General features: G+C 37.8%; 1 protein-coding gene and 1 pseudogene across 1 annotated transcript; one reads left to right on the forward strand and one right to left on the reverse strand.

Moving 5' to 3' along the window:
• The first annotated feature begins 27,495 nt into the window (after nucleotides 1-27,495).
• On the forward strand, nucleotides 27,496-49,724 carry LOC133043090 (telomere zinc finger-associated protein-like; annotated as a pseudogene).
• A 10,937-nt stretch (nucleotides 49,725-60,661) lies between these two features.
• On the reverse strand, nucleotides 60,662-70,554 carry RERGL (RERG like). The gene is made up of 5 exons (XM_061124126.1): nucleotides 70,452-70,554; nucleotides 68,780-68,836; nucleotides 65,864-65,937; nucleotides 64,798-64,946; nucleotides 60,662-62,096 (listed from the first exon to the last, which is right to left on the reverse strand). Exons 1-5 carry the CDS (start codon nucleotides 70,501-70,503, stop codon nucleotides 61,814-61,816), a joined length of 615 nt encoding a protein of 204 aa, XP_060980109.1. The 5' UTR covers nucleotides 70,504-70,554; the 3' UTR covers nucleotides 60,662-61,813.
• Between the last annotated feature and the right edge of the window lie 1,535 nt (nucleotides 70,555-72,089).

Below are 72,089 nucleotides of genomic sequence, written 5' to 3' on the forward strand. Positions count from 1 at the left end.
TGGCTCAACTGGTAAAGAATCCTCCTGCAATGTGGGAGACTGACCTGGGTTCAATCCCTGGGTTGGGAAGATCCCCTGGAGAAGGAAAAGGCTACTCACTCCAGTATTCTAGCCTGGAGAATTCCAAGAACTGTATAGTCCATGGGGTCAGAAACAGTCAGACACGACTGAGCAACTTTTCCTTCTTTACCATCTGAGCCACCAGGAAATGGAAAAAGTGGATACAAAAATAAATGGAGCAACTTTGAATGTCTTCATAGATAGCATATCAAAAGAATAAAATGGTTCAATGAGGAACTAATATTCTATTAGATTCTAATTGCTGCCACAACAAATTACCACCAGCTTAATAGCTTAAACATTAGGAATGTATTACCTTGCAGCTCTATAGGTTAGATATCTGACATGAGTGTTACTGGGTTAAAGTCAAGGCAAGACTGCATTCCTTTCCATAAACTCTAGAGGATAATCTGTTACCTTGCCTTTTCCAGCTTCTAGAGGCTACTTGCACTCTGGCTTGTGATCTCTTTCCTCCATCTTCAAAGCCAGCAATATCTCATCTCTCTGACCCTTCTCTCTCTGTTCCCAGCCAAGAAAGTTTCTGCTTTCTTCTATTTTTCAAAAGTTAATGCTTTACTTCTAAACTGTCCTTAAGAATATACAAAAAAATGGCATCCAAATCAAGATAAGTTCCAGTCCCAAAGAAAGACAACACCAAAGAAAGGTCAAACTAGCACACAATTGCACTCATCTCACCTGCTAGCAAAGTAATGCTCAAAATTTGCCAAGCCAGGCTTCAACAGTACCTGAACCGAGAACTTGCAGATGTTCAAGCTGGATTTTAAAAAGGCAGAGGAACCAGAGATCAAATTACCAACATCCTTTGGATCATTGAAAAAGCAAAAGCAAGAGAGTTCCAGAAAAACATCTACTTCTGCTTCACTGACTATGCCAAAGCCTTTGACTGTGTGGATCACAACAAACTGTGGAAAATTCTTAAAAAAGGAATACCAGAGCACCGTACCTGCCTCTTGAGAAACCTGTATGCAGGTCAAGAAGCAACAGCTAGAACCGGACATGGATCAACAGACTGATCCAAATAGGGAAAGGAGTACATCAAGGCTGTATATTGCCACCCTGCTTATTTAACTTATATACAGAATGCATCATGTGAAATGCTGGACTGGATGAAGCACAAGCTAGAATCAAAATTGCCAGGAGAAATATCAGTAACTTCAGATATGCAGACAACACCATTCTTATGACAGACAGTGAAGAGGAACTAAAGAGCCTCTTAATAATAGTGAAAGAGGAGAGTGAAAAAGCTGGCTTATAATTCAACATTCAAAAAACAAAGATCATATCTGGTCCTATCACTTCATGTCAAATAGGTGGGATAACAATGGAAACAGTGAGAGATTTTATTTATTTATTTTTGGCTCCAAAGTCACTGCAGATGGTAACTGCAGCCATGAAATTAAAAGATGCTTCCTCTTTGGAAGAAAAGCTATGACCAAACTAGATAGCATATTAAAAAGCTGAGACATTACTTTGCTGACAAAGGTCCGTCTAATCAAAGCTATGGTTTTCCCAGTAGTCATATGAGTTGGACCATAAAGAAAGCTGAGAGTCGAAGAATTGATGTTTTTGTACCGTGGTGCTGGAGAAGACTCGAGAGTCCCTTGGACTGCAAGGAGATCCAACCAGTCCATCCTAAAGGAGATCAGTCCTGAATATTCATTGGAAGGACTGATGCTGAAGCTGAAGCTCTAATACTTTGGCCACCTGACAGCGAAGAGCTGTCTCATTGGAAAAGACCCTGATGCTGGGAAAGATTGAAGGCAGGAGGAGAAGGGGACAACAGAGGATGAGATGGTTGGATGGCATCACTGACTCGATGGACATGAGTTTGAGTAAACTCTGGGAGTTGGTGATGGACAGGGAAGCCTGGCATGCTGTAGTCCATGGGGTGGCAAAGAGTCAGACACGATAGCGAGACTGAACTGAACTGAACTGAACACTAATATCTGCTAAAATAAATATGAGGATCAGTTATTAAGTCAACAAATACATCTTAAGTATTTGCTTTACGTGTTACCTGTGCTCGAATCCAGGAAAAGATACCAAGATTCCAACCTTAGATTTTTGAAGAGAACTAGAAAATCTATTTGCAGTGCTACAATAAAAGAAAGACTATAAATCCATAAAGCAAAAACAAACGGCTCTGGAATTTCAGAAGATGAAAATCTTTCATATCTTGAAGCTTTTACTTACTATGTTTAATGAGATTAATGTATTTTCCACTAACTTCCTGGCCTTTGCATTGTGTGTAAAGTGAGTTGTTACATTTTTCATAAAGTTTTTCTTGATTTGCATATTTCTCTGCCTTTAAAGATTTATGTGATTAGGTTGGACAATGAGAAAAACCAGAGCAATCTCCCCATACCAAGGTCTTTAGTCTTCATCAATCCCCTTTCCATATAAGGTAAAATATTCACAGGTTCCTGGGATTAAGATGTGAACATCTTTGTTTTGGGTTGGGAGCATAATTGTGTCCATTACCATTAAGAGCATAACAATAGCTTGGCACGAGGATTGTAGTGACTGCTAGTAATACAGAAAAATGAAAAAATTATCAATAATAAAACAAGTTGCAGTTGCTAAATTAAGACATTTAAGAAATATATCTAGTGAAAATATTTTCTTCCTACTTGTTGAAGAATTGAATAAGTAAATAAGTGAAAAAGGAAGTCAAGGAAAGTTACATAAAGATGTAAGCAAGCAAAAAATTTTGACAGACTATTTACAAGTCTAAAAGCATCAAAGTCAAAGCCAAGTTTTTCTCTGTGTGTGTGTGTGTTTTGTTTGTTTTGTTTTTTGTAGAAATTAGTTTCAGAATTATAACTTTTTCAACTGAAAAGCAGCAAATATGAGGAGGAATTTCAGAACTCTGTTTTCTCCACCCCAACTTCAGTTGCCAGGTAGCTTATAAGTTTTCAATGTACTGAAAACAAGTAGATCTTTTGGAATTTCCCCCAAGAGGTCAAAGCACTGATAGGGAAATTTTCCTGATGTCCATGCTGTGATTTCAGTGGCTCAGTTTTGTCCCATCATTTCTACTTACATCCCCAGGAGCCAGCCACAGTAATTCCTCACCATTTCGGTAAACACATCCATCAACTTCTACTACTTGTCAATGACATCAATTTAATTTTATTGGAGATAGGGTCAGGAGCAAATATCCAAGAGACTACCATCTTCTAAATCAGATAGAAAAATATCCACATTTGTTGTTGTCACCATCATTTATTTGAAGGAGAGAAAAAGAAAAAAATAGTATTTACCCTTGTAAATGTCAATAAGGAACAAAAATTGGATAAAAGGAGATGGTGAACTCTCAAGAAATGATTTTTTTAATATTAAGTTACTTTTTGAATGCTGGTCTTATTCAAGTTGAAAAGGTGTTCTTCTGATTCTGGTTTTTAGTCTATTAATTTGGCTTTTCAACATGTAACAAAATTCCCATGCAGACAGTGTGCTTATTCCTGTAAGAATGTGAGGTTTGCTTATCCCATAAATTAAGTAATTAGTTCATTTGTGCAAAACACAGTTACAAACCTTTGCTTTGTTATAGGAGCAAAGTTGTGTATTCTGTTTCATAATATAATCAGAGGATTTCAGGGTAATACTATGCTTTAAAAATTATCTAATTTAAGCCCACATTTTAGAGATGAACAAACTGGAGGTATTTAGTGATTTGTCCAAGGTCACATAGCTGGTTGGTGGCAAATTAGGAAGTTAAACTTAGTTTAAATGTCAATAGTCTTTCTCCCAACTTCAGAATTTCTCCTTTTCTCTAGTAACATCAACATTTGTATTCACAGTGTTCCATAATATACGTGTATTCTCTCTCTTAATTAATGGTAAAGGACCAGAACACTACTGTCAGATAACATCTGCCATGATGATATTTGCATTTCTAAAAGATCACTCTGAGTTTGGAAACTAAAGCAGGGGTTAGAAGAGACAAAAGATGATACACACAGGATGAATTTGCAAGGCAGGAATAGAGACCCAGATGAAGAGGATGGACTTGTGGATACAGTAGGGAAAGGAGAGGGTGGGACAAATTGAAAGTGACATTGATATATATATGCACTACCATGTGTAAAATAGATAGCTAGTGGAAACTTGCTATACAACACTGGTATCTCAGCTCAGTGCTCTGTGATGAGCTAGAGGGTGAGATGGGGGGAAGGGTGGGAGGGAAGCTCAAGAGGGAGGGAATATAGGTGTGTATGTGTGTGGGGGGGTTAGTGGCTCAGTCTTGTCCAGCTCGGCATACTCATGGATTGTAAGCCTGCCAGGCTCCTCTATCCATGGAATTTCCCAGGCAAGAATACTGGAGTGGGTTGCCATTTCCTCCTCCAGGTGTTGTTCCTGACCCAGGGCTCAAACCTGCGTCTCCTGCTTTGCAGGCAGATTCTTTACCATCTGAGGGATGCTTCACAAGGGAAGCAGTAATATTGAAGAGGAAAAGTTAAAATTTTCCATAACCTCCTGCTCCTTCTGCCTCCATAACTCAGCTTGCTCCTTGCAAAGTCTGGATCATGTAGGTCATGTAGTCTCAGAAAGTGGGGACTTAACAGTACTAGGGACTGGAGCTTATCTCACTCACCCTTGCCTTGCTCTTTGCAACTGCCCAACCCCTGCAAACCTGCTTAATCATTCCTGTCCATGTAAAGGTCAGGCATCCCCCTTCCCATCTTGACTGTTGTTCCCACTTACAAAAAAAAAAGAAAAAAACCCTTAGTTTAAACCAGCCTATTAGCACTAGGGCCCACTAGGGCCCTAGTGTTGCCCACTAGAGTCTGTCTATATAAACTCTGCAATCCCTTTGTTAGGGGCTCAGAGCTTGGAGGGTTAACACCTCTGGGCCCACTGGCATAATAAACCTGAGTTTTCCAGCTCTCCGAGTGTGGTGTTGGATTATCAATTACTGGTTTCTGCAACATTTCTGGAGGCCCCAGCAAGATTCCAACCACACCAGCCCCTTGAGTGGCCAGAAAGGTGGCTCGGCCAGGCTGGAGCAAAGGAACCCCGAGACAAACGAGGAGGCATGCCACCTGATGGTATTCCGGGTTCTCTTTCACACTGGTGTTCCAACTCTCTGGACGGCCGGGTCCTGACTAGACTCATTGGAGGGATGGACCAACCCACCAGGAGTGGCCACAGGATCAGGTAAGGCCCCAGGGCCTGTCTCCAGTCAGTTCTTACCCCAAGGGGTAGAAGAGGAGACTGATCACCTCCTTGGAGTTCCCAGGAAGGGAGCATCAGATAGGGAGAACTGGGGATTCAGGAGAAGGGAGGCAATTGTGACTGATAACCTCTTCGGAGCTCCCAGGAAGGGAGCAATAGTTAAGGAAACCTGAGGACTCCAGAGAAGGGAGGTATTGTGATAGTCTCCGAATGTTTGCGAGTGCATGATTGCTGATTGAATGTAGTAAGAGAAAGTTTTTTCTTTTTAGAAACTGGAAAACCAATTCTTTTTGCATATGCAGTTAAAAACAACTAGCTTGTTAAAAAGCCTGCCTAGGAAAAAGCTTGAAGTTAACCCTTTCCGTGTCCTTGAAACACACAGCCAACTTTGCCTGAGACCTCAGCCTTGGGCAAATTAGAACTTCAAGCAAAGAAAAAAAATGGGGGGGGGGGGGGGTGGTCAAAGAGAGATTTTAAATCTCAAACAGAAAAAAATAAGATCTGTATCAGTCTGTCTGTCTAGATTTATGTATGTCTCAGTGTATGCTTTTTGTTTTTTTCTGATAATACTGTTGAAGTTGTAAATGAGTTCTAATTTAATTGGCCTAAAGAAAAGTAAGCACTTACAAATCAAACAATTCTAAATACAAGAGAAATTAACCTAAATAAATTTCAGATTCACATAAATGGAAAATTCAATATTAAGTATCTAGTATTAACGTTTGTTTGCTAATCTAGTAAAAAAGAAGGATGTATGTTTTTAAAAAAGAAGATATAAAAAAGAAAATTACATTTTATAAAGGGGAAAAAAAGTAGGTCTGACTTACAGGTGGCTGTTACAAAAAGTGATTAGAAGGTTTGTGGAAAGTGACCCTGAAAAAAAGTCTTGAGCATGGTTAAGACTGACTAAGTTTAAAATAAATTTAATTAAATTTACCTAAATGAGTTTAAAGTAAGCTAGTGCAAAACTTGAATTTGGCCTTTCTCTCTAATAAGAGGATATACTTTCTTTAGATGTTGAACAGCTTTTAATAGCAGATTTAAGTTTCTTTACCTCTTAATCTGTTCTATATTTACCTTTGAAATCTTTTGTCAACTTTGGCTAAGTGAATAACTATTATTTCACAGTGACTTATATGATCCTACCTGACTGGGTGTTATAAACCCTTATGATATTTGTTGACAAAACTTCTTAAATAACTTGACTTCTAGCTAACTTTGGGATGCTTCAGAGGGCCCCTGAGACATCCCAAAGAGCTATTAAGCTACTGGGTTCATTGGACTTGTTAAATGACATGGGAAGTACTGTTGAAGGGTTGATAAATCTTTTCAGGTTATACTGTAGGGTTGTTGTTACTAATAAAAATATCCTAAAATTGTGTGAAATTCATATAGATCTGATATGCCCTGATAAAATATGGTCAATTACAATTCTAGTTATCATATTAAAGAGTTACATATCACAACAATGACCAGGTTTCTTTGTCAGTTGCAATAGAATCAGATTTTAAACAGGTTTCTATGGTTTTACTCTCATGCCTTTAGAATACTGCTAGTTCTTCAAAATTTATGGAAAAGACTTCCTGAGATTAAGCAGATAAACAAATTTTGTTATTAACAGTAAGCTGGTACCAGACTGGAATTTAGTTCTCTCTGTTTATAGAACAAAGTTTTCTTAGAATGCAGCTTTTAATAACAGATTATTAATTTCTTTGCCTTTAAGTGATTTATATTTGTTTTTAAAATCTTTTTGTTACTTTGGTAAAGTAAGTAAACATTATTTAAGATTATGGTATATGTAGACAAAGCTCCTTCTGCTCCTACAAAAAAATAACCCCTCATGGTTAGACTTTTGCTATCTTGATGTCCTTAAAACATGGCAATAGTCTGCTCCTAAATCAAGAAATTAAAAATGCATAAACAACAGCTAAAAATCAGAGAGCCAGGGCTATGGGAAATCCAAGACAGCTGCTTGGCTTTTCCCAGCTCCCTGACAGACTTCATTTTTATTTGATGGGTTAAAGCCTTCCCTGGCTACAATGTTAATGCCCTTACAGTGAGTTCTCCAAAAAGGAAAAAAAAAAAAAGTCTGTTTCACTGAATATTACCTTCCAGTTTTGTTAATTAAGGTCTGTGCTTACTAAGACTCATTTGTGAAATAGTTCCTTGTTATACTATATTGCTAAAAAGGTTTAATTAAATTATTAAAACGGACACTCTAAGATGGTTTCTAAAGCTTATCTCAGTAACCAATCTTTGGATAAAGGTCAGATGCTCCATGATGTACAACCAGGAGATGAACATTTGGTTATAATCATTTAACTGAGTCAGATGACCTGGGGTATACTGGGCTATACTCAATGAAAGTTCTGTACTTAAATTCTTGCTTGTGATCTTACTGATAACTGCTAGCTATATCATTTTCTATGTGTGTGTTAGTTGTTTAGTCGTGTCCGACTCTGCAACCCCATAGACTGCAGCCCACCAGGCCCCTCCATCCATGGGATTCTCCAGGCAAGAACACTGGAGTGGGTTGCAATTTCCTTCTCCAAAAGAAACTATAGAAAGAAAAAAAATGAAGTCGCTCAGTCGTGTCCAATTCTTTGCAACCCCATGGACTGTAGCCTACCAGACTCCTCCATCCATGGAATTTTCCAAACAAGAGTACTGAGTGGGTTGCCATTTCCTTCTCCACATTTTCTATGTAGCTTGTTTCAAAAGATTATTTCTTACATTACCAAATGTGTGACTGAGCCTATGATAAAATGCTGATATACAATTCCACATGAGATCAATAATTATAATAATGTAACTCTAGATATGGGAAGAAGCAACAAGAGGAAACATTTTCCTGGACCAAGAGGCTAGTAAGACAGGTATGGTCTGGAGACTTCTGCTACTTACAAAGTGTGGTCTAGTGACAACACATTGAGTGACCTGTCAATGGAATCTTTGTTAGACCTGGGAATGAGCCTTCCCAGTATCATGGGACACAATGACCCTGAAATGCCTCCAAAACATGGTCAAATTGTGGCTATGCAGGGGCCCTGCTGACTGGAAGTTGGCCCTTGCCAGTAAAATCATGACCACTACAAGATGCTGACCTTCAACACCCCCTTGAAAGAAGTTCAGGGTGGAGATAAAAAATAAGTCACTCTGTGCTCAGGGAAAAACCCAGAAAAACAGACTTTCAGAGAGTCAGATGTTTTTAGGTAAAGATTTTTGAGTCCAAATTCTTGCATCTTCTCACACCTAGAGAAACACTAATGTCACGGACCAATGTCTGGACCTGGCTCTCCTGGCTAGCGCCTCAGCAGCTTTCCTTCTTCTATTACCCTTTGGGCCATATACTTTTAACTTTCTTGTCAAGTTTGTTTCTCCAAGTAGTAGTATGACAAGAATATTGCCCGGCCAACACCCAGACAATGCTGGAACAAGCTGCCTTATCATTCTGTGGACTCTCATCTCCCTCTGAAAATGCACCCCGAGGTCCTCAGGCCATTCTCCCTTTGAAATCTTATACAGGAGACCACCCCCAGTGCTAGAAAAGCTCAAGATAGACCAACAACAACTAGCTGAACTGGAGATGTCCCAACACCTCCAAGCCCTGGGAAAAGTCTTCTGCCTTATTGTTGGATAAACCTTAGAAAGGATGCCCATTCCTTTGGGCAATTGGGTTCATGCCTATCAGCCAGGAGATGAGGCATGGGTTAAAGATTGGAAAAAGGAACCACTTCAGCCAGTTTGAACAGTCCCTCACACTGTCGTCCTGGCAACCTCTACTGCTGTTAAAGCTACAGGTGCCATCCCTTGGATCCACCACACCAGTCAAGAAGGCAGCAGCTTGCTGTGATGAGGACACCTGGAAAGCAGTTCGGGACCCCAAAGACCTCCTCAAGGTCAAGTTCCAAAGAAAATGGCCCTTACCCATGAAGGATGCTGAGCCCTGCTCTAGTCACGCTGGAAGCTGACTAGCCAACGTATGGCAGAATCTTGAGGATCCGGCTATCGAAATATCAATGGATTTTCATTGTCAACCCTGGCCTCTATCCCTAATCAATATTATTGCTGTGCTTTTCATTACAGGACCAACAAGACTCCCTGGCTGAGGTGGTTCTACAGAGTAGGAGAGGGCTAGACCTACTGACAGCTGAAAAGAGAGGACTCTGCCCCGTCTTAAATGAAGAATGCTGCTTGTATGTAAGCCAATCAGAAATAGTCAGGGACATGGCCCAACAGCTAAGGGAACAAATCATTAAAAGGAGAGAGAAACTAGCTAATTCCTGGGGTAATTGGAACAATATCTGGAGCTGGGCATCTTGGCGTCTCCCTTTAACAGGGCCTCTCTTCAAGCTCTTTGCAGCGCTCTTGTTTGCCCCTTGCATTCTCAATGCAATTACCCCATTCATAACTTCTCAGATTGAATCCATAAAGTTATAAATGGTAATAACTCAATATAGCCCCCTAAACAATGGGGAGCTCTGAATGTCCTACCAAAATGAGATGATACTTTCTACAATGAGTGATAGAAGCATGAAGAGGGGGGAGTGAAGAGGAAAAGTTAAAATTTTCCATAACCTCCTGCTCCTTCTGCCTCCATAACTCAGCTTGCTCCTTGCAAAGTCTGGATCATGTAGGTCACATAGTCTCAGAAAGTGGAGACTTAAATACTAGGAACTGGAGCTTATCTCACTCACCCTTGCCCTGCTCTTTGCAACTGCCCAGCCCTTACAAACCTGCTTAATCATGCCTGTCCATGTAAAGGTCAGGCATCCCCTTCCCATCTTGACTGCTGTTCCTGTGCACAAAAAAAAAAAAAAACACCCTTAGTTTAAACCAGCCTATTAGCAGCTAGTGTTGCCCACTATAGTCTGTCTATAAAAACTCTGAAACCCCTTTGTTCGAGGCTCAGAGTTTGGAGTGTTAACTCCTCTGGGCCCCCTGGCATAGTAAACCTGAGTTCTCCGACTCTCCTAGTGTGATGCTTGGTTTCTCAATTACTGGTTTCTGCAACAGCATATATATGCTTATTGCTGATTCACATTGTTGTATGGAAGAAACCAGTACAGCACTGTGAAGCAATTATCCTCCAATTAAAAAGTTTTTAAATTTTTAAAAGTTAAAGAAAACAACAGTAGATTGCAGTAGTATAGGTGGGAGATGCTGAAAATTTTATCGAGAAAAGTGTCCATATAGAAGCACAGAAGATGATTCTAAATCAGTTAAAGTTAACATGATATGGTGATGGAATAGTTATGAAGAAAGAGAGAGAAGGGGTGATAAAAATGATTTCCAAAATTTTGGATTACACGCTGGAAATATGGCAATATTATTTGCTGAGAAAAGAAATATCAGAGGAGAACCAAAGTATTAAGCAAACTTTGGTAAGTTATGATACGGTAGGACAATTTCCCTATTTTAGTAACTTTCATGAAAAGAAAGTTTAGCTTTTTCTTCATCATTAGAAAGGCAGACTATGGAGTTAGACCTTCAGATTATGAATCCCAGTTACTACACTTACTAAATGAATATCCGTGGAAAGTTACAAAGCCACTCTCTCTGTCTCCTTATTTGCTGAATGAGGATTTTCAGATGAAGAAAAAAATTGTAATTTCTTCCTACAGTTGTAAGAACTATATATCTACTTATATTTTTTTCAAGCAAGACAACACAAAGCAAGATTTCAATAAATGTTAACTAATATTATTATATTCCTATTCTCATTCTAGTGAAGAGGAAATTGAAGTATGAAGGTAAAAGTGTTGTTAATCGCTCAGTCGTGCTGGATTCTTTGTGACTCCATGGACTGCAGCCCAGCAGGCTCCTCTATCCATAGGATTTTTCAGGCAAAGATACTGGAGTGAGTTGCCATTTCCTTCTCCAGGGGATCTTCCAGATTCAGGGATCATACCCTGGTCTCCTGCACTGCAGGCAAATTCTTTACTGACTGAGCTAAGAGGAAAGTCCAAAGGAGAGGGGAGGCAAAAAGCCCAGAGCGCCGTATTACCAGGTGGTTTCCCATCAAGTACTAAGCAGATCCAACCCTGCTTAGCTTCCAAGATCAGATAAGATCCAGTGTGTTCAGGGTAGTATGGCCATAGACTAGAGTGGATATCTGTTCCCTTCTCCAGGGGATCTTCCCAATCCAGGGATCAAACACAGGTCTTCCACATTGCAGGTGGATTCTTTACCAGCTGAGCCAGGAGAGAAGCCCAAGAGAAGTATAAGAAGTTTAAATCACCTGTCCAAGATAGCACAAATAGTTACAGAGCAGTCATACTGACTTCACATTCAATATTCTTAACACAAAATGTTAGTATTTTTAATCATACTTTAAAAGTTTTTATGGTTAAGATAAACTCTAATTGCATTAACTAAAAACATATTTTTAGCCTGGGTTTTGGATTCTGATAGATTTCCTATGAAAGTTCAGGAATATTTCTTAACTATCCCTTTAACTGTTTCCATGATTCTCTTCCTGATCATGTTGAAACACTGTCAAAAATGACAAATAATGATTCTTGCTGAAGCAAATTGGACTTTATGACATCACACTTTGAAGAGCGAACAAATCTGTAATCTTATCTTTTTTGACAGTTATAAAGGACATTTCAGAAACTGATTGTCTCTGCTATGATTTTAAGAGGGTTAGCATACAACCAGAGAAAAAAATTTTCTTAAAAATCTTTTCTCTAGGGAAAATATTCTAAAAGATATTGTTCTTAATTCATACATACTGTCAACTTTTCCTTCAGATTCAATACCGATTACTATAAAATGTCATTTTATACTACTCAAAGATGGAATATCTTGTTATATGTATAGATTCAGCTTGTTTCACTGTATTACATAAAATAAATATCACTGCTAATTTCTGAAGTTTCATTATCTTTGTGTTATCCATTCTATTACACAAATTTAAACACTTAAAATTCATGTTTTGCAGTAATAAGTAATATTTAATGTTCAAATATAGGATTCCAATGATAGTTTAGCCTTATTTATATTTCTTTTATTTACTCCTACTTATGTAGAAAGTATATTGACTTCAGCCACATACTCCTTTGTTTTGTTTACTATGAATCTATTTATCCTAGTCCAATTCTCAAAAATTCAATTATGCAATACAGAAAAGTATTCTGGAATCTGGAAAATTTTTTATTATTGGCATATATATTTTTAATGTTACAGACATCTTTTGCAAACAGAATGAAGGCATAGGTGATTTCAGTATCAAGTGGAAAAAAATATCACTTTCAGGTTATCTCGGTATAATATTCACAACTGGGCTAAAATCATTTGATTATATCTTGAAAAAAAAAAAATGTTTTCTGGTATTGAAGATTCATAGGGCTTCCCTGGTGGCTTGGTGGTAAAGAACCCAATTGCCAATGCAGGAGACATGAGTTCCATATCTGGGTTTAGAAAATTCCCTGGAGAAGGAAATGGCACCCCCAATCCTGTATTCTTGCCTGGGAAATCCAATGGAGAGAGGAGCCTGGCGGGCTAGAGTCCATGGGGTCACAAAAGAGTCGGACATGACTGAGCAACCAAACAATAACAAAATTTTATTTTATCACATCATTTGTTCCAAAGCCTGAATCTGTGCAGTTTTCTCTTTCTCTGTAGCCTATTCTATGAAAGTGTTAGTCGCTCAGTAGTGTCTGACTCTTTGCAACCCCATGAACTATAGCCCACCAGGCTTCTCTGTCCCCAGATTTCTCCAAGCAAGAATACTGGAGTGGGTTGCCATATCCTTCACCAGGGGACCTTCCCAACCCAGGGATCTAACCTGGGTCTCCTGCATTGCAGACAGTTTCTTTACTGTCTGAGCCACCATGGGTAGCCTATTCTACACCAGTGGTCTTTTGAGTCACAAAGTATGTTATTAATGTCCCCGGTATCCTAAAGGCCCACAAAACACTGTGCATCTTTCTGAGAGGTAGGGGTTACAAAGAGTAATGACTTGTTCTTTATCTTGAATGGGATATATTAGATCATCATATCTCTAAAATATTCACTAGTATCAAATAGTCCCCTGTATCTCCATAAGTTATTTTATATCCTCTCATGCTCATGTCTCTTGCTTTGCCATAGTTCTTTACATTTCCTATTTCCCAAATATAATTAAAATAATGTCATAAATATAAAAGAACAGTTTGAGATTTCATAGAATATCCAGATGATTACATTTTTTTTTTTTTTTTTTTTTTGGTGGAGGGGAGGAGGGGTATGGACTGCATTGCGACAAAGAACAGGAAAATAATTCAAACTGTAGCATAAAACAATGAAGATGTATTGCCATATTTTCCAAAGGAAAACCAATTGTTCTGTTCCTCTTTCTCCTTAAGAATGAAAAGAACACACTCAACAGTTCAATAGTAGCATAAATGCCAGAGACTTTGTTGATTTGTTCTTGAACCAAACCCACATTCAGTATGTTATCTGTGATGGGGACTATCACTTGGTTATCTTAAAAGCATCTTCTACCATTTGCTAATCCAAAGGATATTTTGATGAATGGAACGTGACACGGTAAGACCACATATGTAGCATGGATTTCAAGATGGTTCAGTGGTTGCCAACATCCATTGCATCATCAAAAAAGCAAGAGGGATCCAGAAAAACATCTACTTCTGCTTTATTGACTATGCCAAAGCCTCTGACTGTGTCGATCACAACAAACTATGGAAAATTCTTCGTGAGACCAGAAAACCAGACTACCTGACCTGTCTCCTGAGAAATCTGTATGCAGGTCAAGAAGCAACAGTTAGAACTGGGCATGGAACAACGGACTGGTTTCAAATTGGGAAATGAGTACATCAAGGTTGTATATTGTCACCCTACTTATTTAACATATATGCAGAGTACATCATGAGAAATGCTGAACTGGATGAAGCGCAAGCTGGAATCAAGATTGCCAGAAGAAATATCAATAACCTCAAATATGCAGATGACACCACCCTTATGGCAGAAAGTGAAGAACTAAAGAGCCTCTAGATGAAAGCAAAAGAAGAGAGTCAAAAGGTTGGCTTAAAACTCAATACTCAGAAAACTAACATCATGGCATCTGGTCCCATCACTTTCTGGCAAATAAATGGGGAAACAATGTAAACAGTGACAGACTTTATTTTTGGGGGCTCCAAAATCACTGCAGGTAGTGACTGCAGTCATGAAATTAAAAGACACTTGTTCCTTGGAAGAAAAGTTATGACCTACCTAGAGCATATTAAAAAGCAGAGACATTACTTTGCCAACAAAGGTCCATCTAGTCAAGGCTATGTTTTATTCCAGTAGTCATGTATGGATGTAACAGTTGGACTGTAAAGCAAGCTGAGCACCCAAGAATTGATGCTTTTTAACTGTGGTGTTGGAGAAGACTCTTGAGAGTCCCTTGGACTGCAAGGAGATCCAACCAGTCCATCCTAAAGGAAATCAGTCCTGAATATTCATTGGAAGGACTGATGCTGAAGCTGAAACTCCAATTGTCCACCTGATGTGAAGAACTGACTCATTGGAAAAGACACTGATGCTGGGAATGATTAATGGTGGGAGGAGAAGTGGACGCCAGAGGATGAGATGGTTGGATGGCATCACCGACTCAATGGACATGAATTTGAGTAAACTCTGGGAGTTGGTGATGGACAGGGAAGCCTGGCATGCTGTAGTCCATGGGGTTGCAAAGAGTGGGACACAACTGAGCCACTGAACTGAATTGAACAGTGGTAAAGAATCCACTTGCCAATGCAGGAGACACATGCTTGAACCCTGGGTTGGGAAGATTCCCTGGAGGAGGAAATGGCAACCCACTCCAGTATTCTTCCTGGGAAAAGTCCATGGAATTGCAAAGAATTGGACTTGACTGAGCAACTGACCACCACATGGTAAGATTATGGTACCTAATTCCTTTAAGTCTTTGAAAACAGCACTAATTGCTGCCATTCAACTTAAAATAATTGTATTGCTTCTTATTTTCTAACTGAGCCAAGGATATGTGTACAGTGTCCAAGCCATGCTCTTCAGTTTCTCTACAGTAAAGTCTTAGTTCTTACCCCATAGGAAGCCAGTGTGAAACTTTCACCAGCTGCTAAGTGTTTTTATCCTCACTAGGTACCCATGAGTGGAAAAATAACCATTCATTGGTACTGTTACCCACTGGATCCATTGTGAGGCAAATGGAGGCCAGGAAAGCATTTATCACCTGACCGGGTTCTCCTCCCGCGATGAGGGACCATCACAGTGTTTTAGTTTCCTGGTATACCTTAAGTTACTGACTTACCCCATCTGCCTTTGGAAGACCTATCAGAAGTATGGAAACTAGATTAAGATTTTCCACTGTGAAAATCATAGACTGACATCAGCCTTCTGCTCTCCCACTGCTTATTGTTTTTGATTTTTAATCAAATAATGCCCTCATTGGCTGCCATTTTTCTTAGGTCTAATAACTTCATGGTTTATTCCCCCTTATTGTGTACTTCAATGCGTCAGTATCCCATGCTGGCCATTCTACTCTTGTTTCTCATTACAATAATTACATTCATTTAGGGGCTGACAATTATGTGTTGCTACTTTGCTTCTGCTATTCTTGAACTCAGACACCCCCACTGACACTACATTTACTTTTTTTAATTTATTTTTAATTGAGGAGAATTGCTTTACAATATTGTGTTACTTTCTGTCATACATCAATAAGAATCAGCCATAGGTATGTATATGTCCCCTCCCTCTTGAAAACCCCTCCCACCTCTACCCCCTCCCACCCCTCTAGGTTATCACAGAGCCCCTGATTTGAACTCCCTGCATCATACAGCAAATTCCCACTAGCTATCTATTTTACATATGGTAATGAATAAGTTTCAGTGTTAGTCTTTCAATTTGCTCCTCCCTCTAGTTTCCACACAAGTCTATTCTCTGTCTGCATCTCTGTTTCTGCCTTACAGATAGTTTCATCAGAACCATCTTTCTAGATTCCATATATATACATTAATATATGATACTTGTTTTGCTCTTTTTGGCTTACTTCACTCTGATGCTACTTTTTCAAAATGTTATATCTGCAAAGAATTGCCTCTTTGAAACTCCTACCTTTTCTCATCCTAAGGCTATCCTAAGCACCTATCCTTCTATACTCATGTTAAATTCACTTCTCTGTCATAAAGCTTTCTCAGATTCCCCAGCCAGAATGAATTACTTCTATGCTTTCTTGTATTTAGTTTATAGGGGACCATCGCATTTTCTCAGATTCTGTTTTAGAGGTAGTTGTGTATTTTCCCATTTTAGGGACCATAAAAACAGTTGAGCAACCAAAGAATTGATGCTTTTGAACAGTGGTGCTGGAGAAGACTCTTGAGGGTCCCTTGGACAGCAAGGAGATCAAATCAGTCAATCCTAAAGGAAATCAACCCTGAATATTCATTGGAAGGACTGATGCTTAAATTGAAGCTCCAGTACTTTGGCCACCTGATACAAAGAGCTGACTCATTGTGAAAGACCCTGATGCTGGGAAAGATTGAAGCCAAAAGGAGGAGGAGATGGCAGAGGATGAGATGGTTAGGTAGAGTCACTGACATAATGTTCATGAACTTGAACAAACTCTGAGAAAGGAAAGCCTGGTGTGCTGAAGTCCGTGGAGCTGCACAGAGTTGGACACAACTTGCCACTGAACAACAGTGTATTTTACTAAATAGGACCCCTGAGCACGGGACCTTGTCCATTTTATCACTGACTCTCCTGGAGTTCTTTTTCTAACAGTCTGCCGACTTCCTTTTTGGAATAGATAAAGTCACTTGAGTAAAATTAACGGATAATTTGAGAAAATATAAAATGCATAGTACAAAGATTCTAGGTGCTCATATATTTCAGTAGTTAGTATTTTGTTCATTTGTAGATTCTAGAAATTAAGAAATAAAAAGCAATTCAGAGTTTTGATTCCCTTGATCTATGTAAGGCAGGTACAAAGGCATGTTTCTAATAGTGTATTTATTGTGTCTGAGAATCTCATCCATACAGAATGGCAGGTAAAAAGGAAGTTTATTAATTTCAATGGAGCAATTGATATATATTACACCAAAATCCTTTTGCATCTAGTATATTACATTTTCCAGTGACTAATTTAAATAAAGTAACATGGATGAAGTACTTGTAATGATCCATTTATGTATACATTTATATATTTCATAGACATATATGTACATATATAGAAAGACCTTGAAATGGTTAGAGGAAGGAATATAACAATAGTGACTTATTTATGTTAGTATTCTGTGCTAGTTTACTTTATCTAAAGATCTCCAGGGCTTTACAAACATTAACATCTCCTTCTTATCCGTGAGATAAGTGTCATTATCCAAGAGTTATAGTGAAGTGACGGAGGCACAAAGAGATTAAGTGATTTCTTCAAGGTTATTGTCAGTTGTGACAAGAAAAGGATAGAAGTTAGATTTATGAATCTTGGTCTTATGCTTTAACTATTCTTGGGCTCTGCATATGAGTTACCCAAAATACCCAGAGGAAAAAAATTGAGACTACAGTGAACAAAGACCATGTAGGTAAAATCTAAGTATTTGGATATTCAACATCACTGATTAAATAAATAAAATCCAGAAAGCAGATTTTACTGAAAAGGAGATTGCTCATGGTTTGTAATTAAGGGAGTTTGGAAGAGATTGTGTTACCTTATATTCCTATTGATGTGTATAGAAGGTATACAACTGTGCTTTGAGAAAATCCTAAAACTATATATCAAGAAAAACATGTTTATGTGTTTATAGCATTTGAATTCATTACCATGGACTACAGCACTCTGTAGGCCTAAAAACTATTTTGGGTAACATATTTTCACTGCTTTTTGTTTTAACAACCCATCCTATCAGATCAGATTATAAAGGCTAAAATTAAGTGACCTCTACACAAAGCAGAATTCTACTGTGAAAGCAAAAGAGAATTTATTCTTTTTCTGTGGTAAATCAGACAAAAGAATTGTCTTTGTGTGCAGATTGTCTAAGGAATGGTAAATCTGCATCTGTAATATGTATTTGTTTATCCAATGATTGTTTATAAGAAATAAAATTGATTCCAGGCAACTACCACAAAGTCCTGGGCATTCTTTTTGTATAAACAGTTTTGAAGGCAAGTGATTTTAGAAAATGAGGCAAATCATGTGAAGTTTCTTCACTATGAACCAAGCTTTCAGATTTGCAAATGGAGGAGGTCTGCGGTGCCTTCATATTTGCAGTAGGAGTTCTTCTACATCCCTCAATTTGTTGTTTCTCCCTCTAGTATACCAATACCCTCATCTAGGCTTCCTAGGTGGTACAGTGTTAAAGAATCTGCCTGCCAATGCAGGAGACACAAGAGACATGGGTTCGATCCCTAGGTCAAGATGATCCCCTGGAGTAGAATTACTCCAGTACTCTTGCCTAGAAAACTCCATGGATAAAGTAGCCTGGTGGGCTACAGTCTATGAGGTCCCAAAGAGTCAGATGGACTGAGGAAGCATGCTCTCTCGTCTTAATCATAGTCAAATGTGAAAGGACAAAAAAAGAGAGGAAGGTTATTTGCCCCATATCTCCATCGATTACTCAGTCTCTGACAAGCTGCTGTTTTCCTTCAATTCGTTTGACTCATATTCTTCTGCAAGCTACATAAACCAACACATATTTAAGGGGCATGTTTTGATACAGTTTGACACAGGTATACACCTTGAAACCATTACCACTCTCAAGATAACGAAACCGTTCTCGAAGTTCCGCACTATAATTCTCCCTTCCCACTCCTTCCTAACCCCATCCTTAACCAGCAGTCAGTTCTGCCAGAAAACAATTGCAGAGATGGCATAAAATTTAAAATAAGCAAATAGCTTATTTTCACGTAATTAATAAAGTAGTTGACTAGATACAAGTTTAAAAGATTATGTGATCATCTACTGTTCACAAGTCAACATTGCAATCTCAAAAATGACTTGGATTAAGTCATTACAATCTCAAAAACAACCTGAATGCAATCTCAAAAACTACAAAATGATCTCTGTTCATTTCCAAGGCAAACCATTCAATATCACAGTGATCCAAGTCTATGCCCTGACCAATAATACTGAAGAAGCTGAAGTTGAATGGCTCTACGAAGACCTACAAAACCTTCTAGAACTAACGCCCCAAAAAGATGTCCTTTTCATTATAGGGGACTGGAATGCAAAGTAGGAAGTCAAGAAATACCTGGAGTAATGGGCAAATTTGGCCTTGGAGTACAGAATGAAACAGGGCAAAGGCTAATAGAGTTTTGCCAAGAGAACACACTGGTCATAGCAAACACCTCTTCCAACAACACAAGAGAAGACTCTACACATGGACATCACCAGATGGTCAACACCGAAATCAGATTGATTATATTCTTTGCAGCCAAAGATGGAGAAGCTCTGTACAGTCAGCAAAAACTATACCGGGAGCTGACTTTGGCTCAGATCATGAACTCCTTACTGTCAAATTCAGACTTACATTGAAGAAAGCAGAAAACCACTAGATCATTCAGGTATGACCTAAATCAAATCCCTTATGACTCTACAGTGGAAGTGACAAATAGATTCAAGGGATTAGATCTGATAGACAGAGAGCCTGAAGAACTATGGCATACCTGAACAGTCGTACCTGAATGGTCACCAACCTAGAGCTAGACATCCTGGAAGGCAAAGTCAAGCTGGCCTTTAGGAAGCATCTCTATGAACAAAGCTAGTGGAGGTGATGGAATTTCAGTTGAGCTATTTCAAATCCTAAAAGTTGATGCTGTGAAAGTGCTGCACTCAATATGCCAGCAAATTTGGAAAACTCAGCAGTGGCCACCGGACTAGAAAAGGTCAGTTTTCATTCCAACTGCAAAGAAAGGCAATGCCAAAGAATGCTCAAATTACCACACAATTGCACTCATCTCACATGCTAGTAAAGTAATGCTCAAAATTCTCCAACCCAGGCTTCAGCAATACGTGAACCATGAACTTCCAGTTATTCAAGCTGGTTTTAGAAAAGGCAGAGGAACCAGAGATCAAATTGCCAACATCTTCTGGATCATTGGAAAAGCAAGAGAATTCCAGAAAAATATCTACTTCTGCTTTACTGACTATGTCAAAGCCTGTGACTGAGTGGACCACAACAAACTATGGAAAATTCTTCAAGGGATGGAATACCAGACCACCTGAACTGCCTCCTGAGAAATCTGTATGAAAGTCAAGAAGTAGCAGTTAGAACTGGACATGGAACAACAGACTGGTTCCAAATAGGGAAAGGAGTACATCAAGACTATATATTGTCACCCTGCTTATTTAACTTATATGCAGAGTACATCATGAGAAATGCTAGACTGGATGAAGCACAAGCTGGAATCAAGATTTCTGGGGGAAACATCAATAACCTCCAATATTCAGATTACACCACCCTTGTGGCAGAAAGTAAAGAACTAAAGAGCCTCTTGATGAAAGTGAAAAGGAGAGTGAAAAAGTTGGCTTAAAACTCAACACTCAGAAAACCAATATCAAGGCATCTGGTCCCATCACTTCACAGCAAATAGATGGGGAAACAGTGGAAACAGTGCAGACTTTATTTTGGGGGAGCTCCAAAATCACTGCAGATAGTGACTGCAGCCATGAAATTAAAAGACACTTGCTCCTTGGAAGAAAAGTTATGACCTACCTAGAGCATATTAAAAAGCAGAGACATTACTTTGCCAACAAAGGTCCATCTAGTCAAAGCTATGCTTTATCCAGTAGTCATGTATGGATGTGAGAGTTGGACTATAAAGAAAGCTGAGCACCCAAGAATTGATGCTTTGAACTGTGGTGTTGGAGATGACTCTTGAGAGTTCCTTGGACAGCAAGGAGATCCAACCAGCCCATCCTAAAGGAAATTAGTCCTGAATATTCATTGGAAGGACTGATGCTAAAGCTGAAACTCCAATACTTTGTCCACGTGATGTGAAGAGAAGAACTGACTGATTTGACAAGACCCTGATGCTGGGAAAGATTGAAGGTGGGAGGAGAAGGGGATGACAGAATGAGATGGTTGGATGGCATCACCGACTCAATGGACATGAATTTGAGTAAACTCTGGGAGTTGGTGATAGACAGTGAGACAAGGCATGCTGCAGTCCTTGGGATCACAAAGAGTCGGACATGGCTGAGCAACTGAACTGAACTGTTCGCAAAGTATTGCTTCTTGCTATGAGTGAGTGAAAGTTGCTCAGTCATGTCTGATTCTTTGCAACCCCATGAAATTCTCCAAGCCAGAATACTAGAGTTGGTAGTCTTTCCCTTTTCCAAAGAATCTTCCCAACCCTAGATGGAACCCAGGTATCCCACATTGCAGGTGGATTCTTAACCACTGAGCCACAAGGCAAGCCCATAATGGTAACAATAATAATGACTAAAAATAAATACATATCTCCACACAGGCTCAGCTCAAAAAAATCCATTTACCAAAATATTTATGTGTCAATAATATTTCTTCAAACTTTAAAAAATATTTATAAAATGTCATGTCTGTGCCACATCAAAAGTTCAGTGAGGTATTTTTGTGTCTATATTTTTCCTACATTTCTATTTCAAGAGTTGTGCATGTCAAAAATTCCAAAGGTTTCATAAATGGTGGTGAATTTCTTTCTTTTAAAACATTTTTAATTCAGTCTGTGCCTTTCCTATTGTGTTATTCTTTCTGCAAGCTTCTACCAAACTGATAAGAGTTCTTGCTCTCTATTTATTTATAGTATATAAATTCTCCCAGTTTCTAGTATATAAGAGAAATAACAATTAGGATCTTTGTTTTAAAGTGTCAGTGGTGTATAATTTGTACTGATCCAAAAAATTCACAACACAGAGGAAAAACAAAAACACATTTCTTACATCAGATATCTCCAGACATAATATGCTCAATATTCTGTATATACAATGCAATTTTAAGTTATCTTAGATGTCTGAATAATCATCTACAGACCAAACTGCCATCTGGTATTCTGACAAGTCAGGCTTGATTTTAGTATCTAAGAATCTAAATGTGTATCTATTTCTTTGTGCACACATGCTTATGATGGATCCAAAAAGACATATGGGAAAAAATTGTATCCCTCCCTACTACCTCCTTTCTTTTCCCTATTTTTTAAGATGGGAAATGTAGCGCATCTGAATTCACAAGTGTCAACAATTTTTTTTTGTGAATCAGTAATCTTCTCATTGGAGTTCTTGACAAGTTTTTGGTTTGTTTTTTTTTTAAGCAAATTGCTCTTGAGGGAGGGAAAGGCATTATTATTCAGTACTTTTCAGAAACTCAACATAGAGTAAAATCTGCAGAGTGTGAGCTCATTGATGACCTGATTGATCTCTGATAATTTGGTCAAATGAAGTTCTTCTTCATCCTTTGAGTGAAGGATACATAGACTGATGCCTTCCTCTACTTACTCCACTTACCAAACTCCTGTTCAACCTCATGTTAACATCTAGATTCTCCCTATTTTCATAAACCTTCCCTAATTTCTTTAGAATATGCTTTCTATTAATACATAATGCTTTATTATCTTTCACTCCAAAAGACTATTGATTTCATAGTAAGATATTTTTAACTTCAAGTAAGATATTTTTAATATCTATATAATTATTATATATCCATAAATACTACTACTACTATTACTACTAATTTTTATTTTGTTTGCAGAAATGAAAAATAAGGTATCTTTCCTTAAGTTTTCTTATAGTTTAGCAGAAAAAAATTAATTAGATAGCAATGTAATAAACATTCTGGCAGATATATGTGTCTGTGTATATAGTTGCTGTTGTTCACTGTCTAAGTCATGTCGAACTTTTTGTGAACCCATGGACTGTAGCCCTCTGCCCATGGAATTCTCCAGGCAAGAATCCTGGAGTGGATTTTCATTTCCTCTTCCAGGGGATCTTTGTGACCCAGTTATCAAACCTCCATCTCCTGCATTGCCAGGGTGTTATAGAAAGCTTCCTAGAGGAAGTGACCCCTAAATTGAGTATTAAAGAGCAATTAGGTATTAACCAAGTGAAGGGTGAGTGATGGTGGGTAGTCCGGGCAGATAGGCTACCATGTAAACACTTTGAGATGTGGAATAATAGAGACAGAAATAGAACTTGAATGCAAATTTCGAGATTGGGATCAGAAAAGTTGGGACTAGAGCAGAAGTTGGATATCGGACCATTTCAGTTCAGTTCATTCGTTCAGTCATGTTTGACTCTTTGCGACCCCATGGATTGCAGCACGCTAGGCTTCCCTGTCCTTCACCAACTCCCAGAGCTTGCTCAAACTCATGTCCATCAAGTCGGTGATGCTATCCAACCATCTCATCCTCTGTCGTCCCCTTCACCTTCTACCCTCAACCTTTCCTAGCATCAGGGTCTTTTCCAGTGAGTCAGTTCTTCACATCAGGTTGCCAAAGGACTGGAGTTTCAGCTTCAACATCAGTCCTTGAATTGAATATTCAGGACTGATTTCCTTTAGGATTGACTGGTTTGATCTTGTTGCAGTCCAAGGGACTCTCAAGAGTCTTCTTCAACACCACAGTTCAAAAGCATCAATTCTTGGGTGCTCAGCTTTCTTTATAGTCCAACTCTCACATGCATACATACTGGGGAAACCAAAGCTTTGACTAGATGGACCTTTGTTGGCAAAGTAATGAATCTTCTTTTCAATATGCTGTCTAAGTTGGTCATAGCTTTTCTTCCAAGGAGCAAGCATTTTAATTTCATGGCTGCAATCAGCATCTGCAGTGATTTTGGAGCCCAAAAAAATAAAGTTTCTCACTGCTTCCATTGTTTCTCCATCTATCTGCCTTGAAGTGATAGGACCAGATACCATGATCTTAGTTTTCTGAATGTTGAGTTTTAAGCCAACTTTTTCACTCTCCTTTTCACTTTCATCAAGAGGATCTTTAGTTCTTCTTCGCTTTCTGATAAGGGTGGTGTCATCTAAATATCTGAAGTTATTGATATTTCTCCTGGCAATCTTGATTCCAGCTTGTGCTCCATCCAGCCTGGCATTTCTTATGATGTACTCCATATATAAGTTAAATAAGCAGGGTGACAATATACAGCCTTGACATACTCCTTTCCCAATTTGGAACCAGTCTGTTTTTCCAGACTGATAGAACAAGATGGTGGAGTAGAAGGACATGCACTCATCTTATCCTGTGAGAACTCCAAAATATCAGACCATAGACAGCCTCTTAACCGAAGCAACCATATATTGCGACTGGCCCAGATTTTTGCCTATTTATGCTGTTGTTGTTGTTCAGTTGCTAAGTCACATCCAACTCTTTGTGACTCCACAGACTGCAGCATACCAGGTTCCTCTGTCCTCCTAAAGTTCTCTCAAATTCATGTCTATTGAGTCAGTTATGCTATCTAACCACCTCATCCCCAGGTGCCCCCTCCTCCTTTTGCATTCAATCTTTTCCATCATTCAGGGTCTTTTCTAATGAGTTGGCTCATCCCATGAAAAAATAGGAGATAGTATTAAGTTACAGTGACTTTACAATTTATTGTTCAAATTAGGATACATGTGAGTGGAAAGGAATATTATTTCTAGTTGTGTCAACACAGCTCCTCTGTCCTCCTAAAGTTCACCCAAATTCCTGTCTATTGAGTCAGTTATGCTATCTAACCATCTCATCCTCTGGTGCCCCCTTCTCCTTTCCCTTCTACTCACATGTATCCTAATTTGAACAGTAAATTGTAAAATCACTGTAACTTAATATTATCTCCTATTTTTTACTGCAAATAGTAACAAACCTTTGGAAGACACTAAAAAGTACTAATAAGGTCAGATAAACCATTTAGAAATGCTACTCTAGCACCTGGTTGGAAGATAACATTCACAGAAGTAAAACTGAGGCCAGGAAAATTAGTAAGGAGACCCTGAAACAATCAAAATGAGAAACAGTAAGGACCCGAGCCCGAGTGGCAAGAATGGTTAATAGGCCTGTAGAGAAGAAATAATTTCTGTAAGTATTCAGGAAGCAAATTAACCATTAGTTGAGAAGGGTGGAGAAAAACAAGGAGAAAATAACTAGACAGTTCGTATTATACAGAAGAATAAATGAAAGTGTTGTTGTTGTTGTTTTAGTTGCCAAGACATGTCTGACTCTTTTGGACCCCCTAGACTGTAGCCTGGTCAGGCTCTGTCCATGGAATTTCCCAGGCAAGAATGCTGGAGTGGGTTGCCATTTCCTTCTCCAGGGGATCGTCCCTAGCCAGGGGCCAAGCACTAGTCTCCTGCATTGGCAGGTGGATTCTCTCCCACTGAGCCACCTGGGAAGCAAACGAAGGCATGGAGATGGGGAAAACTATAGGGTGTGTTCTCTGATGATGGAACAGCAAAAATAGATAAAGCATGAAATGTATGTGGAAGTAATTGTAAGGTAATTCTGGTAGAGTTTCTTGGACACAAATACCCGGCAACTTTAATGTTAGCTCTTTGAATTATGAGACTAGAGAGAAGCATAGAATAATCTAGAGGATGTCTGGACCAAACATATGTGGGGTGGTAGGGACTGACTGCCAAGTTCTGCAATAATCTCCAGGTATCAGCTGCCCAGTGAGTCAGGTGTCAGAACAAGCAAGTCAGAGCTGGAACCTGGTAAACAACTTATTATTGAGGCCAAAGGTTGAGAACAAGTTAAACAGACTGAGGATACAGCAGACCAGAACACATGTAGGAAGAAGGTCAAGGACTGCCTACTGGGGCTGGGAACCACAGCTGACACATTTGTCAAGAAGAGATGACCATCTGTGGATAGAACCAGCAAATATGTAGTTGAAAAGCTGCTCCCAACCTGGAAGAATGACAAGGCAAGAAGGTGGAGGTAAGACAGCATAACTAAATGTGCACTCAGCGAGGGTAAATTTCACCCCTGAAAGGCAAACTGTCAAATGCTACTACATAACAGATCTGTCGGTGGATCCACAAGCAACTCCATCTGAGAGCAGTCAATGCAAGGGCAGATGGCTTTGCAAGGGCCATGGAAATTTAATTTTTTTATGTGCAATAGAGCAGTTAAAAAATAAAACTACAGAAAATATGAGATGATAAAATATGTGTTGGTAGCTATATGAGATGGACAGAGGAGCCTGGGGGTCACAAGTATCAACAAGACTTAGCTACTAAACCACCACCAGCTATATGAGAATGTCTATGCTTTACAAGATATCTGGAGAATTCTAACTCATAATTAGTTTTTATTTTAAAGAGGCATATGTACAAAGTTAAACAGCTCTATGCAATGTCATGGGGCTGAATTTTTTCAGGGAGAAAAGTTATGCCAGTGAGAATTTCTCTTCTGAAAGAATATTTTAACTTATAGATATTCCCATCAACAACTTTCATATTTTTTAAAAAAATAGGATTTTGCTCCTCATCAAAAAATAGTCTCTTTAAAATGATGTGTTCTACTGAGTGACAGTCACAATGAATATTCAACAGGAAGCAAATCGGATACAAAAAGTTATCGTGACACTAAGAATTTAAAATAACAATTTTCAAAGTGAAGTATCTGTCAAATGCAAGATACTATGTCTAACCTTAGATATCTGATTAAAACTAGGATGTTCCATCACTATTTATTTTTATTTATTTATTTATGTGCCTTAAAAGCTTTGTGAGTATTTTCCATCATACTCAGATGAATGCTGGAAAAATGCGACCTACCTTCTTATTGAACAGACACTACATTAAACCAAAACAAAATGCCAAATCACTTTTTGTATGATAATCTGAAGATGATCTATTTCAGAAATAGCTATCTGTGGTCTACGGCTAGGGAAGACCACAGACGATAAACTGATTTATTAAGGAACAATAAAGACAGTAACTATGAATATAACCTGTAAAGAATCAATATAATTAGTATTTGCAAAATCAAGTGCTTATTTTTAAATGGGGTTAATAGGACTTAAGCAAATAAAGTAATTATTTGATTCTGAGTTTTTATAAGTAACATAATTAATATGTCATTAAGGCCCCTTGTAGTTTCACTGGGAAATTATCTCTCCATTGCATCTGTCTAGGTTGAATACAATTCATTTTATTGTCGCCCATAATTCACTTCTTCTGGTTTTATGAAAGCACATGTAGCGGTTTCACCTCTGGCTCTAGCCTGTGTTATACTCCATCACAAACTCATTTAAACAGTGATATTAATGATTTCAGAAATCACTACAAATGGTTAGCAACATCATTGTCGTTAATGTCTCACGGGAGCCGTGCACAAGAGTTTTATCAGCTTGAGGCTGAGGTATTTGATGAAGTAATAACAAACTAGCCCCGAATTGTCTTTCATTACCCTTTATCTCTCCTGGAGAGAATATAATCTTATTCAAATTATAATGGTCTCTGTTATCAATGAGCTTTACTATTTATTTACCTGCATCCACACATGCAAATACACATGCATTCTGCCTTTCCAGCCTACCTGTAATGAAATTTCTTCACTATCGGAATCATGCACTGTCACAAATTACAAACTTGTTACTAGTATAATTCGCTTAACATAAAAGAACCCTACTCATTCTTTTAATATACTATCTTGATTAAAGGAGTAAAATCCAATCATTAGGGTTGAAATTCAGTATATGCTGAACAACTTTTAAAATAAGATAACTGTTTCAATTAGTAGTTCTGTTTGGTTTTTCTCTTAAGCAACATATGATGTCAAATTGTGCTGAGGCTAACTTAGGTTAAATAGAGAATTGTTTTGTAATTTGGCTGGCATGAGGGAAGATTCCCCAACCAGGGATGGACTCCGGGCCTCTGCAGTGAAAGCACATAATGTTAACCACTAGGCCACCAGGGAACTCCCTCTAAGTAGAGAATTGGTAAAGACTGGTTTTTCCTGTTTGGCATAGATCACTTGGTATCTACTTTTTGTTTCAGTGTAGCTATCTTTATGACAATATTCTATTTGTAAAAGCTGGATAGTTTCAAAGAGCTTTCATATTCCACATCAGTCTCTTCCCTTTAGCCAATCTGTAAAGCAGAGAAGTAAGGTATTATTATGTATAGTTGACAGAGAGGAATTACAATTTGGAGATGTGCTCTGATGCCATGTAAAGAGAATCGAGGCAAGAGCATCCCCTGGGCTATTTTCTTGTCTTTCTGCCTGGTCTGCTTTTTCCTTTGAGAATAATTCTGTCTTCTTGCATCTTTTAACATACGCTAACAATGTAAAAAAAAAAAAAATGGTTCTTACAATGAAGTTAATGGTGATCTGTAAACTAAACCCTTTTTTACAATTCATTCATATAATAAAGGATTTACTGACTACTTACGCTGTGCCCTATACTGTTCTAGATATGGAGGATAATGCATTGATGATATGGACATGAATTTCTCTCTTCACTCTATTATACTGAAGGTAAATATGTAAATGCTATGAAAAAAAATATTAAATCATGTAAGGTGAAGAGAGACTGTTAGGGATTGTCTTTAAAGTGAAAAAGTATAATGGTGTAGACCTCAATGAAATAGTAATGGACTAGAAAGAAATGAGAGCGTAAACCATTGTATAGAAAAAAAAAATCAGGTATTTGTAATAACAATTTCCAGTGGCTTACCCTTTTCTAAGCAGAATGTTCTTGACATAGCATCAGATTCAAACTTACCAATAACCTTATGAAGTAGACAGGACAATTGTGACTATCCTTGTCTTTTAGAGAGAACACATTGAAAGAAGTTGAGTGTCATAAACAAGACCTGCAATAATTTCCTCCTACCAGGCCTCATTTTACGCTTTTAATTTAACACTCTTTTAATAATTTAATAATACTTTTAATTTAATACTGGCAATACACCAGCTTCACTGGGGATTCTTTCAAATCAACGAGTTTTCCTAAATTTAAATGGTGAATATTGTACTAAGCAAAAACATCTACAAAGGTGGGGTCATGTCTGTTTTATTCACTAATAATTTGAATTTGTGTCCAGATACAGTGGAGTTCCTCCTGGTCCTCAAATACACCCCTTAATTGTTTTCTCTTCTGCTTTCTCTGACTGGTAAGTAGTTAAATACTTACCCATATATTCTTTCTCCATCTGTCGATCTGACATCAGGTCTCTTTTGAACGTTGCTATTTTCTCATTTCTTGCATAGGTGCTCAGTTGTTTTCAACTCTTTGCAATTCCATGGAATATATCCTGCCAGGCTCCTCTGTCCATATAAAATTTCCAGGCAAGAATACTAGAGTGGGTTTCTATTTCCACTTCTAGGGATCTTCCTGACCCAGGAATTGAATTTGCATCTCCCGTGTCTCCTGCATTGGCAAGCAGATTCTTTACCACTGTGCCACCTGGGAAGCCCATTTTTCTCATTTTAAAAGAGTCTTCTTATACCCATGTGTGTTCTTACTCACTCATTCATGTTCAACTCTGTGCATGGTCTGTAGCCCACCAGGCTCCTCTGCCCATGGGGATTCTCCAGGCAAGAATACTGGAGTGGGTTGCCATGCCCTCTTCCAAGGGATCTTCCCAAGGTTTCCTGCCTTGCAGGTGGATTCTTTACCAGCTGAGCTACCAGGGAAGCCCCTTTTTTATACCTAAACATATGTATTTCTTTTTAAATTCTTCCTAGAATTAATTATTGTTTATAAGTATTATTTATTAAATCTAAAAGATTTCTAAAAATCACTGTTGATTGAAAAGAGCACGTGTATTCTTACAGGCTCTATATTTTAGCTAAATAACAAGTTTAGTTTTTAGACCTGAGCTCATTCTAAGAATGAATACCATGTTATAAGTAGCAGCTTTTCACTGGTGCCTAGAACGATGCAGCACCTGATGTTCTAATTTTGCATATTCCATTTATAAAGTAATAGAACATGTGAGATTTAAATTCACTAAGTAGGTATCTTCCTGAATCTAGGATATGGAACAGATAAAATACAGAAGAGATGAGTATGAAATTTGTTTCATAGAATTTTTTGAGTCTTGGAAGTAAAGAGGATGATGCCAAATAAATGAAAGATCAAATGACAAATAAATAAAAGATCAAATAAAGGAAAGATCAGATGAGAATACTGTTACCTCCTGCTTCCCACCTGGCCACAAGCAAGCCCATAGGCTTCCTTAAGCTAATGCCCAGAGCAAATATCTTAAGGGACCTCTTCCCTTAGAAGACTGGATGTGACCTCCAAAATAATTAAAGATAAATGGGGATGCCTGGCAGAATATTACAAGGGTTTAAGGTAGGAAGGAAAATATGGTGAAAGAAAAGGAGAATCCATGAAACTTGACAAAATAGTTAACACAAATGCAATATTTGGTGAATTTTTTAGGAATTGCTAAAATACATTTCATTGAAGGATAACACAAAAAAAGGAAACAATGGATAAATCATTAATGTGCAGTGAAATGAATCATTTTAAAGAGAACACAGCCAGGTAGAGATTTAGAACTTTACTGATGCCAGGGAAATGCCCTCGAAATCCTGACAAATATAAGTACCCCTCTCCTTTCCAAAAGAAACATCATAGATTGTTTTTGTCTCCTTGAATTTTATACAAATGGAATCTTATACTATGTACTCAGCTTTCACTCAACACTATGAGATAGATCCATGTCATGCCATCATGTGATGACTGTATTGATTTGAACTTAAATAACCACAATTCATTGTTTCAAATATTAGGAAGTAATATACAAAATATCCAACAGTTTTAGAAAAATGTTAATTTGGATAAACCAGTGACCTTTTTTCTTTATTTCAAATACAGAGCTGATGAATAGCCACTACATGTAAGCCATTGGCTTCCTACGTTAAACTGGACATAGAATAAGAATTAAAAATTTTCATCATTGGGATATTATCAAAAGCCAAAGAATTAGTCATAAGTGCTTCACATAAAATTATGATACAAATTAAATACAATATCACATGGACATAGGAATTTTCTCATGCACATGAAAGTGAAAGTGAAAGTCCCTCAGTTGTGTTCGACTCTTTGTGACCCAATGGACTATACAGTCCATGGAATTTCTCCAGTTCAGAATACTGGAGTGGCTAGCTGTTCCCTTCTCCAAGGGAGCTTCCCAGCCCAGGAATCAAACCGGGGTCTCCTGCATTGCAGGTGGATTCTTTACCAACTGAGTTATCATGAAAAGTGTAAATACAATGTTGTTGTTCAGTCGCTAAGTCACGTCTGACTCTTTGCAAGCCCATGGACTGCAGCACACCAGGCTCCTCTGTCCCAGTTTGCTCAAATTCATGTCCGTTGAGTCGGTGATGCTATCTACCCATCTCATCCTCTGGTCCTCCCTTCTCCTTTTGCCTTAGGTCTTTCCCAGCATCAGGGTCTTTTCCAGTGAATCAATTCTTCACATCAGATGGCCAAAATATTGGAGCTTCAGCTTCAGCATCAGTCCTTCCAATGAATATTCAAGGTTGATTTCCTTTAGGATTGACTAGTTAGATCTTCTTGCTGGCCAAAGAACCCTCAAGAGTCTTCTCCAGCACGACAATTTGAAAGCATCAATTCTTTGGTACTCATGGGAACCCACTCCAGTGTTCTTCCCTGGAAAATTCCATGGACAGAGGAGCCTGGCTGGCTACAGTCTATGAGGTCACAAAGAGTTGGCCAAGAATGAGCAATTGAGCACAACCCTCTTTATGGTCCAAATTTCACATCTACATATCACACCACAACTACAGTGTAAAAAGAGAGATTTGCCTGTATGGTTTATAGAATCCTTTGTTTCTCAGCCTTTAAATCATGGGGCCTTTTGAGAATTTGGAGATCACCTACCTTGGAAGATCATTTGCTGAAAAAGTCTCCATATCTACATACACATTTTACATTTAGTTTCGGGGTGTAAGAAATCACCTGAGGGAATTCACCAAATCTATGATGTTGAGATGAACAACATTAAATCTGAGTCACACTTTTGCAAATGCTTCTTTATGAAACCATGAAAGACTCTTTAGAACAATAATCTATTTTTGTAGAAAGGAAAAATCACAGAGGCTTTTGCCACCTTTTAAAGCATAATGATAAGTAGGCAGAGTCTGAGGCCTCTGAGGCAGAACTGATCTTGCCTTTGAGTCATCTCAGAATTGTCTCCTGTTGCTGTGTGGGTGTGTGTTCAGTCATGCCCGACTCTTTGTGACCCTACGGACTATAGCCCACCAGGCTCCTCTGTCCATGGGATTTCCCAGGCAAGAATACTGGGGTGGGTTCCCATGACCTCCTCTAGGGGATCTTCCTGAGTCAGGGATCAAACCCATGTCTACCCATGTCTCCTGCACGGCAGGCAGATTCTTTACCTCTGAGCCACTGGGGATAGATTCCCTTCTTCTACTCTTGTTTCCAGATACAGTGTATCAGAATTCTCTCTCAATCTCTTCATCCTTCTCCCTCTCACTCTCTAATCGATACTCTGGTCCTAATATGTAATTTTTGCAAAGGTCTTCAGAAATTCTTCACTTTTTTTCTCATTTTATCACTGAATCATTTTGTGAAAACACCATCAGTTGGGGTCCAGGTGGCAGCTACCACAAACTGCAGTAGGCATTTCATGCACAAAACGTACTTAAAAAACAAAAAAAAAAACAAAAGGTACTTAAAAGGAATTGAATACTAACAAGATCAATGTTTGGGACTTCTTGAATAATTCCAAAATCACATCATAGAAATGACCACTAAACTGCCTGTGACAAAATCAGGAAATGAAAGGACACCACTTTCCCAAATTCTGACTTCAGAATCACAAAACCTTAGCTGGAATCTAGAGGTAAGAGAGCTACTCTGTAATTGTTGGTTTGGGGAACACACAAACTTCTGTGATCCAGGAATAAAAAAGCTCCATCCAAAGGGCTGGCTGCAGGCTCTGCTTCTCCAGTCAGATTGGTGCCTGGCCTCTCCACTTAGGTCAGCTCTGAATTCAAGTCTTACATGAGTGCGCATGATCAGTAGAACCCAAATGACATCCAGAACTCTTGCTACAAGATAGTTTTGAAAATGTAGTCTTTAGGTTTCCACCTCTGCACAACACAGGTCGGGACACGGGAAGAGGAATAGGTACTGATAAGATAATTTACTGTAAGTGCCAAGTATACCTAGCAGCATTTAACTCTGGCTGCATGACCATTAAGATGTGATTATCACAAGAACAACAATGTGGTTATCATAAGAACAGCAATAAAACTCCAAAAATAAACTTGATTTAAAGGTTATTCATGTTTTTTTAAAGGTTACCTGTATTTAAGCATCAGGGCTATTATACAACCTTAAAGCTTGCCTACTGAATCCTAGCCAGTGAATAGCAGAGATTACTCATATCTTGCTCTACTGAAATTAATCTTGGGTTAAATTTTGTTTGAAATAAAAAACCTGAAATATGCTAGGACTCACTTTTTAACAACAACAACAAATGTGTGTGTGTCTGTGCTCTGCTTTAGAGGGGTTTTTCACTTCATTAGCATTTTTATAATATAATTTGATATGCACATTCCAGATGTCTAGGAAGACAGGAGAATAAACAGGACATTCTTCTTTTCTTTATTTAATTAAACTTTTTCCTTACAAGTTAAAAGAAGTATTATAAATGCTACATATATTTTTAAACATTTCCTTGGTAACACTTTATAAAAGTGACGTCACATATACATTTCCTGAAAATAGCTGTTTTATTTTTCATCTATAAAACAAGAGATCAGAATTTTTTTTGATCATTGTTTGAACTGCCGGGATAGCTGATCTAAGTGTCAGGCAGCTTTTGAACTCTAAAGAAAGGGCACTTGAATTAGTTCCTTATCTTGGTAATTTATGCATAATAAAAATAATTCTGGTTATAATCAATATATAGAAAAGCCCTTGTAGTTCAGCACGGTACAGAATAGGGAAAAATAAGTTAGCAATTGAGACATTCATCAAATGTCAAATATAAGGTGTCAAATACATCCTTATATCTTTCATGCATTAAGATTAAAAGAAAGAGTCTCTGGGGATTTCCCAGGTGGTCCAAGGGCTAAAACTCCTCACTCCAATGCCGGGGGCCCAGGTTTGATCCCTGGTCAGGGGATGAGATCCTACATGCCACAGTGAAGATTGAAGATCCCATGTGCCACAACTAAGACCCAGGTCAGCCAAATAAATAAGTGAATAAAATATTTTATAAAACTCTCTGGTATGTTAATACAGTAAGGGTTATATATAAGCCTTGTTAGTAGGTGATAACATGATTTAATATATGACCTCACTTAACATTGAATTCCACCCAGAAAACTAGGGAAAATGCCTTTTCAAACAGCCCTAAACTACACATATATAGGCATTGTTAAAACAAGATTATAGGCAATATTATATCAAACAAAAAAATATGCAGTGTAAAGGAAGCTAAACGCATCCAGGTCTTCAATTATAAGAAATATCTCTGCATTTCTCACAACTGCAGAAAGGAAAGTGTATCTTCCTCTCCACCCCTGCTTCTCCCCACTCTGACTTTCAGTGATAATTACTCCTTTTCCAGCTGGAGTGAGACACCCACAGTATAAGACCTCTGGCCAGGCAGTGTTGCAGGTGGGTCCCCTGATCCCACCTCTGGTGATTTCTGGTCTGTCACCCTGAGAACCTTTGATCTTTGTACGTCTATGTCTTTGTGTGAGTGCAAGAGGGAGTGTCAGAAAGTGCTGGGAATAACAAAAATTCTTTCCAGTGTTGATAAATTTTTTTCAACCCTTCCCTTCTACTATTAGGAAATATCAGCACCCCCTACTGGGGAGCTAGGATGTAAACCTGGGTTGAAATTCTGGCTCCAGTGCTTGCAAATTCTATCTCCTGGAGCCAATCCCAACATTTGTGGGTATCAGAAAGGCTATCATTAAATACAGAAATCCTATCTTCAAAGCTACTGTTAAGAATTACATAATTGTGTGTGTGTGTGTGTGTATGTGTGTGTGTGTGTGTGTGTGTGTGTGTGTGTGTTAGTTGCTCAGCTATGTCCGACTCTTTATAACCCCATGGACCAGCCCACCAGGCCCCAGGCTCCTCAGTACATGGGATTTTCAAGGCAAGAATACTGGAGTGAGTGGGTTGCCATTCCCTTCTCCAGGAGATCTTCCCAACCCAAGGATAGAACCTGGATCTCTTGCATTGCAGGCAGATTCCTTATTGTCTGAGCCTCAGAGAAGTCCATATATATATATATATATATACACACATCTCAATTCTTAAGGTCCAGAGAGAGTAGATGCTCAGAACATGTGAGTCCCCTTCCTCTTTCCTTGGTTCACACAAAACTGCGTTTGCTCTCCCCCTAGTGGCAGACCTTCCCTCGCATTATTTGCATAAACACCAAATACTGTTTTGCTTGCAATAAGCCTCCCCAAAGGTCAAAAGATGAGACAATATTATGTCCAAATTAAACATCATGGAAAACAAACAAAATGCGGACCTTCTAGAAATAAAAGGAATACAAATACTAAGTGGAGCATTTCTTTCAGCCACAAAAGAAGATAAAGATGATAAGATATAAACAGCATAATTACAGAGAAGCAAGCGCACGTGCTGCCTGCCCAGCCTGGATGTAATTTTTGGTTCTGGTTGTCACAAATTACCAGTTAAGCAACGTTATATCGTTCATGCTTAATTTACTTCTGGGCTGTTTCAAAGGACCAGCTCTCAATGTATATTTTGTGTCCACACATCTGTTGACACTGCTATTTTAGATTCAAACTGCAGAAGTTGAAGATGGTTAGGGATCCCAGTCCCTGCCTGGAGGAAAGACTGCTTTCTTAGAAACATGTATTTCTGCATCCCACAAATCTCTCCTGTAATGTCAAGCATTGCAAACCATGTGTCTGTGTTTGCCGGGAGGCGGGGGGGTGGGGGGAGTTTACTCTAGTCTTATTTATTTCTTTAGTGTAATTTCATTGGCCTAGTTTTAAGCATTAAACACAAGGTAACTCCTTTGTTCTTATTGCACACAACTGATAAATGTCTAGTCATTCACAGAGGCTTTTCATTTTTATTTTACAGACACCAAAAAACACCTGAATTTTAAAATTTCTAATTGGTACAAATGGCTTAAAATTTTCATTTAGTTGTGACTGAAGAGGTAAGCTTTATTAAAGAGAATAAAATCTTACCTGAGCGTATTTTGGAAAGAAAAAGAAACTTTAGCAGCACATTTTATATCTATGTTCAAATATCTCTTAAACACCCTGGAAAATTCATATTGAACTAGTGCTTATTAATTAAAGTTTTTTTGAAAAGTATTTGTAGAAGATAATTAATATTGGAATTATAGACTTAGCTATTTGGTGGTGATGTCTTTTCCCATTTTCCTCCTTTTTAACTCTGCTTATCTTCATTTGTTGTCTTTTACAGATAAGAAGCATTCAGGTCAGCCACATCAATAGGTTTTATTACAAAAAAAAAAAAAAGATGTTATCATCTCCTATTCTGTGAGTTTAATTAGAAATATTGGAATGTGCTATATCCCCGTTAAGCTTAAGACTGTGGAAAATAACTTGTTTTCCAAGTTCTTCAAATTCTTACACAGTGACTACTGGAAAAAAAAAAAATGAATCACTTTTTGCATTTTAATCCAATGAGCATGTGTGTCTGCATGCTCAGTGGCTCAGTCATGTCTGGCTCTTTGCAACCCCCAGCACTGTTAGCCCGCCAGGCTCCTCTGTCCATGGGATTCTTCGGGCAAGAATACTTGCCTGAAGGGTTGCCGTGCCCTCCTCCAAGGGGTCTTCCTGACCCAGGGATTGAACCTGTGTCTCCTGTGTCTCTTGCATTGGCAGGAAGATTGTTTACCCCTGAGCCCCTTAATTGGATGTGAGGAGAAATAAAATTTAGCATCTCTAAAATTTTTAAACCAAAACCTAGTGTTCAATAGTAAGGTTTGATAACATTTAAGATTGATTTTAATCCTACAGATCATGACACTAGTTTAGTGGCATAAGCCCCGCAGAGAGGAATTTTAACATACTTTGCAAATACTTCCTCCTCAACACCTAGTTCAGGCTATAGAGCTGTATGGTGAAGCTCCCATCCTAGACCTTGTCTTCTAAATACATTCTTTCTGACCATTGCAGGGGAAAAGTCTAATTTTCTTCCTGAGTCTTTGGGGCCTTCAAAAAAGTCAGCCCAAATTAATCCTTATGCCAAAGAGACACCATTTGGGCTGGCAAATTTTTGCTTCCTGTACTTCAAAGTACCGGCAGCTAACCAGCAACAATGAGGTCATCTAAATAGTGTGCTTAAAGGGGACAGCATACTTTACTGTTCATGAATTTGTGATTTTTTTTAATATATATTTGAAAGAATTCTTTATTTTACTTCTGATTCCAACTATATTTTGAATTAGTGAAGTTGTTAAATAGAAAGTTTTTGAGTGATTTGAGTGCTGTATAGAAAGACAGTTCTATCAGGATGGGGAACACATGTCCAGCCATGGCAGATTCAAGTCAATGTATGGCAAAACGAATACAATGTTGTAAAGTAAAATAAATAAACTAATTAATTTTAAAAAAGACAGTTCTATATATGTACACATGCGTATGGGCTTCCCGGGTGGCACAGTGGTAAAGAATTCACCTGCCAATGCAGAAGACACAACAGACGAGGGTTCAATCCCCTGGAGGAGGAAATGACAACCTACTCTAATATCCTAGCCCCCAAAATTCCATGGACAAAAGAGACAGGCAGGCTATAGTCCATGGAGTCTCAAAAAGTTGGACATCACTGAGCAACTGAACACGCACATGCACGCACGCATACACACACATGATATACAGAATAACCGCTGTACAGGCATTTAGGTATAAGTGCATATTTCAGAACATCTCATTAATATTTTCCCCAGTTAAAGTTAAACCTTGCCTAGGGGGCATATGTTTTTCCCTGTATCAGTATACACTCATGTAAGGCCAGATCCAGGTTGGAAGAGACCAGTACATTCCACTTTAAGTAGTTTTCTAATTTTCTGACATAGACACATACACACACATTCAAGCACCAACAAAATCATCATATACAAAATTGGCACAAATAAAACTATATAAAATGTGTTTCTATCCCATAGAAAATCATTTCAATACTGTCTCCTAACTTCCCAACAGGAAAATTAGCCTTTCTCATGGAGTGTGATATTAAAACTGTGTCCAAGGAGAGCAATTCATGCCTAGAAAATGCCATATCTGTCTTCTGGTCCCTCATGAATGAAGACATCGTATTAAATGTCAGAGTTGGAAACTGTGACTAGAAACCAGGAATTCATTTCTCTAGCTTCAAACTCTAGTTAGGAAAATTAACTTCAAATTCTTATTAGCAAAACTCTGCAATTAATTTCTTTTAGTGATTGATATTTACTGTCATTTAACACATTAAAGGATGCCAACAGCTACTTAAGACAGGTTCTCTACAATAGTATTTTTTAAATTATTTAGTTTTGTGTTAAAAAAATAGTTTGTGATTTGTTCTGTTGACATATTAAAGACAGCTTGACAAAACAGTTGATAATGAGAGTGTATCCGTTGTCAGGGCAACTCTGGAAGAAATACTTTTCCAAATGGTATCTATAGGCTCAAGTAAGATAAGACCCTGATGGTGGGTAAGAATGAAGGTGGACGGAGAAGGGGACAACAGAGGATGAGATGGTTGGATGGCATCACTGATGCGATGGACATGAGTTTGAGCAAGCTCTGGGAGTTGGTGATGGACAGGGAGGACTGGTGTGCTGCAGTCCATGGGGTCACAAAAAGTTAGACATGACTGAGCAACCGAACTGAATTGAACTGAAGACAAGAAATTACTATAAATAAAATCACACTGATGGAACATAATAAAGAACACAGCTATAAGTGAAATTCCTCTAAAGCAGGCAATAAGAAGATTTGGAAGTCAGAAAGACTGAAGTTCTAATTGCTGCTTCACTACTTGCAACACAATTTAAGTGATTTTTTTTTCTTATCACAAGAGTACTAACTCTGAACTTCAGTGTCTTTACCTATAAAATGGGATTTACAACACTAAAACAAGTTTGGTGTTTATTATTTAATGCAAGTAGTGTGTGTGAACACAGATGTGAACATATCCAGAGATACATTACAGTTTAATTTTCATGCCTGAGTGTCAGTCACTTTTCTGAAGTGTATGCAACACTTAATGTGTTACCTTCCCAGATAAATAAGGGTGAGTTATGTCCCTGAGTTTGGAATCCAGGAAAGAGAGAAAATCATCATTTTCCTACAAAGATGCTCTTGGGAAGTATCAGAAATGCTTCCGATTGAGGTGATGTTATTGAGCCTATTAATTGCATCAATGCTTGGTTGCAATAATTGATATCAAGATGCCTGTGTGCATGCTAAGTCGCTTCAGTAATGTCCAACTCTGCAACCCCATGAGACTGGCAGGCTCCTCTGTGTGTGGGATTCTCCAGGCAAGAATATTGGAGTGGGTCTCCATGCCCTCCTCCAGAGAATCCCTACCCAGGGATCGAACCTACATCTCTTATGTCTCCTGCATAGGCCAGTGGGTTCTTTAACACTAGTGCCACCTGGAAAGCCCTGATATCCAGATGGGAGTATGATAACTTGTGGTTACTCTCAAGATGTTTCTATCCTGCACGGAATCAGAGCATTCTAAATACACAGTTGGTTACTGAAGAACTGTGACTAGAAATAAAAGTATGATGTACTCGAGTTACAAGAAAACTTGGAAAGGATAGTTGTGCTGACTTAACAAGATGACAGCAACAGGACATTGGAAGGTATCCTTGAAGGAGAAAAATTCTGAGCAGATAGGTTGTTCTCGGTTGCTTCTCCAACGTTCATTTCCCGTTTATGTCTCTTTAATAAGACTCTGAGTTTCCAGAGGGTAGGGGTTTCCCAGGTGGCTCAGTCGTAAAGAATCTTTCAACCAATGCAGGACCACAGGAGATGTGGGTTCAATCCCTGGATCAGGAAGATGGCCTGGAGTAGAAAATGGCAACCCACTCCAGTATTCTTGCCTGGGAAATCCCATGGACAGAGGAACCTGGCGGGTTACAGTACATGAGGTCACAAAAGAGATACAACTGAAGTGACTAAGCCTCTGACTAGGCTGAGTCATTTGATTATGCAAAAAAAAAAAAAAACCCTTAGCTGCAGTGTAGGGGCAAGGACGGGCACTTTAGCCATAAATGCTTCTTCTACTTCAAACCAGTCAAACTCAGAATTTGTTGTTGAGAACGGTTTAGCAAATGCCTCTAGGTTATAAGTGTGGCAGAAGACATCTTTTATGTCCAAGTTTTTTTCTTCCAGAATTTTCTTTAGTTCTTTTGACCTTAGGAACTCTCAATTTCCTTCTGATTTTTTTCTGTATTTGAATTATATTTTGTGTATTTTATTTTATTTATTGTATGTATTTTATGTTTTTCTATACTAGATGGGAATGCTCATCTGCTGGTAACTACTCTGTCTCAATCAGAGCTAAAAGTTCCCATGGTAGAAATGTATAAATGCATTTGTAACTTAACAATTTATAAAGTTAATTGTTTTCTTTAATCTTCTTCTGAAAAAGGCATGCTCTTTCCTAGCATTTTAGTTATGTTTTGAACTTTTATCTATTCATTTGACCTATTATCACTATTGTTTTAAACTGTCAGTATTTGTCTAAATTTGACAACATTTACAATATATCTGAAGTATCACTAATGCATCTTGGGCTTTCCTTCTGGGAGTATTTTTATGTTTCTTATAAGTACATCCCTAGGATAATAAACATAAACCATAACCAATTAAGTAAGTCTGCTGTGCAACTGCCTAAGTTTCTAGGTGCTATTTTATTTAACTTTGAAATCTAAGTTAAAAAAAAAATGTTGTTTGCTGTTTTATTCACTAGGTCACGTTCGACTCTTTGCAACCTCATGGACTGTAGCCCGCCAGGTTCCTCTGTCCATGGGATTTCCCAGGCAAGAGTACTGGAGTGGGTTGCCATTTCCTTCAGGAGATCTTCCCTACCCAGGGATCAAACCTGCGACTCTTGCATTGGCAGGTGTATTCTTTACCACTGAGCCACCAATAGATGATTGTAAACAAATATTAATGAAGTAAGCTCCCAAAGATAGTTTTAGAACAAGAAAAGAGTCACATTCAAAATTATATACATTATCATCTGTTTATATCTTTTGTCTGAGAGCTTTGGTGTTACTTTGCAACTCTGAGACCCCATGAAATTAAATCTGGCTCTTTCTCATCTTTTAGTGAAACCAAAGTTATTGAGGCTGGTCTTTAAAGTGCTGCCTAATCTATGTTGATAGAGTGCAGATTATTATGGAAACTATAATAATCACAGAGAAATTGATAATGATTTGCATCAGTTGTTAGTTGTAAAGCTTTTACTATTAAAAAATTATTTAACAACTGCAGTTACTAGTTATGAGGTTTTATTAGACATAGAGATAAATGGTTCTTCTGATATCTAACACAGTATATTCACATCATTGTGTTTATGGTAAAATTGTGATCTTCACATGTTGATACTTTATAGCCAGTTAAGGATTTGGAAATCATAATGTTTCACTTTTTCCATGATTATATTTTTAAATGATTTTATTGCCAATAATACAGTGACAGAAGTTTTGTAACTAACAGAGCCAAATTTTCAAGTAGAGTTGACTCTTGAACAATTCAGATTTGAACTGCATAGGTGCCCTTATATGCAGATTTTTTTCAATAGTGTACATACCACAGTACTACATGAAACACAGTTGATTGAATCCATGGATGTGGAAGCTTGGAAGCAGAGAGCCAACTGTAAAATTATACATGGATTTTTTATTTCACAGGATACTGGCACCTCTCACCCTTGCTGTTGTTCAAGACTCAACTATATTATCCCTCCTGCAGCTATGACTTGCAGCTTCCCAGGTGGTGCTAGTGGTAAAAAACCAGCCTGCCAATGCAGAGATGCAGGTTCGTCCCCTGGGTCAGGAAGATCCCTGGAGGAGGACATGGCAACCTACTCCAGTGTTTTTGCCTGGAGAATTCCATGGACAGAGAAGCCTGGCGGGCTACAGTCCATAAGATCGCAAAAAGTTGGACATGACTGAAGTGACAGCACAGAACAGCTACAACTTACTAAAAGAAACTCTATCTCAATTCTACCAGCATAAACATTTTAGAATCCCCTTTAATATAGAATAAATTTGGTACTTTACTATTATATCAAAGCTCAAAATGTGAAGGCCTTCAGAACAAGCAATTCACTAAGAAAACTCCCTTTCATGTAACTTCCTGATACTAACGCTTCCAGGGAAATATATTTTAATAAAGAAAAGTGAAAAAAAAAAGAAAGAAAGAAATAAAAGTAGACGAAGATGTAAAAAACATTTATTGACTGGTTTTTGCTTGCTGTACGGTACACTAAGTGCTTTAAATGTGCTAGTTGATTTAATGCCTCCAATTTCATAAAATAGACATTTTTATTTTCATTTTCAAGATGTGACAATTGCAAGAAGGAAAGGCTAGTACCTTCCCATAAGTCTTGACACTACTGAGTGTGAAGCTTCAATCTGAAAAGCAGGTGTATCTAAATTTTCCCACTCAATACATATTAAATGTAAAAGTAACAGAAACAAATAGAAGCAGATGGAAAACTTTAAAGGAGAGGAAGAGAATGAGTGCCTAAAAACAACTTCATTATCTTCACAAACTTCTGATAGGACAGCACTATAGATCCCCCAATCCACTGACTCTTTATTTTTTTCACGTTGTTTCTATCCATTTCATATATAATCCATTTTAGTGCTTAGAAACATCTGTTAGGAGTGACCTAAGAGAAGGAGGTGGAGAAAGAGAAAGAGATTAAGAGAAAGAGTGCTTCAGATATATTTGGTCGTCTCATATGATTACAATATAGACCATCATCCAAATTAACATCAAGAATTAACTGCAATCCTTCTGAGTGCCTTTTTGAGGTTTCCCCAGTGGCTCAGGGATAAAGAATGCACCTGCCAACGCAAGAGACACGGGTTGGATCCCTGATCGTGGAAGACGCCACGTGACACGTAAGCCCACGTGCCGCAGTTGTTGAGCCTGGCTGGGCACCACAACTACTGAGCCCATGAGCCACAAGAGCTGAGGCCCAGGCCCCTCATTACTGAGGGCCGCGCACCGTTGAGCCCCATGCTCCACATCAAGAGAAGCCATTGCAATGGGAAACCTTGGCGCAGCATCTAGAGAGTAGCCCCCACTCTCCGCAACTAAAGACAAGCCAGTGCAGCAATGAAGACCCAGAGAAGTCAAAAATAGATAAATAAAATTATTATTTTTTTTTTATCTGTAACTAAATGAGGTCCAACAGACTGACACAGGCAGGTAATACAGAAAGTAGTGTAGATCATATTAAGGATTATTGACTTTATGTGTAAGGAAAGTACTGGAGAAATGGCTCATTTGTATTTCACTTTGTGAAAACTTTCCTGACTTCTACAGAAATAAATGAATACATAAAGAGGACATAACAAGAAAAAGAGAAAAAGGAGAGAAAAGAAAGAAAGTGAAGTAGCTCAGTCGTGTCCAACTCTTTGCGACCCCATGGACTGTGGCCTGCCAGGCTCCTCCATCCATGGGGTTTTCCAGGCAAGAGTACTGGAGTGGGTTGCCCTTTCCTTCTCTGGGGGATCTTCCCGACCCAGGGGTCGAACCCAGGTCTCCTGCATTGAGAGCAGATGCTTTACTGTCTGAGCCACCAGGGAAGCCCCCAGGAAAGGAAAGGAAAGAAAAAAGAATTGAAGAGGAAACAAGAAAACTCCTCTGTACTCCCAAGGAATTTTTAAGTTATTAGTGTAACACAGATCAATAGCAAATTTTTCCCTAACTCTACTTTATAAGGAGATTTGTAGCTGAAACTGTTATTTGTGATAATGGAAGAAGTCAGGAGATGATTAAACCAGTCTATAAAATAATGCAAAAGAAAGAGGAGATAACATTACCAAGTTGGAATTACTGTTTTGAAAGAGGAAAAGACTTCTCTTGTAGATGGAATTACAAAGATTTGTAGGGGGAGGACTTCTGTAATATTTAATACAGAAAGGGGAGATTAGCAAAGGTAAGTGGATTTTACATGTGATGTAATTTCTTTTGCCATTTATTTGAGACATTTTAGTGAAGATGTAAATTGCTTTTCAGTGCTTTGCATACTTCAAATTGGTGACTCTTTTGAATGTAAGTTGATGCTGAAATTGACTCCAAGACAGCTCATCAACTAGAGAAGCCCAATGGATGTTGTGTTAGCATTAGGTGTATGTGTTTCCAGTGAGAGAATAGGTGTCATATGCTTTGGTATCTATTTTCCTAATCCCTTCTCTTCTATACTATAGTTGACACAATTCCCTTTTGCAGGCAGAAGTACATCCATATGCTGCCCTAAATGTGACCTCGGTCAATGAAATGTAAGAGATTGCCCAGGGTTTCTTATTCCTATGTGAATAACTGCACACAAACATGTCATCTGTTCTTTATCTAGAATTTGCAGTTGCTTATGTAACTCATTATGTCTTCCTCCTTGTACAGCTAATGACCCTTATATCAAGCTATTCTTTTAAAGGGACTAGTGAATCTGTTGGGTTCTGGTATGTATGAAACCATAAACTAGAAAATGCATACAGTAGCTACCACAAGAGTACTTTTTTGCAAGTAGTATATAAGATTTTAATTAAAACTCAGTGAATATATAGATTAAATGAGTTCTGAGTATCTGTTCTGTTCTTTAATTCCAAGTCCTCAATTCTTAAAGAAATATGCATTAATAATATATACCAATATACATTAATAATAAAGCCAGTCTTATTTCAAGACCACAGCTAAATTATTGCTTGATGGAGTTTATTTGGTGGCAACTACAGTAGTTGTTCATTTCTTTTATGGTTGTGTTCAGCAAAGAGTTTTACAAAAGTATGCCATTTGATCTGCTTCCCTGGTAGCTCAGATGGTAAAAAATCTGCCTGCAATGCAGGAGACTTGGGTTTAATCCCCAGGTCAGGAAGGTCCCCTGGAAAAAGGAATAGCTACCCACTCCAGTATTCTTGCCTGGAGAGTTCAACAGAGAGAGGAGCCTGGCAGGCTACAGTCCATGCGGTTGCAAACAGTAGGACATGACTGAGGGACTTTCACTTTGACTTTTATGTTCTTAAACCATGCATGTAAATGTTTTCCACCATTATGCTTTCACAGTGTTATTATGGACAAAAATATATCTATCAAATATTAATTTTTGCATACATATATTTACAAAAATCTGAATATATCCATGACAAAATAGAGACAGCATGATGAACTAGAAATATCTCGTGTTAAAAGATATGCTTGAGTATGCCAAGAATTACTAAAAAGTATATTCAATCTGATTCTTATCATATACCCACAGATGTTTATTTAGTGAATCCAGGGTGGGTCTCAGGACTCTGGATTCTTAAATTAACTTTACCTCCTTCACCTCTCCTAACCCCAAGAGATTCTGATGAGGAAACACAACTTCAGAAACTTTGGATTGTATTGAATTACACAAAGGCCCTTTTCAGCACTTTTTGCCTAACTTCCTCTTTTTTTTTTTTTAACTCACCTTAGAAGTCATTGTTCTCCAAGGAAGCAATCAAATGTTGAGTTTAGTTTAATTCTATGCAGAATAGCAAACTTCTGATGTTAATTTGGCCTCTCATTTTTATTGAAGTATAAGTGCTTTCCAATGTTGTGTTAATTTCTGCTATACAACAAAGTGAATCAGCTATATGTGTACATATATCCCCTCCCTCTTGAAGCTCCCTCCCGCCACCTTTCCCGCATCCCACCCATCTCGGTCATCTGAGCCGATCTCCCTGGGCAGCAGCGTCCCACTAGTTATCCATATTACATATGGTAGTGTATATTTGTCAGTCCTACCCTCTCAATTTATCTCTTCACCCTCCCCTTCCCCCTGTGTCCGCATGTTGGCTCTCTATGTCTGTGTCTCTATTCCTGCCCTGAAAACAGGCTTATTGTACCATCTTTCTAGATTCTATACATATGTATGGAATCTAATTTGGTCTCTTAAAGCAGATTTTCCTACTGAGAAGATAACTCATTGAGTAGTTAGAAGTTACTACATGTCCTCAGTTTAAAGTAATACTTTGTCATCCTAGTGCATGTGTTTCTCAGGAATCTGATCAGCATGAATAAAACATATCTGAAATCTGAACACCAGGCAAAGCAGTAAAACTGAGATAATTAATTTGAGAAATGAAGAGCAAGTCTTGAAATAGAATATATCTTATGAAATATCACCTAAAAGGACACCCATCTCTTGTGCAGTGTGCTGTGCTAACTCACTTCAGTCATGGCTGACTCTGCGGCCCTATGGGCTCTAGCCCATTAGGCGCCTCTGTCCATTGGATTCTCCAAGCAAGATTACTGGAGTGGGTTGCCATGCCTTTCTCCAGACGATCTCCCCAACCCAGGGATTGAACCTGCATCTTCAGCAGTATCTGTATTGCAGGCAGACTCTTTCCCATCTGAGCCACCAGGGACGCCCGCCCCACCCCATCTCTTAGGTTTGGCCTATTTTCAACAACATCTGGGATGAAACATAACTCATCTCTACGCAACTAGTGGCTTTGTAAGTTTTGCTATAACAATGACATTTCTATTTACTGAAATACTCATCCATTTCATGTAAGATACAAAATTTAAGAGAAGTAATATTAATCATTATTTTCCCCCTTTTACAGTGAGTCATCCCTTGCATGCTCTTAATTTTATTTAAATTTTACTTTTTGATTTGTGTGTTCATTTTTCAAATCATAAGTAATTTGATTGCTAGGGGTGTGTGTGTGTGTGTTTGTGTGTGTGTGTGTGTGTGTGTGTGTGTTAGAGAGAGAGAAATAGAGCAAGAGAGCGAGAGAATTTGTATCCGTGTGATTTATTTTTTTTTTAACTCTTCTCAGTAAAATCAGTAAGATTTTGCCTTTTTTTCCTCCCCACGTTTGACAGATATAGACATGAAGATAAGAATCACGATAGGCTGTTGAATAGTTTATCTGTTTGTAGTTTAGCTTCAAATATATGACTCTAAATTTCAGAATAGATACATCACTTGGTGTAGTTCAGATAATTGATTCATAAGTCAGCTACATCAGGCAGGTTTTGATGGTATCTTTATAAATAGGCCAGAGCTTTCAAATGCCTGATCGTATCTCTCATGCTGACATGAAAGGCATTTAGAGGTTGGAATATGCTAGCTGTACAACTCGTATTCTAGATATAGTTCATGAGGCCTATTAGCTTCCTGTGGCACAAGTAACAAAACATCACTGAAATGTAATAAATTGAATGATAATCTCAGAAATGCTTTTCTAATTGCGTTTTAAAGGAGCAACATGAGATATGACTTTTACATTAGATGTTTAGAAATAAAAATGCAAGGCATTTTAATGTGTTTAAAACAAAAACAAGCATGATAATAAAATAAGAGGATTACAAAGTCCAGAGACATATCTATGCCAGTGCATACTGCTAAGATGGTTTCTCACCCATGTGTGAGTCAGATGGAGCCTGCCTTTGCAAAATGCATTCACTCCATCTGTCTTCATAATTCCAGATGCATGCTCACACATCTCTTATCCTAAAATGAGATAAAGGATTAGGAATTTGCATGGTGAGGTATTTGTGAAACAACTGTAAACATATAAGATTCTGAATTAAAAGTAGTATGTTAGACAAATTTATTTGGTAATTCTAACCAGATCCCCTGTACACTTCATGAATTTCTTTATATTTTTCACAACTTTGGGGCCAAACATCCTATACCACACATTACACATCGTCATCCCCCTGATTGCTGTCCTAGCCTGACTCTCAGGTCAGATGTCATGTATAGAGGAGATATTTTTCTTATTTGGATAGGCTTGAAATACTTCATTCTAGAGCTTCCTGGGTTGTGCTAGTGATAAAGAATTCGTCTGCCAATGCAGGAGACATAAGAGACATGGGTTTGATCCCTGGATAGGGAAGATTCCCTGGCAGAGGGCATGGCAGCCCATTCCAATATCTTGCCTGAAAAATTCCGTGGACAGAGGAGCCTGGTGGGCTTCAGTCCATTGGGTCGCAAAGAGGCGGACATGACTGAAATGACCTAGCACATAGGCATGCACTTCATTCTAAGTGCTGTTCCCCAACTCCATTCCCACAACATTTATTTTGTGTCCCACAAAAATAAGCACACAACCTTATAATCTTCGAAGACATTTGTATCCATCCGAAGAAAATCAGAATAGCTTACCCAAAATATGCCACCTTGGCATACTGAGTATTTTTATTTCAAGGCACTTAAAACAGCAAGTGAAACAAAAACTCCCACAGTCCTTTTTCTTCCAAAAAGTTCCAACAGGAAACACACTGTGGAGAAATCCTTCGAGTGTCCTAAATTTGGAAAGTGTTAATCTCCTAAGAGAAACTTCTTGAAGTACAAAACCGGAAGTTGCAGGACCCTATCAGAACATGTGTTCATGTGGCAGAAGAGCCAGGAGACCTTCTGCTGCAGGATGGGGCCGTTGGTACCCTTGGCATTCCACAAGGAAGAGACGCTTTCCTAGCATTCTTCCTGTTTTCAGCAGTTCATGAAGAAGCAGTTCAGGCAAAGCTACAGGATCAAGCTTCTCGAATCCCTAAGCCCCATACCTGCCCCAACTGTGTGAAGTGCTTCCTGTCCCAAGGGAACTGTGGCTGCACCAGGCTTTTAAGCACCGTGGGGTCTATATGTGTGTGGGGACTTTGGCTGCAGATGTACCTTAAGGTCAAACACAGGAATTAGAGGTCATGTGTCTGCAAGATCTGCAGCCATGCGTTTACCCAGAAGGCTCTTCTCACATGTACCTGAGAACCGTACACCGGCCAGGGTACAGACTTTCTGCACCCAAGCCAGCCCGGACAAACGCAAGGACACCCACACCAGCCAGAAGCCTCTAACTGTGAGTTCTGCAGGCAGCGCAACACCGAGAAGGGCCCCTGATGAGGGACACGTGGTCAACCACCACGGGGAGGGCACCACCAGGAGGGTCCGCTTCTGCCAGATCTGTGGGAAGACATTTAAAGGACTGGACCAGCTGTGTGGACATGTCAGACAGCCCCAGGGGGTGGAGGAAGTACAAGTCACTGAGTGTGGCTCCAAGTTCGTGCAGTAGGCCCACCTGTGACTGATGCAGAGCTGTCACCCACCTCAGGGCAAGCTGGACCCTGGTCCTTGAAGATCAGATGAAGCTCTTGGTGGTGGTGGATGTGGTGGGGGTTGCGCCCCAGCCACTGCCTGCGGAGCTGGAGGTGGGCTTGGCTGAGGGCATGGTGAAGTCCTTGGCCCAAGGTGGCCTGGTCAAAGGTTGTGTGCAAAGGAGAACTATAAAAGCCTGGCCCTGCATCCCTTGCTCATCCTCCCACCTGCCATCTCGCTGAAAGGCAACAGATAGCTTCTTCTTCCACCACAATTCACTTGGTCCCAACTCCCAGTAAGTCACAGGGCTTTGGACTAGAGAAAAAATTTTTTTTCTTGAATTTTTTGCTCCTTACTACTGCCCTCCCATCTTTGCTCTAAAGATCTTCTCAAAAAGTCAGTACCTAACACACATTTGAAATAGCCATCCCTCTTCCTCCCACTCCCCTGGCATGCCTGCTCTTTTTGGCTACTTAGTTTCTCTCTGTAGTCCTTATGCACTCAACTTCACCTGACATCCTGTAGCATTTACATATTTTGCTTATCATTGTCTCTTCTCTTTAAAATATAAGCTTTATGAAGGTATGGCATTTAATATATTTTGTTTGCTGCTACATCTCCAAACCTAAGAACAAAGCCTGACCCATAACAGATTACCAATAAACATCGTTTTGTCTTTTAAAAGAATATATGATTTTTATGTTTTTAAGTAGGCTTCTTCGGTGGCTCAAACAGTAAAGAATCTGCCTGCAATACAAGAGACCCGGGTTTGATCCCTGGGTGAGAAAGATCCACTGGAGAAGGAAATGGCAGCCCACTCCAGTATTCTTGCCTGGAGAATTCCATGGACAGAGAAGCCTAGTGGGTTACATGGGGATGCAAAGGGTCTGACTCAACTGAGCAACTAACACTTTCACTTTTTCATGTTTGTAAGTGCAAAGATAAGAATGAAAGAAGTATACTAAACCAATGATACTGACAACTCTGGGAGTGATTGAGAATGACATGAGAACTATTGAGCACTTTTGTTCTTCGTACTTTTATTTTAAGCACTTTCTACTTATTAACAGCATGTGTTTCTATGATCGAAGAATATTGTAATAAAACTAACCACCAAGGTATAATAGCACAGTGCTTGCCATATAATAGGCATTCAAATGTTTTATCCAATAAGCATTCTATGGGCTCCAGCTATATGCCAGACCTATAGTAAGACCCTAGGTAGATGGTAGTGAAAGTGAATCACCAGAACTCCACTTTCCTGGAGCTTGAGATAATGTAACAGGGGTCTATTTATTGCCTAAAGGTCGCATGCACTTTCTATTGTTTATGAAGTTACACAAACATTTATGAAAATCTGGCAAACATTTCCAGATTGCTTGAAAAAGGGCATAAGGGCAGTTTCCAGAATGATGGAAATGTTCTATATCATGATCTGACAGCAGTAACACAGGTGAATACCTTTGTTAAAATTCACTGAACTGTGCATTTAAAATATGTGCATTTTATTGTACGTAAATTATCTTAATAAAAAATGCAAAAGTATATATCCTTTGTTTTCCAAATTATAATGCCTGGTCTTGTAGAAAATTAGAGTGGTAATCTATCTTAAAATAGAAAATTAATAAATGTGATTAATAAGATTTAGGATTTGATTTAGATTGACAAATAAAAATCTATGGATATTAGTAAATAAAGATAAACAGAGGAAATTTTTTAGAATCCATACAAAAATTTGACTATGCAAATCAACCCAATAGGCTCAATGTTTGTGAATATGAAATAGTCTTTGGCTGTTCTTTGATTACAGAATTAATCAATGTTTATTTATAGAAAATTTGGAAATCACAGAAAAATCATCAAGGGCTCATAATTATTTGGCATATTCTGTTGTAATCATTTTTCAAAGATACGTTTGTACATGAATGAAATTATACTTACCTATACTTTTGTATCTTGTTTTTACATTTATCATCAAAACACAGGTATCTCCCCTCAAATTAAAAACCATTTGTAGATATGATTTTAAATGTGTGCCTGTTTTACAACAGTATTGAGGGAGTGTGTTGTGGTAGAGAGAGCAATATAGACCTAGCTACATTCATTTCTGAATCCCAGTTCAGGTAATAGCTAGCCTTTGATCTAGATCAATCTTTTTGTCTATGTTGAGGTATGTAAATGATATGATTAAGGTATGTAAAATGAGTCAACAGTATCTTCTCTGGAGGGATGCTTTATATATTTATATGAAATATATTTCAATTGTCTAGCACTGTGCTATGCATCTGGCATGTACTCAACAAGTGATTATATAGTTCACATACCATAGTTACTTTAACCATTTCTTTAGACAGTATTCTTGTTTAGAAGTTTCTCTGTTTTAATGAAGTCTACCTAAGATAGTTTGTTTTTCTGATTAGCAATAGCTTAGATGTTTAGACTTCCCCATTTAGGGTCACTGATGGTAAATAATATCACACATATCATTCTATGCATATGATTAATCTTAACACTAGCCTTCCAGTTTTAAAGTCTTAATTTTGATTATTCTCTGTTTATTGGAATTGAAACATTGATAATCTTTCAGTAACACCGAGTATATTTCTCAGGCATTTTTCAAGCATTTGAAGTTGTCTTCATAATTCAACCAGAATTTTTGTCTTTATAAGTAAAGTTTAGCAAAAGTTTTCCTCATTAGACATTTCACTTCTCATAACTAACTATCACATAGTTGCAAAGAAATCTAAGGCAAGCTAAATTTTTCCACTGATTTTTACCTTCTTTTTCTTCCTGGGAGACTCTAATTTTTTTTCTGAAACACACTGAATCATATTTGATATTTAGGATTGTATCTGTTTCCTTGTACTACAAGGAAAGGGACTGTTCTACTACAGATTTCTGAGTTTATAGTAAAGGAATATGTATTACAAGGTTAGAGTCTAATTTTCATGCCTGTAATATTTATTAATATCATCATGTGCTTTTTAATATATTTCTTTGTTATTTGAATTCTTAAAGATCTCCTCTTGTTTTACATCACCATCATTGAATTGATTTTTCGCAATGCCAGTTTAACCTTTCATTGCCTAAAATGAAGGTTTTAAAATCTGTCCTAGACTTTCTACTTATTTTTCATTTAAAAAATTATTTTCAGATAATACTTTTCCAGTTTAGATTAATATTTCTGTATTCTTATCTTAAGTAATATTTTCAGAAGTCCATTATTATTAATGTATATGTATGGTGGGGGCATTTATCTGTTCTGTTCTATTTTTCTTGATGCTTATAAAAGGAAGAAAGTTTTAATGGTCTGGTTTGCCAGCATATGATACTTCCATTTTTATCCTTATCTTCATCATCCTCATTATTTTAGAAAGGGATAATGTAGCTATCTCAAGTCTCATACTTGAAGTGTGGTTGTTGTATCCATCTCAGCATAAATTCTATGCATGTTAGTCTCTCAGTTGTGTCTGACTCTGGAACTCCATGATCTGTACCCACCAGGCTCCTCTGTTCATGGAATTCTCCAGGCAATAATACTAGAGTGGGTTGCCATTCCATTCTCCAGAAGACCTTCCTGACCCAGGGATCAAACCCCGGTCTCCCGCATTGCAGGCAGATTTTTTACTACTTGACCCAACAGGGAAGTCCCAAATTCTATGCATAATCAGAATTTATTTAGTTTGGCTTCTTTATGGAGGTGAAGGTGGTTCCCAAATTTGCTGTCTTCTCATTACAAGGGAGATATAATGGATAACACGACAAAAATTTTTTTTTTCTATTTTTAACAAATGCTATGGGCATGAGTTTGAGTAAACTCCGGGAGTTGGTGATGGACAGGGAGGCCTGGCGTGCTGTGATTCATGGGGTCGCAAAGAGTCGGACACGACTGAGCGACTGAACTGAACTGACTGATACATGAATAGTTCCAAACCACAGCCCTTTGAGCCCCTTCTCCAACACTTCCTTCCTACAACCAAATCTTGACCTCATCTGTGTTTGCCTTTATCCATGATTGCAAAACTGATGAGGAAAGTTTGCAACTGTTGCTTCTCATTCCCCTAGCTGTGACTGTTTCAAGAAAGATAGGTGTTGGTAGTGGGTCCTGAGTAATAAGATAATGTGTATGGTTCAGAGAATCATTCTTATGGAGGGAAGGGACAGATAGTTTCTTTTCTGGTTGTGCAAAGCTTGTGTGAAACTAGGACTTAAGAAAAGGGTAATATAGGCAAAGTGCATTTTTAGCCCAGAAGGTAGCACAAAGATAGCTCCAATTTTATCTTTCATTTCTATTCTCAACTTTTTAAGTGAAACACTGAAATTCTGTTACATGGCCTGTGTTATACGAAACTTCAATGCTATTACAAACTGTCATTATTTAATTTAAAAAATTGAAATTTAACAGAAAATTGTGAAATGGTAGATTTGGTCCTTTTAACTAGTCAGTTTCAATTAAATTTCTATGATTAAATAAGGCATGTCAATATGTGTCCAATATTAAAATTCTGTGATAGATGATCATTTACTAGTGATTCTGTAAAGAGAAAATCATTAAAGCTGTGTTGTTTTACATTTTTTTTATAGGTGAATTCAATTTGTTTAAATGTATTTAATAAAAAAATCATTAGAGAGAGATAAATATAGACATATAGTATAACTATATAGCATACCTGTATACAAAAATACACATATGTGTGTGTTAGTCTTAGTCTGCCAACGAATATGTTTATCTTCAAAAAGATGTTACTAAGAGAACAATAAATAGTATTTGGAATGACCTAATTCCATAATTTTTAAACTATATTTGAGCAGGTTTTGCTCAAAACATTTCCTATTGTGGAGAATAACAGTAAGTAAAACATAGATTTCTTTTACTCATGGCCTCAAAATTTTCTGATAAGCGTCAACCAACTGGTTATTTTCTTTATAATTGTTGCCTGAATAAGTTAAACTTTCTGTCTTCAACCAACAGCAAATTTCAGCCCCAAATGTGTATAGAAATAACCCCAAATTTTGAAAACTGAAATAGTTTGTTACTGTGAAAGTAAATCTGTATCTAGAAAAAATGATCAGTTTAACTTAATATGTGTTTTGAAATGTTTTCATGTGTCTAGTTGTTTAATACTCATTTTTACAGCTGAGTTGACTAAACAACTAAAACTGAGATGTTAAACACTCAATCTTATAAAGTGATCTAAAAACTACAGAGGTAACTCATGATCATACTTCCACATAATGGCAAATAATTCCATTCCTTACTCTTCTTCATTTTCTGTTTTTTCCTTAATTCTTTATGTCTTAGTTTTTCCAACTAAAATGTTGGTCAAATTTCACATTGCAACTAACTTTTTATCAGCTAATCCCTTCCTTACAGGAACTAATAGTTCCATTCTTAATAATAAAATATATCTCTATTCAAAAGAAATAAAATACTGTTTGGTGGTTTATACATTTGAAAACTATGATGAACTTCTTACTTGCTTGGAATATGTTGTCACAATGGAGTATATTCCCAATTTACAGTGTGCTTTTTTTTCCTTGGGAATTTAAAATACTTTCAATACTCTGGACTTTGCCTGATTCCCCTAGAAGTGTGGAGTATGACTGATAACTGCCTTTAGAATCCTTAATAGCTAAATTACAATTATTATGCAAAGTCCTACAATAGACAGTTATATGGATTGTTAAATGACTTTGCCTTTTTTGCAAACTATAATCATTTTCCTTTATTAGCTGAAGGATTTCATAATTTAAGGAAGATGAGAAACCTATAAGTCACACTTTCAAGTAAGGAACATGGATATTGCAAACATTAAATTCCCCCATAAAAATGTTAAGGCATCATTAAACTAGGTTCAGATTAATACAATTCAGTCAACTCTAGATAGATATCTCCCATAATAAGCTGAAACAATACCTAGTGATCTAAGATGTAAAATATTTTACTACAGCCAATTTATAAACCTATAAAACATACAGGTATCATTCAACCTCTTTATTAATAGTGCATGCCTTGTATTAAATCAAAACCATTTCAAAGTCCCCTCCCCTTTGGCATTCTCTTCCTCAGCTGTTGCCCCTCATTATGTGTTATCTCACTGAAGCTCATACAAAGTGAATGACGGCATCTCTTTTTTTTTTTTTTTTTTACTAGAAGCAGCACAGGCAATTCCCAGCCTAGTGCTACAGTTTAACTATCTTTGAGATTTATAGACACACTTGCTATCTTCAACCTACAATGTTCTATGGCCTAATGTTGATGTATTTGTTTCTGCACTGTAAGTAGATGTGGTTTTTCTCACTTTGGAAAACTGCAATTTGTTATTTTTAGGTTTTCACAAGTTGCTTTACATATGAGTGATAGTCACAAGGAGAGTGATTTGGGGATAACTGGATATTGTAGATAATTTTGAATCTGGTTTGGAAGATTCTTTTTTTCATTATGTTTTTGCCTAATAAGAAAGCCAAACATTTCATATTGACTGAGTTACTGGGGATTTTAAAGAATTATCTGTTCTGACTACCTATTGCCACAAAAGAACTCCTCCCACCAAACAAACAAACAAAACATAACCAAGGATATATTCTGGGCTTAGAATTCTATAAGTGGGAATAACTTATCCGTGCTCCACATAGCACGGGTTGGAGAAGTTCAGTTTTAGAGGCTGAAATCACCTGAGGATTCGCTCATGTGTTTGGGAGTTGTGTGCTCACTAACCCCAAGCAGTATGGTATTCCTGTCCTGGGGCCTTCAGTGCAGCCAGATTTATCCATGCAGATTTTGAACAAGGCAGAGTCCCAGGAAGAGATGGGAGCACGAGCTCTTTTCCAAGCTGGTCTCATAAGTCCTTCCCATTATTTCCATCTCATCCCATGTGTTAAAAGAGTCAGCAAGGATAGTTCGTATCAAGGGGAAGGAAATTAGAATCAACCTATCAATGGGAGAAGTGTCAAAAAAATGTGTGAATATGTTTTATAACTATCACATTATAAAATGGGAAACCTAGTACCTTTAACCTAGTACCTTTAAATATCACTCTGAAAAATAATTAACGGTTCACCAACAGTTCACTCATTATGTTATCTCATGGAAACTATTTTTAAAATAGAAATTCTTTTTTTAATGGACAACATTTTTCAGCTTTGCTAAGGTATAACTGAAAAAACTGCAATATATTTAATGTGTATGACATAGTGATTTCATATACAGATACATTGTGAGGGCTTCCCAGGTGGCACTAGTGGTAAAGAACCCCCCTGCTAATGCAGGAGACACAGGGGACATGGATTCCATCCCTGGGTCAAGAGGATCCCCTAGAGGAGAAAATGGCAACCCACTCCAGTATTCGTGCCTGGAGAACCCCATGGACAGAGGAGATTGGCAGGCTACAGTCCACGGGGTTGCAAACAGCTGGACGTGACTGAAGCTACTTAGCTCACACATATGTTGTGAAATGATTACCACAATCAAGTTAACTAACATACCCATCACCTCACATAGCTATTTTTTTTCTTTTTGCTAAGAATGCTATTCTTATTCCTTTGTTCCATAGACTCCTTGTAACAAGTGTCATCTCAGATCACCTTGCTAAAAAATCAAGGTACAGTAAAGAAACATTTATTTATACAAATATGAATAGTATACTTACCAGAAAAATCTTGAACTCTGATTCATCACAAATACATATGCATAGATTAAGCTATGAAAGAATTTTCATACCATTTTGAAGTGGAGTTCTTCCATGTGACATAAATAAGTATGTTACTTTTTAATGCAAAATCAGCCCCCAAAGATCATTCTATAACTGGGAAAATAATTTTAAAGAATGAAGACCAAATCTTTTATTTGGGCAAATAATAAGAACAAAATAAATAAATTTAAAAAGATAAAAGTATAAATGTTTAAAATTATATATATATTCATATACATATACTTATATAGTCAATATTAATATTATAAAAGATTAGTAAAAGCCCTATAAACAGCTGATCAATAAAAGTGCCCTACTGAATTTACAGCAATAATACACAAAAGAAGCTTATTTCTCATTTACAAAGCAATGTAATGTAAATATTCTTAGTTGATAAGAAGCACTCCTCACTGAAGCTTGATGTGACAGTGCCCGGCAAAAGAGGACAGACTCTCATTACAGATCTGCCCAGAGGTGACCATGAAGTTCATAGGTAAAAGCAAACTATCCCATTAGTCAGTAGACTTTATTGTGTACCCTGTAAGACAGGAAGGTGTAATACAATATAGTAAAGAGTTTTAGACCATGATCAATAGCTTTGCCAGTTGGTCAGAGGTATCTGTAAGAGGTGGGCTTCCCAGGTGGTACAGTGGTAAAAAATCTGCCTGCCAATGCAGGAAACACGGGTTCTATCCCTAGGTGGAAAAGGTTTCCCTGGAGTAGGAAACGGCAACCCACTCCAGTATTCATGCCTGGAAAAATCTCATGGACAGAGGAGCATGGCAGGCTATAGCACGGAGTCGAAAATGACTGAGCATGCATGCACACATCTGTTAGAGGTAAGATTGGAAGAACAGTGCCAAGAAGGACTGGAGAAAAAGTATGTGAATGGATCTCTGAGAGACAGCATAAAATTTACAGATCTTTGTATATCATTTTAATGCCCACTGGAGAGCATCAACCAATGAGAAATCACTTTACATCCAAATGAACAGGATGAACTGCCCTATAGATAATCTTCCTTTTTCTTGACCACTGTTGTGCTTATATGTAATGGACTCAGGATAATAATGGCCTTGGTGGCAAGGATGGGAGCAATGTTTGAGCCCACAATATGGACTTTGCCTCAATAAAGCGTCTAAGTTTCCAACCAACCAGTATAAAAATGGAGCCTTACTCTGGATACAGCATTGTTTCTCTGGGGGCTGAGTGAATGGATAAACAGGCTAACAGGTTAAACAGTTGTTGTTGTTGTTTAGTCACTAAGTCATGTCCAAATCATTGCAACCCCATGGACTGCAGCACGCCAGGCTCCTCTGTCCCTCACTATTTCCTGGTGTTTGCTCAAATTCATGTCCACTGCGTTGGTGATGTTATCTAACCATTTCATCCTCTACTGCCCCCTTCTCCTTTTGCCTTCAGTCATTCCCAGCATTAGAGTCTTTTCCAATGAGTTGGCTCTTTGCTTCATGTAGCCAAAGTATTAGAGCTTCAGCTTCAGCGACAGTTCTTACAATGAATATTCAGGGTTGACTTCCTTTTAGGATTGACTGGTGTGATCTCCTTGTAGTCCAAGGGACTCTCAAGGTTAAATAGCCATTGGGTTAAATGCTGGCATCCAGGTTCTGCTGTCCCAGGATTCTATCATTTGCACTGATACTGACAAGTGTGGTCCAATGGCAGCATCTCCACTGTCAGCTCTGCCCTGTGGAGCACAGTCACTATGAAGCTTGTCAAAGCTCTTTGCCTCTTCACCACTCTGCTCCTCACTTCCTTATAGTAAACGAAGTTCCTCTGAATCGTCCCAGAGAACACAATCAGATGGCGGGTTCTTGGGCCCAAACCTTTGTAACAATTCAAACTCCCCCATCTTTATGAACATTCTGAACTATTTTGTAACTACCACATACAAGTTCCCTTACTTCCACTTGTATGTCATCCAGGTTAGCTTTCTATATAACAGGAGAGCTAAATGTTGGCTCATGACTCACCATGAGCAAGATCATGTCAATGAGATGGATACTCTCCTGTGCAGCCTAATAGTTTGTATTACCCTCCTGGACTCCTGTCTACCGCCCTCTACTGAAGATCTTTCACACGGTCTCCAGGTTAGTGCACATACATGTTGAATTTTTTTTTTAAATGCACAACATGAGAGTTACGAGTCAAGTTTTATTTGGGGCAAAATGAGGACTGGAACCCAGGAGAAAGCGTTTCAGATAGCTCTGAGAACCTGCTCCTAGGAGGCGAGGGGAGGAGCTAGGATATATAGGACTTTTGCAGCAAAAGACAGGTAGTCATCAGGGGGTACAGTGATAAAAGACATGGGTTCCATCCCTAGGTCTGGACGATCCCCTGGAGGAGGCCATGGTAACCCCAGTATTTTTGTGTGGGAAGTTCCATGGACAGAGGAACCTGGTGGGCTACAGTCTATGGGGCCACAAAGAGTTGGGCATGACTCTGATCACATAGTCATCAGAAACATCAAAAGATTACCATTAATTAGAGAAACCAGATATCCCAAGTTAAGGAAGTTAGTACTTTTCTATGTATGGGAAGATGCCAAGAGTCTGGGCTCACTGACATCTTTCCTTTCATATGCACCTCAGTTATCTGGGGCCATTATCTTGTGTTTTCACAGCCTGAGTGCCCCCAGGGCTCCCCACAGAGCCCTGCAGGGCTCTCTACAGAGAATGGCTGCAGAGTGGCTGCTAGATGGAAGGTATTCTTTTCCTTCCTGAGTTTCCTAAGGACTCACCAGCTCACATTGGAGGGCTGCAATCACTGATGACTGTGACATCCTTGTTTACTGATATGATAGGAAATACTCCATTTCTCAATGTTAACTCCAATACTCAGTGTTGGCAGCATTGCATGTACGCCCAAGTTAACTTCTCAGAAATCAAACCTTACTTATCAGTGATTTGGCTGAAATCAGGCCTCAACCTGCAACTTGAAATGCAGCAATCAGCTGGCTCACCAAGGATGGCAGAAGGGGCGAGGCAGTCCAGGAGGTGGACAGATGACCTTGGGGGGGAAATCGTACCCTATGTAATGGTAGAAGGTCCAAAATGTTTTTATCTCATATAACACTTGTTTCAGGACAATAAGGGCTTCAAGCCTACGTATTTACCAACTAGTTTTTACCTTTTCCTTCCCCTATGACATCTAGATTTCCAAATGAACTTAAATTTAAAAAAAAAAAAAACCTTAATCTTTTAATCTAAAACTGATCTTAGCTGTATAATTTCATTACTCTATGATAACTGCCCTTGTTACTATAGTATACAACAAAGAAAGGTAGACTTTTTCATCATCAGGCCAACTATAAACTATGTACTTATGGGTAAGAAATTTATTTTTGTTTCAATTGGGGGAGTATTGTTTTACAATGTTGTGTTGGTTTCTGCCATACAGCAATACAAATCAGCCATAATTATACATATATCACCTCCCTATTAAGACTCCCTCCCCTCCCTCTACCCTACCCCTCTAGGTCATCACAGAGCACCATGCTGGGCTCCCTGTGTTATATAGCAGCTTCTTACCAGCTATCTATTTTACATATGGTAGCATATATATGTCAATGCTAATTTCTCCATTTGTCTGACTTTATTCTTTCCCCAGAATTTAGCTTCTTAAGGCCTTAGCTGTTAAAAAAAAAAAAAGTGATCTTAAATAACTTAAATAACTGCTTTATTATAAATACACTTTCTAAATTAAATCCATGCATTTCTGTTAAATAGATCTTGAATTTTACAAATTGACAAATTAAGCTCTACAATATATTGAAGAAGTGAAGTGAAAGTTGCAGTCATGTCGCTTAGATACCCCGTGGACTATAGAGTCCTTGGAATTCTTCAGGCCGGAATATGGACTCAGTAGCCATCCCCTTCTCCAGGGGATCTTCCCAACCCAGTGATCGAACCCAGGTCTCCCACATTGCAGGCAGATTCTTTACCAGCTGAGCCACCAGGGAAGCCCAAGAATACTGGACTGGGTAGCCTATCCCTTCTCCAGTGGATCTTCCTGACCCAAGAATCAAACCAGGGTCTCCTGCATTGCAGGTGGATTCTTTACCAGCTGAGCTACCAGGTGAATATAACTATATATTTCATCTAAAAGACATATATAAAATAAAGGTAACTGAGCCCTGATGCTGGGAGGGATTGCGGGCAGGAGAAGAAGGGGACGACAGAGGATGAGGTGGCTGGATGGCATCACTGACTCGAAGGACATGAGTTTGAGTAGACTCTGGAAGTTGGTGATGGACAGGGAGGCCTGGTATGCTGCGGTTCATGGGGTCACAAAGAGCGACTGAACTGAACTTAACTGAGCTAAGCCCTAAAGAATGGTAGTTTAAGAAAATTACATAAGCAGGGTTTATTTGGCAAGGTAAACTGTACAGTAATCCACCATTAGATTATACTAATATTAGTCTGTGTATAGAGAAAAGGTTAAGTGTGAAGCAAAATGTATAAGATACAAGCAACCAAAAAGGCAAACTATATATTTGAAAACACAGTTGTGGTTCATGGTTAATTATTTCATATCTCTAAGAGAATGTTTTAGTTGCACACAAAAGGTAAATTTAATTACCATACAAATGTTTGAAACTCTCTGATATAACAAATCCCCCAGGATCACATGTCTACTAAACAGACTTCCTTCTCTTTCCAAATACATTATTGATCAGCTTGGCCATGGATTTAGATCCACTGTATCTTCTCTTTTCTTTGAGTTTGAGGTTTGTCAGGACGTTCCTGATAATTCTGATGAACATCATTTCCACCTCCAGAGATTGCTCTGCCGCAGAGAGTTCACAGAACTGGCAGCGGTTCTCCAGTGCCAGTCTGTGCCCTTCTGTCCAGCCAACCTCTCGCACATGACAGAGATCTTGCTTGTTACCCACCAGAAGCACTGCTGACTCCACAGCTCTGAAACACAGATACACAGTTCTTTGGTAAGACTGTTTCAACTCTTTTTTTATATATTAAGTAGGTTTATATAAAAAAGAATTATAGACCCCCCCCAAAAAAAGGAAAAAAATATTGTGTGTGATATTTGTGTCTGTGTGTATTTGTAGTCATGTGTGTGTATCCTCATTTACTCATAAAAAGGATTTTAGATTAAATGTAGTAAATGACACAGACCCAACAAAACTCTTAAAGCATAAGATTTGAAGTGGCACAAATCTATTCCTGGAACTATGGCTCTGCTTACTAACAAGACATGAGTGTGACATCATTTTCCATTTTTAGTTCTCTTATATGTTAAAAAAAAAAAAAAAGGTAAAATAGTTCTCATCACTCAGAATGAAGATGTATATAAAAAACCTAGCCCAATGCCAGGCTATAATAAAATAATAATAATAATAAAAGCATCTTTTATTGAAGATGCTTGCTAAGCATTATTTTTCATTTTCTTATCAATTGAAAGAGGACTAGCTACTGCTTCTTTACTAATTAAACAATTTAAATACAGTTTTCTTAAGGAAAAATATTATTCAGTACTCATCACTGTTTGTTCCCTGTTAATATTCATTATAACAGACTCTAAAGAAAATTTTACCATCTTGTAACTTTGTACAACTTTTCTGATTTATTTAAGAAATACATTTCTTTGTTAAGGTACCGTTTTTGGCAAATATCAATACAATTTCTGTGGTTACAGCATAACATTTCTAAAGCAGAGTTTCATTTGAAGAACAGAGTATGGCTACTAGTCCTCAAATGGCAAGAAATAGTGCCAAGATATCTACTATAGGGAAAAAATGGGAAAATGAAAAGTCTTCAACACCATCTCAAGAGATACTGTATAGAAACCACCAAAGTATGTTTTATTCACATGATGGTTTGAGCCATCAAGGAAAAAGCATTGCAAGTCTAACACTAGACTCTTGATGATACTAATAGTACCTTTTTATATAGTTCATACACTAATAGTATCTTTTTATGTAGGGCGTCCCTGGTAGCTCAGCTCGTAAAGAATTTGTCTGCCGTCTAGGAGATCCCGGTTTGATTCCTGGGTCAGGAAGATCCACTGGAGAAGGGATAGGCTACTCTACTCCACTCCAGTTTTCTTGGGCTGGTGGCTCAGACAGTAAAGAATCTGCCTGCAATGCAGGAAACCTAAGTTCGATCCCTGGGTTGGGAAGATCCTCTGGAGAAGGGAATGACTACCCACTCTAGTATTCTGGCTTGGAGAATTCCATGGACAGAGGAGCTTGGCAGGATACAATCCATGGGGTAGCAAAGAGTTGGACATGATGGAGCGACTTTCACACATATAGTAAATAAATGAAATATTTTGAAGGATGAGTCACAAATATCAGATATAATTTTATAAAACAATGCCATATTTTCTTTCTATTCATAGATAAGAGATCTGGAAATAGACTCTACTTAAAAATTGAAAACTGGAAATATCCAAGAATTATTTGATCAACACATTAAGAATATTGCCTGAAAATGTCAAATATAGGGATTTTTTAAATATACATTTTTTAATTCTTCTTGAGTGATTCTTTTGATATGGAAGAATAGCAAAGTAATTTTAATTACTTACCAAAATTATGGTGCTTAAACATAAAGTATTTAACACTTGAAACAATGGAGTTCCCTCAAAATCAGTAATATTATAGGAAATCAGAGCTCTGAGGTTTCTTACTAAAATCACATTCTTTTTCCTACCATGTTTCCATCAGTTCCATAATCAGAAAAAGAAGGTCTAGAAATTAAAGGGTTTACCCAAGGTCAATCAGATATAAACAAGAATTTACATCAAATGACTCCAAGGGAACACACCTTATCAATTATTATCTGATTATTTCTTGATAATGGGCATTTAAAAGAGATATTAAAATCACAGACATCAATTATCAGGAATGATATTGTGCTTCTTTGCTTCCCAGATTAGCATGGTATTAGAGAAGGGCAAATCTGATTAAGAAACAAAGAATCCCTTACACCAGCATTTGGAACAAAAATAACTATTTTAAAGGGAAAAGATAAAACAACTTAAAAAAAAAAAGAAAACTAAAAATGGGAAATTCATAGGTTTAAACATATATCTACTAATGAAAAAATAGTCTAAGGCATAATGATTTGTGTCAAGACATTAACAATAGGGCATTATAGATTGGCTCTTTATTTTAGGAGGTGAAATGGAGAAAAATGTAGTCTCATACTTAGAATTTGTAATGGTTAGATTATTCAGTCTATTTTGCTTTGATAGACTGAAAAACCCAATGACTAGGAATTGAATGCCAAATGTAATATATCTGGATTTATTTAGTATCCTTAACATTTTTGTGGGAATGAAAAAGAAAGGTGGAAAGGGAACTATCTTGTGTACAAAGGACTATTATTTTGCAAGCGAGTGTCATGTTAACAATAGAAGCTGTCTTGTAAAACAGTCATTTATTCGGGGCAAGTAACTGTTGATGTCGTTCAGGATATAAAGTATTCTCATCTTATTCCTTTTACTACATGTGTAACTCCTGTGGAATGGAAGGTGGCTTGTTCAGGGCTGTTAAATTTTGTAATTGGAAGCCTGTATTAAACTCTTCCTAATGATGCTTACAGCTCTATGATGATTTACTAAAAAGAAAGTAGAGAGGAATGAAAAATACCTCACCTTTTACAATGACTTGTCTGTGGCTCCCGAATTCTGTAGATTAATGCTTTTGCAAATGCAAAGGAAGACCTGTCACTGATATCATACACAATAACAAACCCGTCTGCCCAATGCAGCTCACTTGTGAAGGAAAATTTTGCTTTCTGTGGCTGAAAATAAATCAAGCACATTGAAAGTGGTAGGATTGGATCCCTGTATTTTGCACCACAGACAGTTAATTAATGGAGACCCATTTTACCTGGAAGAGAATTCAGTAAGGCAAATACTGGTATTTTCTAAAATGTAGTTTCTTTGTATCATTCTTTTTCTTTTATCAAAAGTGATCAAAATTTAAAAAAAAAGAACTGTAATAAAGTTATATCTATTTCATTTGATAACTTTTTTCTCTTAAAAAATACTTCTCTTTTTCTGAAAATTTGATGAGCCCTGATAATTGCCTTTTACATCAATATCCACACACATTTTGAAAGGAGACAGTATCTTCTATATTAGTGAACACAATATGTATTAATTTTTTGGTACCAGATTTAAATCAGTAAAGCAACAATAGTGATTAAGGTTTAGCAAAAAAGATTTGAAGGATGTTTGCCATACCCAACAAAATATATCCCATAGAGGTGTTCTGAAATCTTGAGCAGCTGGCCACTCTTCTCTTACTTATATAATTATATTTAAACTTTTTGTGTTTGAATAAAAGGGTTTGTACTCAAAATCCTTACTTTGGTTTTGCCGACAGTGGTTTAGTTATCAACAAATGCAACTTAGCAAACATATAAACTGAATTAATAAGCCATTAAACTATTAGCATTTGACAGCTACATTGTGACCTGATAAAAATATATTATGAAAGCATAATAATATTGCTATTTTAAAGATATCTGTAACATGATAATGGTGTCATAACTTTATAGAGAAGCTAGATAATATAACACTAAAGTAATTTCTTAAATTTTTAATATTTAAAATTGAGAAGTAACTTCAATATTAAGGCTAGCAACTGCACACTTAGCCTTATTCTATCTTCTTCAAATCATGATTGAAAACATAAAAGTATTGTTCTACTTACCTGAGAACAAGGGTCATATATTTCCAGATTCAACTGCTTCCCTTCCAAAAACAAATGCTTGTTATAGATAGATTCTGCAAAATATTCATATACTCATTATCAGTATGGAAATACTCCAGAATTTTAAAACATGGATTTATATTTAGATCAGCCAAATATTAATACAGCCCTATAAATTCAACCAGTCATATTTTAGTTTTAGTGGCTTTTCTTTATTGATAGTGGTCAAAAAAACTATGTATTTTCTATAGTTGCTTATATATATATTTCTTAAAAATGAACTTCACCACTCTCCCTATTCACTGACAAGGTTTTGTGCCTATATATTAGTCTGTTCATTACTATAGCCTCTAGAAGAGTATCTGCCACATGACAGGTGTTCAATAAATATTTCTTGAATGAATGAAAGACTTCATTTCTGTAACTGTCCCTCCAGTGTTTTCATACAAGACCTACTTCTCTCCAGAATTGCATACTGACACAATTGCAAACTGATACATGACCCATTCTGGCAAACACTCCATAACCCAGGTAGAAAGATGTAGCTGACATTTGGGAAAGCTGGCTTCAGGGAGTTAGGGATGACATTTATTTTGTATAATTCAATTAATTAATTTATTTTTGGCTATGCTGGGTCTTCGTTGCTGTGGGAGCTTTTCTCTAGTTGCAGTGCATGGGCTTTTCATTGCAGTCGTTTCTCTTGGGAAGCACAGGCTTTAGGGTGCTCAGACTTCAGTAATTGCAGCATGTGGCCTCAGTAGTTGTGGCTCCCAGGTTCTAGAGCACAGGTTCAACAGTTGTGAAACATGGACTTAGTTGTTCTGCAGCATGTGCGATCTTCCTAGACCAGGGACTGAACCTGTGTCTCCTGCATCGGCAGGCGGATACTTTACCACTGAGCCACCAGGGAAACCCAGGGGTAAATTCTGAGATCCTTCTAGGCTACACGGAATGAAATTTGTTACTGTTTCATTAAATCTTAAAATATGTTTTCAGATAGTTTATTCTAAACTGTATAAGCTTACTACCGTGAGCTATCAGTGGTAAAGAATCTGCCTGCAATGCAGGAGACGTGGACGCAGGTTTGATCCCTGGGTGGGGAAGATCCCCTGGAGGAGGAAACAGCAACCCACTCCAGTATTCTTGCCTGGAGAATCCCATGGACAGAGGAACCTGGTGGGCTACAGTCCATGGGTTGCAAAGGAGTCAGACATGACTGGGAGGTTAAATAACAGCAACAACCATGAGCTATGCAATTTCCTCCTGAGACCTTTTAAAATACCTACTCTCAATACTCAAAAACTGCCAGCAGGGGTCACCAGCTCTTAACATTTTAGAATTTAATTATTTCCCCCTGTAGCCTTCACTTACACATAGGGTCATTTTTTGGCTAATTAATCTTCTTGCTGTGGACCTTTAACTCACTTGATTGTCTTTATAAATGACTCCAGGTCTTATTTTTCAACAGAGGTGTAATCGCCAGAAATATGCATACTTCATTTGCTTATATAACTATGTTGTATTAAAGATTAAGGTGACATTTAATTTTGTTGTTGCTATTAGTTGTTCTTTGTAAGTGTGTATTGTTTTATAGTTTTGGAACACTTTCTCATGCCTTACTCTTAGTTTGTGTGTTATCTGGCCCTTTATGACTGAGGTTGTTGACCTGAGAAAGGCGACAATAAGAATTTCTCTTTCTATATATTTTTTCTTTCTATAATCAGTTTTCAAGAGCTTGCCCTAAAACACTCACAGTGTCATATGAACCAAAATACTATGTTGACTACATGCAGGTGACAACACAATGCAATACTTCAAGATTGTTTTCTAAAATACTCTATTAATGCTACCTCCTAAATGAATGCTAAAGGTTTTTGTTGTTGTTTATTTCTCATGAAAAACACTTGCAATCTTAACTTCTTACTCTAAGTATTACTGAATGAAAAAATAATAATTTCCCTTTCTCTCAATTCTATTTCTTAAAATCTTCATTCCTGTTAAAAAAACAAAAAACCTTTCCCCACAATACTTTTAATCAGGTAAGATATTAGTAGCATTATATAGATTAATTGTTGAGCCAAAAATATATTCAAACTTCTGGCAAAATTCCCCACTTTTTATTAATTCTCCACTGTGGCATTTCCCATATGTCATGCTAATTTTAATAAAAATAACAAAATTATAGTAGAGTTAGTGAAATGATCCTAAGATTATATCAAGGTGCCCTGGCACCTGTTTTAGAATTTCACTGAAATTTACATAAGCAACCTACATAATTATGATATGATCTTTAATCAAAGCATAATTTTCCTGTTATTTTCACATGGTCTTGTGAAAATAAGCATTTATTAAATAAATGCCTTAAATAAAAATAAGGATTTATTTTGTTGTTACTTGTGCTTTTATAATTAATTTGTCCTTATCTCTCAGCAGATGTTGCTTTAATTTTAAAATTGCTTCACAGTTTAACAAAACCCCCACACTCACATGCTCTGCAATGGTTGGTGCAGATGGGTGGGTCCCAGGTTCAAGGTTTTTCTAGTTCTAGACTGAAACCAGCTGGATTTCTAATGTACCTCAGTTAACATAAAACTGGATAAATTTTATCATGAAAGAATATTTAATTAAACTACTTATTTAGGTTTTTAAAATCAGAGTCCATGAATTAAACAAGTTGCTTAAAAGTGCAAAAATGGAAGATTCTATGAAAATGCTTCTCGATGTTAATTTGAAGAAGAAAATGGAACCCACTCCAGTATTCTTGCCTTGAAAATCCCATAGACAGAGAAGCCTGGTGACCTACATACAGTCCATGGGGTCACAAACAGATAAGTCTTAGTAAATGAGCACACATGCACTGATGTTAATTGATGATGCTGAAGTTTTAAAGTGTAAAAGTCTAAAGTAGCGACTTACCAAAATTAGAAGCATATTCTCCAATGAAGCGCTTGGTAAGAAATCTTACTATAAGGGCTGCGAAACAAAACAAGTTGAATTTAAGGTCTTACCAGTTTTAAGACACAGGTAACAACTTAGCTTTCCTGGTGGCTCAGGCAGTAATGAATCCACCTGCAATGCGGGAGACCTGGGTTCAGTCCCTGGGTTGGGAAGATCCCCTGGAGGAGGAAATGGCAACCCACTCCAGTACTCTTGCCTGGAGAATCCCATGGACAAAGGAGCCTGGTGGGCTACATTCCATGGGGTCGCAAAGAGTCAGACAGGACTGAGCGACCAGGCACAGCACACATGCGCGTAAGGTTTTTTCTTGACTTAAAAATTACCAAGTATTAATGAAGACCTTGAAGTTTTACTAAATTCTGGTCTAAATAATAATCAGTAAGATTAGCATCATAAAACCATAAAAATTAGGAGGCTAGAAAGAAAGTGATCCTACTGTGCTGCCCACTCAATTCACTGTGTAATTCACTAAGGCAAACACACATAAGAAAACTCAGCTTTGCAACAGATTTCCTATTAAATCTGAGATGCAAGAGCTATGATATCTTTTTATTTCATCAAATGAATTGTGGCTCCAAGGTGCCACATGTTTATAATAGTGGCCAGGACAGTATCACACCTTTGCGATTGTTTAAGGAAACAGGGACTTCAAAATCCAAGAAACAGAAGATCGCCGTCTAGTGTTAGTTTATCTTACTGCAGCTCCTGGGTCTGGCCAGTCAGGATTCACTAGGCTGGGTGCCTCTATTGGCAGCATCCTCACTACCATCACGTAACAAAGACAAACGCGTAGCTTCCAAGGTCATGGACCGTGTCGCTCAGTTCCCAGGCATTTAAAAAGCCCTGTCCCCTTCTCCCTTCAAAGTGTTTTGTCTTTCTTTTTCCTCCTCTGTAACGTGGCGTATGTATACCTATGGCTGATTCATCTTGATCTTTGGCAGAAAACAATATTCTGTAAAGCAATTAACCTTCAATTAAAAATAAATAAATTTTTAAAAGTTAAAAATAATCCACAGGTCTTCACACGTTTCTCTCCACACTTAGTCTCTGGGCAGAGGAATCTTTTCAAGACCACTGCTTGGCCACTGAAGCTTCTCAGGTGGTGCTAGCGGCAAAGAACGTGTCTGCCCATGCAGGTAGACACAAAAGATGTGGGTTCAACCCCTGGGTCAGGAAGATCCTCTGGAGGAGGGCATGGTAACCTATTCCAGAATTCTTGCCTGGAGAATTTCATGGACAGAGGAGCCAGGTGGGCTACAGTCCCTAGGGTCGCAGAGAGTCTTGACAAGACTGAAGTGACTTAGCACACATGCGTGCAGGTGTGGGGGCAGGTGTGACCGAGTGAGAAGTGCATGGGGTCATGATGGAGGGATTTCCTGTTGGTCCTACTTATTTTAAACATTAGTAGAACAAGATTCAAATTAATACTTCAAACAGTTATATTCTTCAACCTGTATATACATTTTATAATTACAGAGTTAATTGCATTACTTGCTTATAAAATGAAAACTCCTACTGAGAAATAATATAGTTATATCAAGTCTATAAATGTATGTTTTATATATGTATATTATGTCAATATATTTCCCATTCTTTATGTACTCTACACCAGAAAGAAAAAAAAAATTACCAGATTTCCCTGTTCCTTCACCTCCCAAAACAGTAAGCTTCACGTCATTCATCTTGCTTTCCTCCTCTTTCTTGGTCTGTGCTGTCTTCTGGAGTTATCCTGAGTTGAGCCAAGCATGTGTTTTCCAACATCTTTTTTATTATTGCTACTCTAATTCCCCTAAGGCCAACTCCACCCCATACTCCTACCATCCAATAATAACTTTAAAAATATTTTCAATTAGTTTTGAACATGTCTCTTGAAAAAAAAATAAGTGGACTTACTATTTAGATACACAAAGATTTATTTAGCCAGTAGTTAAGAGCTTAACAGAAGCTTAGCTCCTCATATTCAACTTTCATGTACCTAAAATATCTCCCTCCTCCTAGAACCTAAAAAACTGATCTTTCTTCATTAAGAAAGTTTTTATGGGTAAACATTCCTGTAAATCTCCTGTAATTGGATTAGTTTTGCTTTTTTCTATTCATAGCTGAGGCTACATTTTCTTGGATTTCTCCTGTGAAAGACAAAATGAGATGTGCCTGTGTGCTCAGTTGCTTCACTTGTGTCCGACTCTTTTCAACCCTATAGGCTGTAGCTTTCCAGGCTCCTCTGTCCATGGGAATTTCCAGGCAAGAATACTGGAGTGGGTTGGTCTTCCTGACCCAGGGATCAAGCTCACATATCTTATACCTCTTGCATTGGCAGGCGGGTTCTTTACTACTAGTGCCACCTGGAAAGCCCTTATGTAATACTTTATAATTAGGAAAAACAAAGTTAAAAAAAAGAACATTTGGAAGTGTTGTTCTGACATCATTCACTCCTGCTATGAAATAAAAGGGTAAATCTGATATGCACAATTACCACTCTGTTACCCTTTTTTTTGTCAATGGTCCCTGCTACCCTAAGAACCCAAATTATTAATATTTTCTTCCCTTTCTTTCTCCTCATTTGTATATGTATAAATTTGAGAGCTGAGAAAAGACTACAACAACAAAAAGAGAATGATTCAAACTTTGTGGACTACATTTTAAGACCCCGGTAAAGAAGCTTCATTTCTAGGCTGGGTCTATTGCAAAAATACATGCTTCTTAAAAATGCATTTATTTAATAAACATTGATTAATTGCCACTCTTTGTTAAATAGGTCAACAATTAAATTATTTAATAACAAATTTTCTGCCCTGTTGGAGTCTACAATCTACTAAGAGAAAAATGGAAACAGAATTATAATAAATATTATCATTGCTAAAACAGAGCTTTGATGAAGAGCTGTAAATCAGTAGATAGAAAAGTCTTCAAAAAGTAGGTAAAGTTTGAAACAGGAACAGGACCTATGGAAAGGAAAGAAAAAGTGATTGGAGATCAGGGAGATTGCATCTATTCCAAAAGAAGAAATAGACTCCATAAAGAAAAAAAGGCAAGATAGAATATGACAATTTGTGGGATCAACAAGGTAACAGATGAATAACTTAGATTTTTTTTCCTTTTATTACAAATTATAAAATCTTTTAAAAATAAGCCCTGTTCTCTCTTTAATCCATGCTACGGTATTAAACATAACAAGAATGATTTTTTAAATGATGTTTACCAGCTGATTTATTATACTTTAGAATTAAATGGTTTTCCTCTTTTGTGAGAAATCCTAGTCTTCCTAAGA

This window comes from Dama dama, chromosome 22, assembly GCF_033118175.1.
Source record: "Dama dama isolate Ldn47 chromosome 22, ASM3311817v1, whole genome shotgun sequence".
In the NCBI taxonomy this organism is placed as follows: domain Eukaryota; kingdom Metazoa; phylum Chordata; class Mammalia; order Artiodactyla; family Cervidae; genus Dama; species Dama dama.

Coding starts and splice junctions, on each gene's coding strand:
- RERGL (XM_061124126.1), bottom strand. CDS start 70,503: ATGAATGACGTGAAGCTTACTGTTTTGGGAGGTGAAGGAACAGGGAAA. Junction 68,837..70,451: donor TGAAGGAACAGGGAAATCTG/GTAATTTTTTTT, acceptor TTTGTTTCGCAG/CCCTTATAGTAAGATTTCTT. Junction 64,947..65,863: donor TATATGACCCTTGTTCTCAG/GTAAGTAGAACA, acceptor ATTTATTTTCAG/CCACAGAAAGCAAAATTTTC.